The sequence below is a fragment of the Polypterus senegalus genome, chromosome 17 (genome assembly GCF_016835505.1).
Source record: "Polypterus senegalus isolate Bchr_013 chromosome 17, ASM1683550v1, whole genome shotgun sequence".
NCBI lineage: Eukaryota > Metazoa > Chordata > Cladistia > Polypteriformes > Polypteridae > Polypterus > Polypterus senegalus.
The window spans coordinates 89,378,432-89,438,107 of NC_053170.1; the positions used below are offsets into that span (position 1 = coordinate 89,378,432).

Consider the following 59,676-nt stretch of genomic DNA (forward strand, 5'->3'; position numbering starts at 1 on the left):
CCACGAGAGGGCAGTTGCCCTGGTCTGTGTGGGGGCCACGGGAGCAGAGCTTGGAATCTCACCCTGGTTAGGGGCCCGTGGTCACTGCCAGGGGGCGCCCGGATAAATATGGAGCCCTGGAAGGCACCACTTCCGCCACACCAGGAGGTGCTGCCGGGAGAAGATCGGGAAGCACCTGGAGCACATCCGAGGGGTGTATAAAAGAGGCCGCCTCACTCCATTTGAGAAGCCAGAGTTGGGTGGAGGTAGACAGAGGGAGGAGTGAAGGCGGCAGAGAAAGAAGGAAGTCTAAAGGACTGTGTTGGTGGTGATTAATGCACTGTGATTGTGTTGTGCAGAGGAAGAAATGTGTGTGTTGTGGACATCTGGCTGTCTAGGTGTCTGTCTGTGTCTGGGCCATCTTTTACACCTGTTATTCTAGAGCAGGCTTGTGGGAAGGCTGAAACCTATCCCAGCAAGCATTTGGTACAAGGCAGAAGCAATCCCTAAACAAAGGTGCATGTTTGTTGAAGGGCAGACAGACACACATATCAGGGGCCAATGTAACCTCATCAGTCCACCTAACCCTACATGTGTTTGGACAGTAGGAGGTTTCATTCTAAAAGGACTCGGTACAGTTGAAGACTTCACAGTTGGATGCATTGTGCTTTCATGGATTCCAGTTCATCACAAGGCACTTGCACATGCAGACATTTTAATAATGGTCCACTTTAGAGCTGGACACAGAGAGTGTCCGAATTTGACACAGAGAACTGGCCAGGAATCAATTCAGAGTCTTGATTGCATGTTTGCCTCAATTCAATTGCAAAGCCTTGTAAACCATATAACTGCAAGGATAATACTGCTGTAAAATGAAAAGAAAGAGGGAGACCGTAAAGGGTTGGGGTCTGCTAAAGGCATCCTGTTTAATAAATGTGAAGTTGGGCTTCTTTCTAAGGTTTGGTTTGCTCATTTAGGGATTTATCCACCTGGAGGTGTCGTCTCCTCTGAGGCAGATTCATAAATGGAACATTTGACTTGACTGCCATTGTTCTTTAAGTAGGTCTCGGGGAAAGAAGAGATGGGACCTCCAGGCAAAACCCAGAAGTGATGTCAGACGTCGTCTCTGGACTCTTCCTCTGGTCTGCGGATGCAAAGAAATTGTTAGTGGCTGCAACCCCTAGGTGCCCACTATACACACACGTGTGACACTACTGACACCAATCAATGCGTAATTTTATTTCTTACCTTCTACAGTGAAGGCAATCCATTTTATGAATATGGATATAACTCTTGATATATTTTTGAATTGGAGCACAAGGCAGGTTAGGTGTCTTATTCAGGGTTACAAAGTTAATCAAAGGTGAGACTTGAACTTGTGCATTATACTTTAATTTGTCATCCAGTTTGGATAATATATGGATTATTTTTAATGACCATAACACACACTGCGCAATGTTACTGACTTCACAGACTGAGAATAAAACTGGGCTGGCAAACTAAAAAAAAATGTTCACTTAACAGCAGAGATTGCCTTCTGATACAAGAAAAACATTAGAGGGAGAAACCAAAGTGATGATGGCAACACTTTGAATGTAAAGGGAAAAGTCTGGTGGTGCAAACCCAACAGCACTGGGCCCATAGCAAAAATCGCCTCTAGTGAGAGGCTAGTCTATCCAGTTCAAACTCATTCACTAATTCATACAGGGCCCATTGAGAATGGGAGAACAGCCGTTACAACAAGAGAAACCTGCAACAGGAAGTGTATTGAGAGGGATCAATCAACCTTAATATCTTTGGCAGTGTGGGATAAAACAGAAAGAAAAACCGGAAAGTACATGAAATTTCAGTAGAATTTAGGTTTGCCATCCTGCTATGTACATACCGTTTTTCTAACTATTGTATTTTGGTTCTGCTCTTTAAATTTCACAACCTTGTAATTGAATAAAAGGGTTTAGAAATACCAAGACACCAAGGGACTCTGCTCTCTCACAGACTGTGAACTGCCACCTCGTCACCCCTTCCTGTCCAGATATCATGTCTTGCCTCCTACTGATAGGTCTTTGTGACAGGGCACACTTTATGAGGTGCTCTATAAAGTAAAGAGGATCCCGTCCTAATTGTTTTATTTCTGTTTTTTTTTCAACTTATGTGCACACAACATCTCCTATACTATAAACCAGCATAGGTGATAGTGGAGGAAATTAAGAGGTTTACAGGCTCAGTGGCATCCGTACGCAACACTGACCCTCTCACCAAAGTTAATCCCTTCTGAAGCTCTCTGTCATTGCTTATATTTTTAGAATTGGCCTTTACATAACCAGGATGATACTAGCACATCACACAGGAGCGGAAGGCTTTTGGCAAGAAGCCATGACAGTTTGTTATCGATATCATTACGATTAGCGGGAGTGGTTTGTCCCTAATGGCCTGTTGAGAACAGGGATATAATGGAGTGCAGAGAGAATAATCTATAAACCGCTCTGGCAGATTCACAAAGGACTATGAGTCTTTCAGGTGGGTCTGTCTGGAAGCCATACAGCATCTATTTTCTGAACCTGACGGCACTGGGCAGGAGTCAACCCTGGTTGTGACGCCAGTCACACACATATACACTTATTCATACAGGAACCATTTTTTTTTTTTAATTGCAGGTTGCTTGTCTTCGGCATGTGTCACAAAACTAAAATATCAAGAGGAAAAAGAAGAAAAGTAGAAATTACATTGTTAACCGTGACAAGGATGGGATTCAAATCCAAGTCTGAGGTTGTGTTGCAGTATTGATATCCACTAAACTACTAGTGAATTTCCCTTGGAGATGAAGAAATATCTGTTGGTCTGTCTGACACAGTGGCATATGTAGTTGTTGTTGTTAGCATATTATTTGTCCTGTGAGGGCGTATATTTGTTTTTTTGGGTTTTTGCTGCTGCGTGTATCTAAATTTCCCCTTGAGATTTTGTCAATATCAATTTATTTATGTAGCACATTTAAAACAACATAAGTAGTACTAGGGTGTTGTACCGTGTTAGCCATTATGAATGTAGTGAAAAGTCAAGCAAAAGGACACCTTTTGTTGGCTAACTAAAAAGATTACAATATGCACGCTTTTGAGGCTACTCAGGCCCCTTCTTCAGGTATTACATCTTGCCTGCAGAAGGGGCCTGAGTTGTCTCGAAAGCTTGCATATTGCAATCTTTTTAGTGAGCCCTTGGGATTAATAAAGTTTATCTAATCTAATATCAAATAAATGTGCAAACATAAACATATGAAGATATAAAACTCTTATAAAAGATACCATTATATGTATATGTGCAAACATAAACATATGAAGACATAAAACTCTTATACATTTAATGGTATCTTTCTTTTATATGCACATTTAGCAAACAGAATCAGAATATCTTTATTGTCATTGTAACAAATACAACGAAATTAGGTGCAGACCCTGCGGTGTCAAAATATAAATAAATATAATTACAAAAGGATAAGAAGAAATAAGGTAGAACACTCAACATAAGAACTTAATTGCACATGAAAGACTATTGCACAAGATGGCATCTATTGCACTGCTGGTACATCTTAAACATTTAATAGTATCTTTCTTTTATATGCACATGTAGCAAATGATGTTTAACACAACTGAATTTGAGTATAGCATTTAATTCCAATTATTCTCCAAATATTTCCAAAATAGTAATGATTTTGAGAGCTCTCAGGCATCTGCTATCATCCACTCATGCAGCATTTATAAAGAGCGGACAGTAGTAGGCAGCTCCTCGGGTAGCCTCAGAGAATCGATGTTAATTTGTGCTCAAGTAGCAGATAACCACACACAGAACTTCTACACAGTTTAAAGCACAAGCAGGCAAGTTTTGTTTTGTAAAATCATTACATATGGCAGTGGAAATTTGTATAGCGTTAGATCCAAATACAGAGTTTTTAACTTTTTTTGCCTAAAGGCGGAGTGTGGAATTAAATAAGAGAAAACTGAAGCAAAGATGCAGAATTATGCAGGCCCAGGAACAGAACCTAAGATTGTGGAGGTGTGAGACAGCAGTGCTAATCACTATGCAGCCTTACAAGTTCATAATAAAGCATATAAATCACCAGCAAGACAAAACACTGTGCCACCCAGAGTAGAGCAATGCTAAAAATTGTGTAACACAGAGAGACATATCAATCACAACATGACAGAGCCACCCTGCTCCTGTGGGATCAAAGGCCTTGTCTCTCCTAGGCAGCTCCCTCTCTGCGTTTCTACAAGCTGCCTTAAAAGGCAATCTGAAAGCGAGGTTTTAAATCCAGAAAAAAGAAAGGAAAGAATCCACAGGAAGTTGGCACACTTCTCCTTCAGAGAGGCTGAAACATTCCTAATTATGAGGGAGAGGAATGCACTGGTTTTTAAAGAAAGAAAGAAAGAACCTTCCCTGTCCTTTGTAACTTTTGATCGTGTATCTTTTCTTAAATCTGTAGCTACCCACTATTTTAGCATGGAGTTTATTCTTAAAATCGGGACAAACAGCTTCTCCTTAAGGGTGTAGCTCAGCCTCCCAGTGAACTTCAGGCAGGTACCCTTGCAACAAATGTGAGAGATCGGTAAGTGTCACAATGTGTCTTTGTGAAATGCCTTTGGGAGCAATTCACTTGTAGCAGCCCTCAAAGTCCAGAATAATTCCACCCAGACCAATGAATACAAAAGTGACATGTTAATTGCAAAATAACACATAAAAAGGGCAGAATAAGGAGAGAGAGAGGTATATAAAAATTAGCAGTCAAACCAGCAAACTCTATAGCCTCTCACAGCCTAACTGTGTTCACTGCTGTCTGCCAAATGGAGTGGCTTGACCCCCTTACCTACCTACCATTCGGTACCCAAAGTAAACACCGGCTTTTCTTCCAAATCAGTCTGCCCCTAATTCCATCACCATCTCTCGACACTTGCTGTTGCAGTTGTGGCAAAACTTCCATTTTGTGAAGTCGACACTGCACACTTCGATTTGGAAGAAACTTCATGTGGGAGTAAACTCCATCGACCCTTATTGTTTTGACACAATCGGAATCTGGTAGGGGACCCTCAATTTATTGCTTTGCCACAATTGGGTGAATTGCATGCTTTGATGCAGTCGAAATTTCACAGAGGATGGCATCCTTATTGCTTTGAGGCGATTGGGACTTTATGGGGGTGACCCACCTACCTGCTCATTGCAAACGGGTGGGATAAGCGGTGTGCTGTGTGACACGGCACACCAGGGTGGCAGGAGTAAGACTGGGCATTTTGGAATGATCTATCATTTGCTTCAGAACCTTTTTGGTATTGGTACTGATCGGTCCAAAAAGCTGGCATGAATACCAAAGTCAAATTTTGAGTTCCTATCCAACATTATTACCCTCCCTTTTTATTTTTCTCTTTTGTTCTTTCTCTCTCACAGCCCTGAATCATTTGAGGCCATTTAGAACATCACGGAAAAGGAAAGCCTGGTAAGTTGTGATGCATAAATCATGAATTCACTTTTGTGCTGTCAGAATAGTGCAGAGAATGGTGTTATCAGGTCAAATGAGTCATTGTTCATTTTGTTCTTAACAAGCGGACACACACCTGTAAAAGTCAAAAGACCCAACTGCTTTAGAGCCACAACAGAGGGGTCTGATGGAACTTTTTACGGCTTGGTGTCCAATTGCTTTGCATGGTTGGGTGTCCGGGGTAAAGGCCAGTAAATGCAAAGCAATTTGGGGTGATTACATTCATCTTCTGAGTAAGCTTTCCTGTTTTCCATTGTGACAATCCTCCCATTTACAGGGCACAAGCAATTAATGATTGGTTTGAAGTCCTAGGCAGTGATGTGTTCCACATCCCATGACCATACCACCCACCAAGCCTTATCCCTAATAAACACTTGAATGTCACCTGAAGAAACATATCGCCAACATGAAAACACCACATGCTGGAATTTCTCACAGACGAATGGTATTGCATGCCCACCAGCAAGGATTCAGACACTTGCTGAATCTAGGCCAAGGTGAAATGACGTTGTTCTAGTGCCGCACAGTGGTTCGGTGCCCTGTTAAGATAACTAAAGTGGGTGTTTATTTTGTCAGGAACAAGCTTCTTTATGCAGTCCATCATTACGTTCATGTTCACTATGTGCATGTAGGCAACATACAAGTACAAATTGTGAAGTGAAAGGAAAAAAACAACAAAGAGCTCCAATGTGTGCCTTAATAAAAGCAGATTGGTAAGTAGGTCAGGTGCCGGAGAGCCACAGGAATTCATCTAATCCACTTTGCACACATGTAAACTGCTGATGCAGTTGTTGTGGGGCTTAGCCGCTAAATAGCTCACCTGCTGCACAGCGCAGCTTAACCAATCAGGCTGGCACAGAGCGGTGGGGGATTACTGATCAACTCAGTCACTTTTGGGTAAAGCGAGGGGCCTTGAAGTCGGCTCTCGGCAGACCGTCCCCTCTTCTGCCATGGCCAGGTTGCTCACCAGCTTTCTTTAAGCAGCTAAGTAAACAGAAATGTATGCATGATGTGGTATTTGTCATGTATGAGATGGGATTTATTTGACCCTGAAAAATTTAGGATTTGTTTCAACCTGACATATCATAACAGCCTTTAACCTGCTTAGTCCAGTTCTTAGCCTCGAAAGGCCTTGAGCCTGTGCTGCTGGAATTGAATAAAACCACAAATTTGAAATGTACTTGAGAGGATGGGTTTGAGCCAATTGTGCTAATAGAAATTTGTGGCCAATTGTAAGGTGGCATTTAGATTGGAGATGGCACATCCTCTCCATAACCAGCTGGGCCTTTCTCCCAAATCTATAGGTTAATGGTCAAATCTAAATTGGCTTTGTTTTAGTACTTATGTCCTACGATGGACCAGCATCCTGTCCAAGGTTGGTTCTGGCTTTGCAGACAGGTTAGGGGCACACGCTGATACAGCGCATTGCTGCACCCACCACACGACAAACCAACTCAGGGACCAGATTAGGACCCGCGTGCAGCCATGCAACGGGTTACACCTCCACATTAGTTTAGATGGAGTGGAACAGTGGGAGGTTTTTTTATGGTGGCTGGAGTGCCAATTGTGCCACCAACCCCCAAATTTTTCCCTGCAGGTTGTAGGGCCTACATGTAGGGATGACGTCATACCCAGGACGGAGCAATTGCAGGTTAAGGGCCTTGCTCAGGGGCCCAATAGAGCAGAGTCCCTTTTGACATTTACGGGATTCGAACCTTCTGATTGCCAGTGCAGACTTCTAGCCTCGGAGCCACCACTCCGCAGACAGTGCTGCTAATATTGCCGCTGCCTCCGTTAGTCTTTAAGTAATACAAAACATCAAGTCTCGAGTTTGTATTTATTGTGTATAGTAAAATGAAATTATTTTTATGCCTGCTCAGAACAGTTGTCAAAGATACAGAACCAACAGTCATATATATATATATATATATATATATATATATATATATATATGTAAACAAGGCGCTTTATAGCGCCCGACCCGGCATAGAATAGGCAGAGGCACGTGTTCACACTCACAAATATTTATTTTTTCTTCAGCTGTGTGACACGCCTTCCCGTGCCACACAGCCCAAACACAGTCCAAAGCACAAACACAAAGAAGCCAAACACAAACCCACACTTTCCTGCTCCACCACTCCTCCCAGGCAACCTCGTCCTCTTCCTCCCGATTCTGGCCTCGATTGCTGGGAGGCAGGCCCTTTTATGCCCCACCCGGAAGTGATCCAGGTGCCTGACCAGCTGGTCTTAATTGCACCTCCGGGTGGGGCTGATAAACCGTCCAGTGTGGTGGCTGGATCTCTGCAGCACCCCCTAGCGGCCACCCCATCTCCCAACCGGGCTGCTGTGGTGGACTCCATGTCCCATGGAGCCACGGGGGAGATTGAGGAGGAAACCAGTGCCAGGAGACTGCCCCAAGCGCCCGGGAGGTATTGCAAAGTCCATAATGGCTCCCCGGACGTATGCATCAGAGGCGCCCCGGCCGGGCATGGGACCCGGCTGTCCGTCACATGGCCCCTCCCTCAGATGAGGCTTGTGGGGCTCGGCCTGCCCCGCGAGGGCCGGTCTTCCAGGATGGGAGTCGGCATTCCTGGTTCCGGCTGCGCCTGTAAAACAGAATAAACAGGTCTGGGGGCGTTGCCCCGATGTCCCTCGGGACAAGCCCGCCAGACATGGCCACCGCGGCCACAGTCATAACACCGCCGACTCCCTCCAGTACGGCGCCTCAGCATGCGGAAGCAGGCAGGGAACATCTGCCCTTCGCCCTCCGAGGAGGGCTTGTGACGTTTCGCGCCTCTGCAGTGCAGCCCTCCTTCGGCTCCAAGCCGTCAGGCATACACTGCTCTATGTACGGGGTTTCCGGTTTCCTCTTCCGGTTCCCCCTTTTCCTTTGGGTCGCACTGGCGGTCTGAGTCCCCCTATGAGAAAAGGAGGGACCCCGCACCGCCTGCGTCCCTTTGGACTGCCGCAAGACTGGCGCTAGCGGTCGGGCGGGGTTGTTTGGCAGCCGGTTTCCACCTGCTGCCTCCCCGCACGCTCGTCCGCCTTGCTGTCAGTCATCACAGCAGCCTCTCGTGTGGTGGGCGGGTCCGCCTGACAGGCAGTACTAAGCAACACTGCTGCCGCGCGCCGCCCCTTTTCTCTGCGGTGCCGGCTTCACTTACCTGCACCGCTCTGTCCTGCCGGTGGGAGGCTGGCCACCCGCCGTCACGGCCATTCAGCCACGGCCCGCACAGGATACCGAGCTTCTTCTCCAGCCCCTCCTTCGCCTCCGACAGGACCTGAAAAACTTGTAAAAGGGACTGTAGGGCGAGGACAACGGACTTCACCTCCCCTACAGCCCAAGAAACATTAATAGTGGCGGCCGGCGGTGGATTTGGGCTCTCCGTGTCGCCCTCCGCCGAAGCGTGGTTAAGAAGACCCTGTGGATCCCCCACAGGCCCCTTCGGGTAGTTTGGAGGAGAGGGAAGGGCGTCCGTCACCCCCGCCTGCCGATCCTCCTCGGCGGGGGATTGACACACGCCCCCGTTTACCTGTTTTGGAGCCGCTCCTGCCCCACTTGCAGGGGCGCCGCGCTGGGAAGCTCGTCCGGGCTCTCCTCCGCCAGCCGCTGGCTCAAGCCGAGGAAGACACAGCTCCGCCTCGCCACCCCAAGCTGGCTCCGTCGCCATGCCATGGACACTCGTCCCCTGCCCGCACGGTGCCGCCCCTCGGCGTCCAGGAGGTAGGATGACCCGCAGGCGGAAAAACATACCCGCAACTCGTCACCTACCTCCGGTTGCAACCCGCGCGGCGGACTAGCGTGGCGGCGCCTGCCAGTTGGTCTCTGTGTCCGCCCGGCTTTCTTCTTCCCCATGACAAAAGGCGCCTGCAGCAGCTCCTCGGCTTCGGTTGGGTAGTCCCGCTGACTTGCGTGTGCCTGCTTGCGCCCCTGCAGCGTGTGCGCCGCGCTGTACGCGTGTGCTGGCTTGCGGCTCCTGCCGCGTGTGCGCGCTTCAGTGCGCTGTGCTGTGCAGTCCTGCCCGACTGCTTGCCTGTAGCTGCGTCGGAGCGTGCTCTCCACGCCGCTGAGCCGAGAACCGTGCCCCGCGCTGTTGCGCTTCGCTATGCCGGGTCAGCAAGAGTAAAACCGCAGGTTCCGACCCAAATGGACGGGCCGGGATCCTGCCGACTACGCCAGTGTAAACAAGGCGCTTTATAGCGCCCGACCCGGCATAGAATAGGCAGAGGCACGTGTTCACACTCACAAATATTTATTTTTCTTCAGCTGTGTGACACGTCTTCCCCGTGCCACACAGCCCAAACACAGTCCAAAGCACAAACACAAAGAAGCCAAACACAAACCCACACTTTCCTGCTCCACCACTCCTCCCAGGCAACCTCGTCCTCTTCCTCCCGATTCTGGCCTCGATTGCTGGGAGGCAGGCCCTTTATGCCCCACCCGAAGTGATCCAGGTGCCTGACCAGCTGGTCTTAATTGCACCTCCGGGTGGGGCTGATAAACCGCCCAGTGTGGTGGCTGGATCTCTGCAGCACCCCCTAGCGGCCACCCCATCTCCCAACCGGGCTGCTGTGGTGGACTCCATGTCCCATGGAGCCACGGGGGAGATTGAGGAGGAAACCAGTGCCAGGGAGACTGCCCCCAAGCGCCCGGGAGGTATTGCAAAGTCCATAATGGCTCCCCGGGACGTATGCATCAGAGGCGTCCCGGCCGGGCATGGGACCCGGCTGTCCGTCACAATATATATATATATATATATATATATATATATATATATATATATATATATATATATATATATATATACATATATATATATATATAGTGACAGGTAGGGGTCACTATTGACCCCTAAACCCTTAGACAACACGTTCAGACACCAGGTAAAAAGTCCCAATAATGTATTTATTTTCACAATAATGTGCACAAAGCACCTCCACTATTCTCAATAAACAATACAATAATTACTAATAACAATAACCAATCCTCCACTCCCAGCAGCTTCATCACACTCCCACCCAACTCAGCTCCCCACTGGGATCTCCCACAGTCCTTTTATACTTCTTGACCCGGAAGTGCTTCTGTCTCTCAGCCCACGTGATTTCATAGCACTTCTGGGTCAGGTGAAAACTCCTTTTCTTCAGCCCAGAAGTACTTTGTTTCTTCTGTCCCCATGACTAGGGAGTACTTCCGGGCTATATGGAAAATACAACTCCCTGTTCTTCCCTGCAGTGTCTCCTGTCGGTCCCCATAGTGTCCAGCAGAGCTGTGAAGTAAAACTCCAAGGTCCATGATGCCCTGCTGGAATTCGGGCACCTCCAGGTTGCAAGGAGGACTCCATCCAGCGGCGTGGGGCTATTGGCCGGGATAAACTGCCGGCCATATACCACAATATATATATATATATATATATACACACACACACAAAGTATGCCCAGAGTGTAGCATATACAGTAAATAAATCAATAATTTATATGTGATAAAAAGGTTAAGAAGGTTAAAGCAATGCTTTGCCTATAAAGCCTTCATCAGGTGTGAAACTGAAAAGGAAAGAGCAGGTCACTTGTAGAGGAAGGAGCAAAGCCAGGACAGATGAAAGGGGAGAGTAAGGGAGATAAGGCCACCATTAAAGAAGACGAAGAGAGAGGCTAAAACATTCGTCAGCCATTAAAACCTGAAGTAATACGTGATCTCAGTCAGGGAATCGGCTGAGCTTCTTCTGGTTTTCTTTGAAAAGTGTCTGTGAAGCCCTGCGAAAGAACATAAACAGAGAGATCAGCGTGACTAGGATCAAAAGGCGTGACGTGCTGCAAACAGCTTTGTGTGGGGTCTCTGATTTTTATTGGACAAGAGGGGCTCCCTGAAACGGTCCTCTAACCGTCTTCTTGATTCACTTATGTAGATGGATGGATGTTTCCTACAAGCAAGGCACTAAATAAGATTTTTAGACGAGGAAAAAGTCTTGTTAATAATGAACTGAATGAATTCATTAATGAATGGCATATTTACAAGTGACACAGCAGCTCCAGTCGCAGCTCAGAGTGCCTGATAAGAAATGGGTCTCTTCTTTGTGAAGTGAGGTTTGTGTGTGTATTTGTTGCAATATCTGTTAGGACTGGCTGTTTTGTAACCTTACAAGCTGCAGTTAGTAACTGGAATGATGGATGCTCTTCACTACATAGTGCTTAAAGAAGCAGGCAATTATGAGCTCTCAGCCTGTAAAATAATGTAATGGCCGAGAGCATCCCATTAATTTGATAGGACTTCATAACCGTGGCCGCATACTCTTTTTCTCCTCGTTGTATTCTGTTTGCTTTTCTCTTGATGATGTATAACATTTTGTCCACAAAGACCCGCTCTCAATGTGCTTTAACACATTTTGCCTTTTCATGTAGCACTGAGGGTGATATGGTGGCACAGTTTCCTGGCATCGTTTATGTGGAGTGTGCATATTGTCACCATGTGCTGGTGGGTTTTCCTCTGGGTACACAAGATTGTATCCCAAAGAATGCGTATCAGGTTATGAGTTACTTCCAGATATGTCCTGAGTGTGTGTGTGTGTGTGTGTGTGTGTGTATTAGCAGAAAGTACTGGTCTGGCACTGTGCCTAGTATTGGCTGGTAACTTGGATCGAATGCTTCTGAGATCAGCTCCAGGGTCCCCATGACCCTAAACTGGATTTAGTGAGATTGATAATGCTGTTCATATTACGGTAAGGTATAACATAGAGATAGCGATGCATGATGCAGCACTCGGACTTGCCTTCCATTTCTCACTAAACTAAAGATACATGCTGTCTGCACATTCTGTGATTATGTGGAGCTCCTCCAGGGACTTTGATTAACTTTCACACTGCGAAGATGTGCCTTGTGTGAAATGTCATCTGTAAATTTCCTTGGTTCCTGTGAAGGACTGGCACTCTAGCCAAAAAAAAAACAACTAGCACTGTTCCAGTGTTGTGCTGAGGTGTTCCAATCCAGGTGGTGGTTCATGTGGTGGGTGTGGCAATGCGCTGTGATTGGCGCGTGCTCCCAAACTCCTCCCCCTCCTCTTCCTATGATGCGACGGCACCTCAATTAGCTCGTTCCTGTTGGGGCACCCATTGGCCGTGTATGCTCTGTGTAAGATCGTTCAGAATGTCGTGAGATTAGCGCAAAACATCGTGCAGTCCGACCTGTTGTCAGATTCCAAAAGCTGCTCTGAAAAGACTTGTTCCATAATGAAGGATTGCAATCACCCTAGGCACTAACTGCTCTCATGTTTAAAGGTCACAGAACGTACTACTGTATATCATAAAACCCTGGACCTGTATTGTGAATGTCAGAGGTCATCTCAACATTTTACTGCTCTTCTTAAATACAGACGAGGTTATCACTGGATGTCCCAGAAATCTCAAACTGCCTGTTTTAAGGGTTTTTTTGTGATATTTTTGTCTTTTTCCGAGATTCTGACTTTTATTTTCCAGTTTTGACATTATTGTCATAATTTATTGGTACTTGCTGTCAATGCATCAACATTTTTGTTTGTGATTGCAATCAATTTTGAGTGATTTTTATGTGATGTCACGTTGCTTCTTTGCCATCACTTAATGAATGGACATTCTACACATGGCATCATCATCATCATTGTACCACTACTGAAGAGGGTGGTGCACCAGTTTTTGGAGTTGTTCTCAAAACGTTGCAGTTTTGTTTTTAGATGTTTCATAAATCATTTTAGAGAGCTAGGACTTGGTATGTTTTCTGACTGATTTCTGCTTAAATTTTTTGATTTTTGGTCCAGTTTGTCTTTTGGCTCAGACCCCTGCTAGTTCTTCCTCCCCATTTCCTCTTTAAACTTTGGTGGCCTGCCGTTTTGCATTTTGGCTGAGCGTGAACAAGATATGCTCAGACAATGAGCGTTATTTTCCCTGTATGGTCCTCTCAAACAAAGCAGTAACGTAAAAATTTTCACAGTTGCAGGTATATGGAGCCCACCATCTTTCATTGCGGGGCCCACTTTTGCTCACACCCCCATTCATGGCGTAATATTTCAAAATGCTACTGATTGAGTCTTAACACTTTCCAACATAATTAGAAATAGTGGTCAGAGACAAAAGTGTTGTTGCTGGTTTACAGTTAATGCCTCCGCGATAGACACCAGCTAACCATAATCCTGAACTGGATAAGCAGGTTAGAAAATAAATGGCTGGATGGATGAAATTGTCAAGGTCCTGAAACTCACCTCTAAACGGCAAATTTGAATAGTTTAGACCAGGGGTCGCCATCTCCAGTCCTGGAGGACCACCGTGGCTGCAGCTTTTCATTCTAACCGTTTTCTTTTTGAGTGCCCTGTTTGTGCTGCTAATTGGCTTCTTTTGAACCATTTTAATTGACTTGTTTTTTAAGATTTGTTCCCCTGAATGTCTTCATCGTTCCCTAGAATTGCTTCATTTCTTTCCTTAAATGGCACCCAAACAGAAATGAAATGTGAAGTGAAGGAGCCAACAGAAGACCAACTAAGTCAGGGTCTCAAGCGCCAACCAATTTCACTCCGACCAGCTGCTTAATGAGGTGCCAATTCTTGCCGTTAATTAAACCAGATCTTTAATTCCATGGCTTGTTGCTGCTCTCGTGATGTATTAGCAGACATTTCCGAAATTGTTGATTTTCTCTTTTCTAAGAGCTCTGGTCAAATGTTTTGTGGACCTGAGAAGATCAACATTCCTGAGAACTTCATCTTTCTTTATTTTCAGATATTGTATGATGGACACCAGTTGTTTTGGCTCATTTTGCATCTCATTATTGTTTGGCAGCTAATTAAGGAAAAAGAAACAATTAAGGGGTCTGAGTCTTCAAGAACAAGTCAATTAAAATAAATTCAAAAGAAGTTAATTAGCAACAAATAATAAGGTCACTAATTAAGAAAAGGGTTAGAATGAAAACTTGCAGCCATGGTGACCCACCAGGAACGGAGTTGGCGACCCCTGGTCAAGACTGCCTGCCCACCATTAGGCTGAATGGCCTAATAGCAGAGGTGCTGACCTGTAAGTCAATCTTGTGGTGGTAGCTCACTGCATGACCCTGACTGAACTGCTCTTATCATATTTAAATAACCGTGTCTGATGGTGACAACAATATTTAGATGAAGTTTTGCTGTGGCATCGTTATTGCCAGCTAGAAATCAGTCAGGGTCCTGCCAGTCTCTGTTTCCTGTCTTCGCCATGAGGGGCTCTCCATGAACTTTGGGATCTCCGAGTCAGAAAGCACCAGCTCACCCAGTTACGTTAAAGGGAATTCCCACTACACAAGTGTGTTTCTGTGACTTCTTGACTACAGCTGTGAGAGTTGTTGCATTTCAGCTAGGTCCCTACGCCTTGACTTTAAAAGCCATTTTGATATCCGTTTTGTTCATTTATGAATCCTTTATCTACGCTAACTTTGTTGATCATTTAGTCTCTTTATGGCTTGATATCTCTTTGCATATACCATACATTTTGTGTGTGTTCTTCCATGAGGTGGGATGACCAACCCATCACCACAAGGACCTGCCCTCAGTCCTTACAAAGGCCGAGGAAGTCCCTTGCGGTTCATTGAATGTGCTAGGTGGGTGGTGAGTTTATCCTGGTTTTTTTTTCCCTCTGGTATTGTGATTATTTTTGTGGTTTTCTTGTGTTTGTCTAGTTTTTTGACTTTGCCTCTTGGATTTCATATTGGCACTGCATTTACTGTTTGTGTTGCATTCTTTTTCTTTTGTGCTCCTTGGAGTTTCCTTGTGCTGCAGAGCATTTTATATACACAAGATGTTGTTGTTATTATTATAAAAAGATTCAACCTTTGACCCATTTTGTGACCAGCCTGGGTTTGCCTCTAGTGGACATTTTGAGATAATTGGAGACTCTTTGTGCTTAGGAATGTCGCATACATAACAAGAGTGTCATATTAGGCAGCAGGCTCTCTTTACCTGTCTCTCATTATATATAGCTCATGTCATATTTATGAAGCCCCTTTGTTACTCACATTTGCCCAACTTAGAACATAGTAGCTCCAGTTTGTGTCTGTGCTACTCAAGGTCCTGTAATACTTGTGTTGCTTCCTTTCGTACTGAAATGTCACAGCAAGTCAAGTGGATGTATTGTCGTAACATCCATACACCGTATTGCAGCATAGAAATAATGTTCTGCAGGGCCACGATGCAACATATATATAAATACAGGACAAATGCAAGACAAGTATAAAACTAAAAAGATAAATAGATAGATAAGTGGAAAAATAGTAATAATTTGAAATAGATGGTAAGAAATACTAATAATAAAACAACCGTAGTAACAAATGTACTGCATATACGTAAATAAGCTTCAAAGAGCAGATCAGAGGATGGCGGGTTTAGCACAGAGTTCAGAGTCTGGGCAGCCAAGGGGTAGAAGCTGTTGCAGATCCTGGCAGTACTGATTTAGATGCTGTGGTACCTTCTGTCAGATTGACGTGGGACAAAGAGACCGTGGGAGCGGTCCTTCACAAAGCTGTGGCCGTTTACTTTGTGGTGGCGTGCCTCATAAAAAGGCACTTACTGAAGAAAAGCTTTAGGATTTGATGCTCAAAGTAAACAAGTTTGGCCATCCATTTCCTACTTTATCATGAAAGAAAACTCTTACATTTTTTTGACATTTTAGCCTTTGCTCTGAACTCTGGGTAATTTCGGCATATGCAAATGTTACCTTAACAGGAATATGCCGCCGTGATACTATGGAGGCTTTCTCTGTATGCTGAATGTCATTTTCCGGTTTGCTTTTAGGAACAGTAAATGTGTTGAATAGTTCGTGGTGGTCAAAGGTCAGGGAACGGAGCTCTCGCTGTCTGCTCTTCCTGTCAACTCACAGGAGGAGGCTGAGCCTCCACTCCTCTCGCATTCCATTCTCTGCAAATCACTTCCAAAAGACTCTGCCTTAAAAGGGAAAATGGACTGTCTGCCCGGGCGGGCCGAGCACCTCGGGAGAGGATCTTAGCAGTTGCCTAATCTGAACAGCACTTCCTGCTCTGTAGAAGGCTCTTTCGGGCAATCGAATGAGGCACCTAATGACAGAAGTAAAAGCATGAGTCATGTTCTTCTGGAGACGGGTCTGTGTGTGTGTGTGTGTGTGTGTGTGTGTGTGTGTGTGTGTGTGTGTGTGTGTGCTGTCAACATCTGCACTGCTGAGTCAGCCTTTGCATCCTCCCTGTGAAATGAGCTGTCACTCTCTGAGGTTTTTAATTGTTTGTGTTCACTTTAGCTGTTTGGCTGAAGTGGATGTCTGCCCATTTGAATCTTTTTCTTTCTTCACTCTTGCTGGTGTGTCATTTTGTACTAACATTTATTTATTTAATAGGTGTTCTAATCAGCTGGGGTTACAAATTTCAATACAGGTTTCAACTCGAAAACCCCTTGCAGGACCGGCGCCTGTGTCTATGAGATTTAGCAGCATAGCACGACTCCAGCTTAAGGCTTTCCTCCACTCACTGTCCATAGAAATCCTAAGAGGTAGCCTCTAGGGTTAATACGGATGGGGGTAGGACTGATTATGCAATCTCACCTATAGGGAGGCAAGAAAGGTAGCAGGTGATTTTTTTTTGGGGTGCCCAGCAACAGGGCAAGAGCATCCACTTGGTTGGCAGCACAGGTCTAGAAAAGCTCTGGCACAAAGCCTTTGTCTTGGCCCCTGAGAAAACTGGGAGTGGTCCCAGATATACCAGTATGTCAGTGTATGTGGTGGTGAGTGCTGAAAGAATTCTGGATATCCAAAAAGGCCAATGGACAAAATGGGAACAGGTACTAGACTGAAAGATGGTTGTGTGCTGGCAAAATGGGCTGCGAGGCCCACTGCACTTATTTTCAAGGACAAAGGGGACACAGCCGTGTGCCCCAACTACCATCCAGTATGCATTCAGTCCCATACAATAAAGACTTTAAAATGGACTCTTGATCATCGTCTTAGCTACGCAACAACTGATTTGCCTTTGTACTGTAAAAGGCTCCAAAGCCGCAGAAATGATTTTCGCTGCTTGTATGCTGTTAGAGAAGAGAACGCCATTACATATAGCTGTCCTCGACCTGTAGAAGGTGTTTGACTGTGTGTCTCATTGTGGTGTAGCGGGTCCACAGCTCACGTCAAAAAGGCCACTTTTTAAATAAACAATCGGCACACTTGCGGCTTAGCGAGGGGCCGTGGTATGTGATGTGTGATGAGGGCGGTCCTCGCTTAAGTGCACAGGTGAGGAGTTGTCTGCATCCGTAATTGGCACTGGGAGCTGCTAATTGCCACATCTGGTCCGCGTTCCCATAATAAATAGAAGCATGAGGTGGCTAGGGGAGGAGAGAAAAAAAAAGGAAGAAAAGGAAATGTGAACGGAGGTTGCAGGAGATGAAGGCAGGAAGCAGCGAGAGGAAAGCCGGCACAAGAGAGTGAGAACGAACGAGTGCAGGCTTGCGGGCAGCTGAGCAGTGAGCCCTAGCGGGGTGTTTGGCCGACACCTAGGGCAGTTGGTAGTGGTCGCTCCTGCTGAGAGTGTAGTTAAGGAGCAGGAGTGACCGGAAGAAGGATGGCTTGCCGCAGGAGGCTTGGGAGGTGGATGCCCCAGCGTGAGCGTCCTGGTCGTTGTGGAACCCAAGTCTCAGTCTGGGGAGAGCAGAACCGAAGCCACGATAAAGGTTAAATGCTAACATTAAATAAAAGCTGTAGTTGTAACAAAGTAATATCTATGATATAAAGATGTCCGTCTTTCTATCTGGCATCTGTGCTCCTGCCCAAATGTAATAGGGTAGGATTGTCTGATGAACAAAGGTAAGTGGCTGGCATTAGACAATAAACTGTGTATCACGTGTACAGCGTCCACAACAGGGCTGGAATATGTGATGAAGAAAGGCAGCCAGACATACAAAGAAAGAGGGATGTAAGGCATATCCAGTGAACAGAGATTTGTAAATGTGCGACACAATTGAAACAGACAGATTTACTATTGTACCTTTGTGCCCATGTAATAAAGTGGTGTTTCGCTAGGTTAGTACCAACATAAAATATATAAGTTCCAGAGACTAAATCATAAGCCAAGAAAGTCCATGAACCAGAAAATCAAAACTGTACAAAAATCAGAAGAGCATATCTATTTGTCTGTCTGTCTATCTTATCCTGTCTACTATACTAAAATTATAGTCTATATATTTAAATTAATATAAATCCATCTAATCCTGCTAACTACACTAAAATTTAAATCGCTCTCTCTTTCTCTCATCCTGCCTACTATACTAAAATTAAAATCTATCTAATCCTGCCGACTATGCTAAAATTAATATCTGTCTCTCTCTCTCATCCTGCATACTATACTAAAATGTATGTATGTATGTATGTGCTGCTTACACCTTTTATTTGAATTAAAGTCACCTTGAATATAGGAAAGACTCCAAAGAAACATATGATAAATGATGACAGGAGACGACATTAAGATAAGATGGTTTTATTACGGTACCACAATCTGTAAGTCATGTCAAGCACAGGAAGGCCCACATCTCCACCTCATCCATTTTTTTACTAGACTGCAAATATAGGGGGGGGGGTGAAAATAAGATTTGGAAACTTGCAAAGGGTGGTCTGGTGACAAAGTGGTCAGCACTGCTGACTCACATTTCCCAGGACCTGGCCTGAATTTCCATGTTTAACTGTGTGGTGTTAATATTGTCCCTCATGTTTGGACGGGTGTTTGTGGGCACCCCAGCTTCCTTTAGGTTAGACTAAATGCACATTCTCCCCTTGTCTGAGAGGGGTTTTCAAGGTACTTTGATTACATCTCAAAGCCTGACATATTAGGTGAAATTAGCTAGGCATGAATATATAGAATTCTATGCAGGTCTGCCCTGTGGTGGATCAGTTCTTGCTTTGAGACAGTCTCCAGCACTCCACCAAACCTTGTAAATGGCAAAAGCAATTTAGGTGGCAGATACATTTAGATTCACACTTGTGTTATCACATGTATAACACAGATGGGCATCAGGGTATGTATGTTTTAGAAGCTGAGATTTCAGTTCATAATTCCACCCTCCTACTAGATTGACTCAACATTCAAATGTTCATTCTCTAATTCTGCGTGCAAGCTTACCTTGAAGACTGGCACCAGTTGGTGGTTGGCCAAGTGCTGCAAGGATGGCAAACTAAATGACTGAGACTTAAGCTAAGAAAGAGAGAAAGAAATCCCAGAAAGACGAGCAAGGCTGTGCCCCAGCTAAAGCTGGCTTTAATGGAATTTTGGAGCATTAGGGCTTGAAAACGAACAAAATCTCGTTGGCCAGGCATTCATAAACAATTGAGCATCCACCAAGCTAAGAAGCCTAACCGCTGGCACGTACTCCTAAGCACCCTTATCCACTCGTAAGGTGGCCCCACATTTCAGAACCCGATGGAGGCCAATTTGAAAAGCCCAGTTCTAGCATATTTGGTTGATTGTGCATTCTTCATGCCACTCTACCCTCTAGCTTTGTGTTTTCTGAAAGTTGTCCTTTATCAAAGCAAAAGTTAAAATTACTTCCCATGTTAAGTCTTTTTTGTTTCCAGAAAATGAAAAGTAAAAGCACTTGGCAGGAAGACATAATTCCAGTAGGCATAAGCAACCTCTGCTATGGTACTCCATAGTAACCTTTAGAGAGATACACATGACTTATATCAGCCCTGCCACGTCATTTTTGTCAAATACAATGGACATGTCAAAAAACTGGAGACACCAGTAGGAAAGCTGTTAGTAGAATCTTGGGCCACTTGACTGCACTCGGTCAGACTGGGATATATGAGTGACTGAAATTCAGCATTTGTAGTTTTATTCATTCACATTGAGGGTTGTCCCTGAGACCTCTCTCATAAGATGTGTCAAGCCCTGAGAGAGCCATGACATGTGAATCAGTTTGTCCCCGATCTCTCTGTGACACTGCCATCCTGGGGAAGACACATCTCACCTATTGGTTGCTGGACAGAAGTTCTGCTTTGTCAGAAGTGGTAAGCAGACTAAAGGAATGCATCCCAAATAGAAACTACCAGAACCCTTCACTTTTGGAGTCCACTGTTCATCGTTTGATGCAGAGAATGTGATGCCTCTTTTGAGCGTATCTCGACTCCGTTCGAGTTTATTGTCCTGTGTTCACAGGTACAGTGAAATTCATAATTCAGCATCCAGCACCACAGAATTCACTTTGAGTTGACATTGTCAGGTGTTCCTTGCACCGCATTTTGCGTCTTGTTTCAGTTTCTCCTCCTGGACTTGCATCTGCACTTAGCCCAGAGGGGACTTGGCGGTCTCATGGTCTGGAATCCCTGCAGATTTTATTTTTTTCTCCAGCCGTCTGGAGTTTTTTTTTTTCTATCCTCACTGGCCATCGGACCTTACTCTTATTCTATGTTAATGTTGACTTATTTAATTTTCTTAGTGTCTTTTATTGTTCAATTCTTCATTATGTAAAGCACTTTGAGCTATGTTTTTTGTATGAAAATGTGCTATATAAATAAATGTTGTTGTTGTTAACGTTGAGCGTTTCTTCTCCTGCTAATGAATGCATTTCAGATGTCGGATATCATCATCCTCTTTTCTGAAGATTTCATTTTTGAAGTCCTGTGCCAACATCTACACTGACAGAGCGATCCTCAAGTATCAGTCAAGCTGTGTGCCATTTCTGACGCTGCTTCCCAAAGTCGCCAACAAGCGGTCCTGTTTCAAACTCGCTGAGGTTTTGTCTACAGCCATATGCCCCTGAGCACTTCCAGCACTATGCATTCTATCTGTGTATAAGGATTTCATAGATTATAATGTTGTATCGTTGTACAGTTATTGTAAATCGCAACTGCGTCTAGCTAGATTCAGGGGATAAGTGGGGATACACCAGTCTTACAGAAAGCCACACTGCCGTATAACGCTCATTTAGCAGAGAGCTTCCACTGGAATGAGGACTTAGAGATGTGTGGCTACCTTCTGCCTGGCCCTGGGGTTAGCCAAATCTGTATGTGTTGCTAATCTATGCACCGGTCGTTTAAAAAAATTTTATATTTTAAAATTAATCTGTAGTTTTTAAAAAAGTGGCCTTACTTGAAAGTCCTACATCATGGCCCTGTGACTAAACACTACTTTAGCGTACAGCATTGAAATTTGCTCTACTGAACAGCTGAGTTCACCTTATTTTTTTAGGCTTCAGTGGTGCTTTTAAAAAAGGAGCTACTCTACCACTTAATAGGCAAGTCTCTAGTTAGACAAATGAAAACATAAGCTACTTTGCTTCTGCACCACCGGGTGCCTTTTTCATTTGAATTGTTCTTCTTTAACACCTCCACAGGTCCACATTTGTAAAGGGGGCAGAGAAGACATGCATTTACATTGTCTCTGGAATGGGAATGTGTCTGTTAAAAGCATGCACTAAACTGTTAACAGAGGAAAATCATTACACGCGGTTTTTTTACAGCATCTTTGGTGGTGAAGATGAGCCTGATGGACATGAAACGAATGCAAAAAAAAAAAAAATAGCTTATGTATTTTAGGAGGGGACCGAATTGAAATAAATTTGCCAATTCAGTGTTGGCTGGGAATGGCTCCAACAGACCCCCGTGACCCTGTAGTTAGGATATGGCAGGTTGGATAATGGTTGGTTGGACCCCTTCTGTGACTGCCATGTACTTCTGCTTCAACTGTAGGAAAAAATAAAAATAAAAGAATTAAGTTCTATACCCGTATAGCTCCTTGGGATGGTGTTGAAATACTTTATATGAAAGATCCGACTTTTGTTGGTATGTAACGATTGTGAGCAGACGCCGGTGTCCTACAACAAAATAACTGTTTGGGTTATGACAAATAATTACACCCAATCTCACAACTTTCCCCACTATAAAGAGGAAGGCCTAAGAGGAGGTTTATGGATGTGGCGAGTGAGGACATACAGGTGATGGGTGGGACAGAGCAAGATGAGGAGAACAGGAGGGTATGGAACAAGATGATCTGCTGTGGTGACCCTTAACAGGAGCGACCGAAAGTGGGAGAAGAGGGCTTTTTACCTCGTGAGTCAATTTGTAACCTGCCGCAGTAGGAATTGGGCCTTCTCTAAAGAATCATGTTTTTTGAGACCGTTAAAGGTAATGTGAACGTTGGGAAATATGGAAAAAGATTATCCACTGTGGCAGCCCCTAATGGGAGCAGGCGAAAGAAGAAGAAGAAGAAAGGTAATGTGAATACTGTTCTGTGCTTAAAAAAAATGCAATGGAGCCTTACAACCCTTTAGCCAGTATTTAGCAGCACAGCCCTGCAGGTACCAGCATGTTCTACAATGAAGATGTTCTGCTGCTTTACTGAATAGTACGAATAAACATGAAAGAGATAAATAGGTAAGTAGCAACCACTCCCTCTGTGATTGTACAGCTTAAATGTGCATTGAATTCACTTTCTGCCATGGAGGACTTTTGAGTTTTCCACTTCAAAGAGCCTAAAAGTGTTGTGTTGGTTTTTTTTTTTTTGGTGTGTTTGTTCCACAGGAAACGCAGTGCAAGTGCTGAATCCACGGTCAGGACTGAGCTCATTGCCCCATGTAAGTTACCCCAATTGGCACTAGCTCCTTCTTGCCATTTTGCAGGATTGAGAGGAGAGGACCAGGGATGTCTCTCTGAAGAAGGTGAGTGCAGCAACATCTTACTTGTTCATTGCTCTTGAGGCCAACGGCATTGGATTCATCCATGTTGTTGCTTTGACTAACTGCATGACTTCTCGTAATCCGGACACAGCAGACTAGTGATTCAATACTTTCGGCTTGGTTGCAGTCCTTTGTCTTTTTAGGCATTTTACTTTCTTGGTCATTTTTCTTTTGTTGCTTCTTACTTTTATAATCATCTATTTTGTTCGTATAGCTCTATAAACGTCCAGTGAGGGTCAGTACTCCCAGAGTGTCGAGCCATCCACAGTCTCGGCATCAGCCTTTAGCATTCCCCCTTGGTCACCACGGAGGTACTTGCTGTTTTTTGCTTTGATGCCCACTCGTCCATGCTCTAAAAACTCAAAGAAGAAATCCTCCGGCATGTCCCCATCTGAGCAGACCAGCTCACTGCTGTTGACATACCAGAACTTGCCCCCAGAACCTATAAGGAAAGAGTGAGCAATTCAGTGTTGGTGTCTAGGTATAGCTAAAGACAGAAAACTATCTGCACTGAGCCGAGCCATCCGTTTGTTTTTTTGTTTCTTTCCTTAGTGTGTAGCCCATCATCAAAGTCAGTAGGAGCTTCAGAGTGATTTTAAACATTAACTGCATTATAGGCCCCTGAGCAAAGCAGTGCACTGGGGCCCCTACCTACACAACCACTCACAGGAATAAAAATGTAAATGGTCGATAAAATTAAACATACACTTATTGTATTGGTACTTCCCACAAAATCAGTGTTTAAACATTAAAAAAGCATACTGTGCAGCAAAGATTACTGTACAGTATATGCTCACGGATAAGTCGGGACTTGACTTTACCGTATAATTTCTGGTATTTTATAATGTCGGTCATATAAATTGAATGCGGATAACTCACGCTATTGGTCCAAGAGATTATGCTATGCTAATGCCCAACTGAGAGAGTAACCACGGAGCCCATGGCCTTTTTTTTTTCTATGTATTGTGCCCACGTGACCCACACAGTTATACCCAAACTATTCCGAAGCGACATTTGCACTGATTTGTGTTTTTTGTATCTCACACCCTCATACACTTTTATCATAAGCGCATCCTTTATCTACGATGGAGCGTTTGATCAGAAGAAAATATGAAGCAGGTTTTAAATTAAACATCATTGAAGTAGCAAAAGAAATTGGTAACTGTGCTGCTGCAACAAAATTCAATGCATCTGAGAAACTGGTGTGAGATTGGAGGAGGCAAGAAGATGAAAAAAAAAAATAAATAAAATTTAAGTGTCGCATTTTTGAACAGGTGTATAAGTCGGGGTCTGATTTTATGATCAATTTTTCGGGTTCCAAGATCTAACTTATACGTGAGAATATACGGTAATAAATGTTAATCTGGATGATGTAATTTATCTCCCTAGGTAGTAATGAGGACAAAGTCAGTCAGTATTTCAATATCAGAATTGCAGATTTAGCTTTAATTGTAATGTGCTCACTTTTTTTATTATTACTCCTTCACATAAATGTCCAGTCCCCTTTCTGCATTTTCCACTGTGACTAATCGTATCACATGAAACCCACCCAACATTAACATAGGTTGTCTTCTTGTAGGACTGAGAAACTGGTGCGAGATTTGAGGAAGCAAGAAGATGTAAAAAAATTTTGAAACGGGTGTATAAGTCGGGGTCTGATTTTCTGATCGATTGTTTCAGGCTTCAAGACCCGACTTATGCATGAGTATATACAGTAATCTACAGGTCACAACATACATAGATTAGCTTAGGGTCCCTAAGCTTGTGGGGCCCCCGGGCAACTGTCCAGCATGCCCACACGTTAAAATATGCCCCTAGTCGTACCCCAGTGCAAAAAAAAAAGTTCACATCAGCAGTGAACAACGTCTATGAACGTGGAGTCTAGCATTAAAAATATTTTTACATGACTAAGAAATAAACATTCCAAATGTGTATAAGCAAACAAAATTACAGAATGGCTTTACCTTTAATTTGATAGGCACCATTGCTGAACATAAGCTGGAAGATGTCATAGACCGATCGGCTGCCATTCAGCATATTGGAGCTTTTGTGGTAACAAACAAAGCCGTTCTCCCCACGCAGTATTAAAATGGGTCGGTTAATAAGTTTTAGCAGAAATTCTTCATCCTCACCTAGAAGAGACCAAAAAGAGCACAGGCCATTATATAACGGTCTTCAAAGAAGGGTTTTTAGTGCATGACGGAGTCGTAACATAAAAATAACAACAAGCAGAGGGTGTAGAAGACAATCTAGAGAGAAATCTGCTGGAAACGCATGCTGTTAAGTGGAGATGAAATCTGTAGGCTCCTGCAAGGCTTACTTTGTGAACAAGATTATTTTAGAAAGAGCAATCTTGGTAAAATGAGCTCAAATAATTCAGAGATAATGCCTGGCCAGAAAGAGGGAATGAATGACAGTAAAGCTACAGTAATGGAACCAATAGTACGACGCAAAACAAGTAAGACCCTATCAGACGTCCATTGCATAAGTAGGGAGTCCACGGAGACCAGCCATGAGAGTGATGTCCCGTAATTGGAGTTCATATACACTGATCACGAGTGTGAAGTACAATAACAGCAGTTTGGAGGGTACCACCAGTCAGTGAGAATTCCTTTAATTGAAGTTCAGCTAGACGAATAATGTATGAAAAGTTCCTTACTTGGTGTTCAAAAAGACCAGACATGAATGAGATGTCCACTAAGTGAAGTTAAAAGTGACAATCTGTTAGTGAGAAGTTCTGTGAGATTAGATGTTAAGTAAGGGATTCATGAATTGGTGTCCAAAAAAGATCAGCCATAAGTAGGATGTGCATCGCTTGAAATTCAAGGAGACTGCATGAGAAATTGTATCTTAGAGTTTGAAAAGAGTCGAAATGGGCGATAGATCGAACAAGTGCATTTCTGGGAGGCTAGCTATGAGTGATATGTCCATTAAAGGGACTCAAGGAAGTTTTAAAGTTCATTAGTTAGTGTTTATAGAGACCGATCATAGGCGAGCAACTGTTAGAATTCCATTAATTCAAATTCAGCATGAGCAAATATATGAGGTAAGACACAAAAATAACTGGACTGGGCTTGGGGCTTTCCTGGAAAACCATCTGGAGGTCGGCCGGACGTGAATCATCGAACTATATCATACTCTCCTACACGCCCTCTCAAAACGCCGACCGGCCAGGTATATCCTGTGAATAGCCCAGTCACTATTTGCACAACAGTCGCTACACGAGTTTCTGCGATAATGTTGGGTGAAAAAATCGAACAGGAAGACGACACTCCCGTGCACAATGTGTTTTCTGTAAAGCAGTTCTTGACTGACAAAAACATTCCTGTCCTCGATCATCCTCCCTATTCGCCTGATTTAGCTCTCTGTGATTTTTACTTGTTCTCGAAAATCAAAAGTGACCTGAAGGGAACGCATTTTTCGTCAATGGATGAAGTGAAGACAGAAACAGCAAGCCTGTTGAAGAGCCTCAAGAAAGAAGACTTCCAGCACTGTTTCAATCAATGGAAGATGCGTATGGAACGGTGTAGAGTTTGGGAGGGGGAGTATAGAGAAGGTGACAATGTTTAGAATGCTTTCATTCATCAATAAATATATATATATATATATATATATATTTTTTTTTTACCAATACAGTTATTTTTGTATCTGACCTCGTATATGAGAGGTTCATCACCTGGAGACAGGCAAGGCAAAGCAGAAGCTTTTAGAAGGTTAACGGTGGAGTTGTCCAGTTTAACTACACGTACCTCCCTGATCACCTGACCACCACAGTGGGGAGAGTAGAGTGTCCATCAGCAGACAGCTTGTGACATGAAGGACAATATCTTGGCCATCACAAGTCAGGCCATTCAAAGTTATGGTCACAGGGTTATAATTACAGGCTCTCAAAATGTGAGGAACTTGATAATAGTAAAGATATTTTATTAAATATTGTCCCAGATGTCCAGAGCCTGTTTAGTAGTCACAGCAAGTAAAAAATTGAACAAGCAGGCATTTTCTGTATTTAGAAGGATTTGTAGAATTAAGCTTGTTGTATTGACCAATGGTAAAAATACATAAAGACTGCATGGAATCTGAAAAAGTTAAAGATGGGTGTATGGGCACTACTGCGACTCTCTCACACACACACACACACACACACACGTGTATATGCTTTTGTAGAACTCAGAACAGCCTTGAAGGCTAAATGGCTTGCTCACCTACTCCGTCGCTGACTGCAGCTAGTTGTCCATTCTTCTTGGTGCAAACATACTTCCCATTGCTGGCTTTGAGTGCCACTCTACGCTCACGCCACTCGATCTTAAACAGAGTATTGGCAGTTCTGTAGGAGAATATAAAGACAGGAACATTCATTGAAAAAGCTACAAAAACTACAAAGAACTGGACCTTCTGGTTCTTAACCTGGGGATGTCCCAAGGACCTGAAGAAGTTGGGGGGAAAAGCATTTCAAAAATGGGCTGGCTGTTGTTCTACAGATGCCCCTAAGCCCCTGCTAAAATCAGTAGCCAAGCATCCTTTTGAGGAGCCAACTGGCAACTGAAAATCATACGCCATTACTGGAGCACTTATCACCAAGTATTACCACAAAACCCAACATACAGTTAGGTCCATAAATATTTGGACAACTTTTTTCTAATTTTGGTCCTGTACATTACCACAATGAATTTTAAATGAAACTCCTCAGATGCAGCTGAAGTGCAGACTTTCAGCTTTAATTCAGTGGGTTGAACAAAAAGATTTCATAAAAATGTGAGACAACTAAAGCATTTTGTAACACAATCCCTTCATTTCAGGGGCTCACAAGTAATTGGACAATTGACTCAAAGGCTATTTCACGGGCAGGTGTGTTCAAGTCTGTCGTTCTGTCTTATCAATTAAGAAGATTAAAGGCCTGGAGTTGATCTGAGGTGTGGTGCTTGTATGTGGAAGATTTTGTCAAAGGAGCTCTCCATGCGGGTGAAAGAAGCCATCCTTAAGCTGAGAAAACAGAAAAAAACCATCGGAGAAGTTGCTACAGTATTACGAATGGCAAAATCTACAGTTTGGTACATCCTGAGAAAGAAAGCAAGCACTGGTGAACTCGGCAACGCAAAAAGACCTGGACGTCCACGGAAGACAACAGTGGTGGATGATCGCAGAATCATGTCCATGGTGAAGAGAAACTCCTTCACAACAGCCAACCAAGTGAACAGCACTCTCCAGGGGTCGGCGTATCGATATCCAAGTCTACCATAAAGAGAAGACTGCATGAAAGTAAATCCAGAGGGTGCACTGCAAGGTGCAAGCCACTCATAAGCCTCAAGAATAGAAAGGCTAGATTGGACTTTGCTAAAGAACATCTAAAAAAGCCAGCAGAGTTCTGGAAAAACATTCTTTGGACAGATGAAACCAAGATCAACCTCCACCAGAATGATGAAGGCAAGAACAAAGTATGGAGAAGGCGTGGAACAGCTCATTATCCAAAGAATAGCACTTCATCTGTAAAACACTGTGGAGTCAGGCAGTGTGATGGCTTGGGCGTGCATGGCTGCCAGTGGCACTGGGACACTCATGTTTATTGATGATGTGACACAGGACAGAATCAGCCGAATGAATTCTGAGGTGTTCAGAGACATACTGTCTGCTCAAATCCAGCTAAATGCACTCAAATTGATTGGGCGGCGGGCGTTTCATGATACAGATGGACAATGACCCAAAACATACAGCCAAAGCAATCCAGGGGTTTATTAAAGCAAAGAAGTGGAAAATTCTTGAATGGCCAAGTCAGTCACCTGATCTTAACCCAACTGAGCAGGCATTTCACTTGTTGAAGACTAAACTTCAGACAGAAAGGCCCACAAACTGAAAGCCGCTGCAGTAAAGGCCTGGCAGAGCATTAAAAAGGAGGAAACCCAGCATCTGGTGATGTCCAGGAGTTCAAGACCTCAGGCTGGCATTGCCAGCAAAGGGTTTTCAACCAAGTATTAGAAATGAACATTTAATTTCCAGTTATTTAATTTGTCCAATTACTTTTGAGCCCCTGAAATGAAGGGATTGTGTTACAAAATGCTTTAGTCGCCTCTCATTTTTATGTAATCTTTTTGTTCAACCCACTGAATTAAAGCTGAAAGTCTGCACTTCAACTTCATCTGAGTTGTTTCATTTAAAATTCATTGTGGTAATGTACCGAACCTAAATTAGAAAAAAGTTGTCTCTGTCCAAATATTTATGGACCTAACTGTATCAGATGCTTTTTTTTATGATGTCTTTCTTGTGTCCAGTACCGTAAAGGTCAAAAGACAGTTTTTATAGCAACCTTTCTACATACATTAGCACAAAAGCATAGAAGAAAGAGCAGCAACTTTATTTAATTTGCATGAATGTGCATTTATTGTGCTTTGTCTGCATGCAGTGCCAGAGAGGTCGGAAGAAAGACCACCACTGTCTACTGTATGCTGCCTTTTCCTACATGCAGCCCCATAAGTCAGACAAGAAAGGCCGCTCTGGAGGTTTTTCCAGGAGTGTGCTTTATTTGTTGGTCTGTCCATTACGACATAGCATTAAATGACATTTGCCACTTTTTACAGTGTCTTGTCTGCACACACACTCAGCAGCCCAGTCAGGTTCATTAGGAGTCACGTGACAATAGGAACTGAGCTAGACTGCAAAATGGTATTTGGAGGTCCATGCCCCTAAATTGGAGGGGGGGGGGTGATATAGTTTCAAAATTTGGCCCACACACTAAAGAGACGCACCCAGCACGTCACAACAGCCTTATCAGAGAACAGCGACCCCAAGAGTTGACTCTGTCACATCACTTGATCTCATTTAGTGGCTGTCAGCCTCTAACTAAGAGCGAGCGCACATGGACAGACTCTTTAACATGCATCATCATCAAGTTATTTCAGACCCAATGAGCCACGCTGTTTACTTTGTAGCAAAGAAAGACCTCTAGAAATATGAGTCCTACATAAACCTCTGTAACATTCTGGTTCACCCCACCTACAGGGCTGTCATGAGCTAAACACATCCAAGTGCGATCTAAGGAGATAGAAAAACATCTGGGAGACTGGAGGCAAGTAACCGGACTATATGTAAGCTGATAGGCATCAAGTAGCTTTTCAATTTCGGCCTGGTGGTCTTTGAATGCTTGTGTTCCTCCTTTCCCCGATCAACATGGCACTCATGGGACAACACACTCACACACACACTCTGAACATACATACAGCACTTGCATCTATCTAGATCTGTGAAGCCCAACCAGCAGCGGTCTCACATTTCAGTGGCAGTTGATTGAATCCCCCCATGCGACACCAGAGTCCAGTAGTTGCCTGTGTTGGTTCGAAACATGCACTGCTTCGTCTCAGGGTCAATCTCCATCTGAAAGGTCTCTTGGTCTGTCTCATCATCCTGATTGGCAGAAATGCTGACACCTGGCAAGAGAAAGGACACACCTGTAACTGTGGAGCACTGGCTCTGTGGACTGTCACTTGGCTGCATGTCTGATTAGGCGCAAGCCCTCCTTTGTTACCTTCTTGAATGGCAGAACCAGAGCCTGGAGCCACTCATCGCTCATTATTATCCATCAGGCTAATTATGCCATTTTCTCCGGCTCTGCATAAATCCAAATTGTGTCATCTAATCCTATCTTTCAGGGGGATCAGGTGGAATGGATTGCAGGCTGAAAAAGGAATTATTGTTGCAGCCAAATGAATTCTTTCCTGATACTCTTGTCATTTGGTCCTGCATGATTTATATGCTTTCATCATCAAGGTGGTACAGTGGTTAGTGAAGCTGCCTGGCATCTCCATGGACTTCAGTTCAATTCCAAGCTTTGGTTACTGTCTGTGTGGTGTTTGCAAATCCTCCCTGTGTCCATAGCAGTCTTCTCTAGGTGATATGGTTTCACATGGTGCACTTTAGGGTAACGTGTAAATGTAAATTGTGCGCTCATGAGTATGTGTTGGATTGTGTACAAATGTGCCTTTCAGTAAACTGGTTGTTTGTCCATTACAGAAGCCACTGCTATGTGACAAAAGCTGACTGACAGGCTCCTGCTACTTGTGACCCTGGATTAAAATGGTTCAGAAAATGGATTAATGGGTGACAAATCCAAATTGACCCTGCATGAATAAACATTGGTAGGTAACTGTACCCTATAGAGGACCGGGGAACTGTCCAAAGTTGGTCCATGACTTGCAGCCAGCGGTCTCAGGACCAGCTGGGGCTCCACATGACCTTAACGTTCACTGAATGGAAGTTAAGTGCATGAATGTGCCTTTTGCTGGAATGGCATTGTGTCCAGGATTGCTTCTTGTTTTGTGCCCAAAGCTGCTGGGACACGTTTGCATTCTCTGCAATATTTTAGTGGAAAAAAATATTCCTTGGAAAATGAATGGATGGACATACCATATATACTCACGTATAAGTCGGGTCTTGGAACCCGAAAAATTGATCATAAAATCAGACCCCAACTTACGCGCCCGTTCAAAGATGCGATGCTTACATTTATTTATTTATTTTTACATCTTCTTGCCTCCTCAAATCTCACATCAGTTTCTCAGGCGCACTGAAGTTTGTTGCAGCAGCGCAGTTATCAATTTCTTTAAGGCCATGTGCTCCGTGGTTACTCTCTCAGGTGGGCGTTAGCATATCGTAATCTCTTGGACCAATACGGTGAGTTTTCCGCATTCGACTTATACGACTGACATTATAAAATACCAGAAATTATTCGGCAAAATCAAGTCCGGACTTATCTGCTAGTATATACGGTAAGCAGGGTTTTATCACATTTATGAGAAAAGTCAGCGGATATCTCGTCAGCACACAGGAAGGGTTAATGCAGAAACTGGGGGTTAACAGGATTTAGGAACTTTTGATGGTCAACGGCAAGGGCCCTATTAGCTCAAGAGTGGCTCAGCACTGGTGTCCCCCTTTTAACATTCATATGTAGGAGGACAGCTCGCGTGTTCTTTTGCAGTGTAGCTTAATGGCTAACTCTTTGGATTCTCAATCACAAGGTCGACTGTCCAGTCATCTCACTGTGAATGAGTCCCATAACCAGCCTGTGCTTCAAATGGAAATGTACTTGCAGCACAGGTTTGATCTTGTAAAATATCTTAAGAGAGTGATCACTACAAAGAGATGCTATATACAGTGCAATCTGCTTTGCAAAGCTGTTAGCTTCTGAAAGTGCAAATATAGATCACTGTAGGCACAGAGTAGCACTTCTAGAGACTAAAGATATCCATCAGTAAAATGGCAGGGCTGTACAAAACAACAAAGCAAACTGCCCAGACTGTCTCTCTGCCTGACAGCCCACATTAGACTCCAGCAGAAATAGCTGTCTAAAAATTCCCTCAGCCAGTTTGCTAATCTTGTTACACCGAAATCCCCTGCTCACCTCTGCCACAGGTGGCCAGCACTCTCCAATTCCCTTCCAGTGCTGTGTTGGGGCCTGTTAAATAACAAGCGGGGAGGTTCTGTTGCTCACTTGCCTACTTTCGAGGAACAGCAAACAGGTTTCCAGAACCCCTCTGGAGCTTAAACTCGAACCCAGGGGGACGCTTCTGTTTGTCACCACGAGTGCAGTAGGCAACAGCCTGACACGTCTTTGCATGAAATGCTCACGTCAGGTCAAGTGTTTTCTACCAGATGGTGCCAGGATTTATTTACTCAACATTCACCCTCCTGCACGCATAGATTTGAATGTGCGCCCTCTAAAGGCCAGGCCCCACCTTGCGCCCAGTTCATGTCAGGGTCTGGTGGTAGTCCAGTGTGTGCTTAGTCAATTCATGTTTGTTTTGTATAGCGCCTCCACAGACGACACCATTAATGGGGGGCCCTGCAGAGTAAACATTAGTAATAGCTGGGCCTGTTCCACGGAAATGCCTGATGGCAACCCAGTGGGTCTTTTAATCAGTCAGTCTTTATTTATTAGGGCACAATTCACAGAAAATGTGATTTCATGCTGTTTAAAAAAACATACAAGAATGGAATTTAAAATAATAAGCTATATAAGTGTCTAACAGCAACCAATCAATCAGTATTTAATATAGCACCCTTTACAGAGCGGACAATTATAAGGTGCTTTAGAAAGCCAACGATTGCAAATTAATGTGACAAGATCAAATTTATTAACATGACGAATGCCAACCCAGATGGTCTTTTCTTTAATTATTCACTCTGTCTTTTTATTTATACGTAGTGCTTGCCGGAGTGCACACCGTACGTCGTACTTTACAATGCAGACAACAGTAATAAGAAGTAATAAGATAAAACATAAGAAAGTGTCTGAAGGCAACTCGGCTGATCCTTAATCAAGCCCTTTTATTTATTTATTTTTTTGTTATAGCTCCTTTTCCCATATAGCTCCTTGTCGTGTGTCACTTTACACAGCAAGTGAGAGTGCACTTCACTATAAAATACTTTCTGTTCACATCCTGCTTATGAACGTGTTCTGTCTGGCCCTTCGACGAACAGCACATTTTTCCTCAGTCCACAAATAACACAAATTCCTTTCCGTTTCCATCTTCAGGGCATCCCGTGACTTTCTGGCTGTCACCATTCTTAAACGTGCTGTTAGGTGCTAAGATCGGGAGTGTGAGACTCAAGCTAGTTTGCCTTTTCCTTTAATGGCTTCTCAAAGGTGGCTCAGCACACACATGGATCCCTAAATCCCTGTGGAGCAGGGTGTGCTTCAGATCTCTGCTGCTTTTACTTCTCCAATTTACCATTGGAGCTGGCTAAAGGCTGCAGAAATATGAGCGATGTTGCTGCTCCTGTCAGGAATCCTCTCTCGTGATTATTATTTCAGTATAAATGTACAGGATGTATTGTAGTATCTTGTGTGCTCACGTTGATAAGGTCTGCCCGCCTGCATGCAGGACATGCTGTCTAAATCGGGGTACCCAATGATCTTGGAGGGCCATAGTGGCTGCAGGTTTTCCTTCCCGCCGTTTTCGTACTCAGTGACTCATTTCTGTAGTTAATTGACTTCTTTTCCCTTCATTTTAATTGTCTTGTTTTTTTTTTTAAGTCTCTGTCAAATGAATTGATTGATTTTTTTTTTTTCCTTAAATGGCGTCAAACAAAAATGAGATGTGAAGTGAGCCAGCAGATGACACTACAACCAGTTTCTGAATTAAAAAACAATTCTTGTTAAAACCACACCCGGCATTTCCAAAACACCATCAAAATGTTTTGTGTACATTACTGACGCCGTCCCCTTTCTTTATTGTATGATGGACACAGGTTAGCTCAGTGGTCTCCAACTCCGGTCCTGGAGGGCTGCAGTGGCTGTAGATTTTCATTCTGACCCTTTTCTTAATTAGTGACCTTATTATTTGCTGCTAATTAACTTCTTTTGATTTCATTTTAATTGACTTGATCTTGAAGACTCAGCCCCCTTAATTGTTTCATCTTTCATTAATTAGCAGCCAAACAATAATGAGATACAAAATGAGCTAAAACGACTGGTGTCCATCATACAATATCTGAAAATAAAGAAAGGTGAAGGTCTTAGGAATGTTGATCTGCTCATGGCCCCAAAAAAATTGAACAGAGCTCTTAGAAAAGAGTACATCAACCATTTTGAAAATGTCTGCTATGGCACAATGAGAGCAGCAACAAGAATTAAAGAACAGGTTTAATTAACAACGAGAATCAGCGCCTATTAAGCAACTGGTTGGAGTTTGAGGCCCTGACTCAGTTCGTCTTCTGTTGGCTCCCTCACTTCACATTTCATTTCTGTTTGGGTGCCATTTAAGGAAAGAAATGAAGCAATTCAGGGGAACGACTAGGGGAACACATCTTAAAAAACAAGTCAATTAAAATGAATTCAAAAGAAATTAATTGGCAGCAAAAACTAGTCACCAATTAAGAAAAGGGTTAGAATGAAAACCTGCAGCCACTGCGGCCCTCCGGGACTGGAGTTTGAGACCACTGGGTTAGCTGGTCATGTGTTGGCTCATTTTGTATCTTGTTACTGCTAGGCATCGAATTAAGGAAAAAAGAAACAATGAAGGTTTCTCAGTCTCAAATAGCAAGTCAAAAAAAATGAAGGCATAAAGAACTTCATTAGCAACAAAAACTGGCCACTAATTAAGGAAACCAGTAGAGTGACTGCGGCCCTCCAGGATCTCCACCCCGGTCCAGATTGTGCTCATGCCTGTTAGGATTAAGTGACACATTAATTCAGTCGGATAACGATGTGGTAACAAACACAAAGACCACTCGGTCAGCCTCTAGTGAGTTTCATTACTTGTGTCATTTGTGATAAAAAACAAAGCAGACTTCATAATCCCCTGCAATGTAGAAATGCAGACTTCAGAGTCCCCAAGTGTGGGGTGTCGGGGTGCCCAACGCGCTGTACCTCATGCTCCTTTAAGGGGATACCCAAACTAAATGTCTCAAGTGACTGCATTACAAGGCCTGCTTTTTTTAATCTGAGTACATTTCTTTTATTTTTGTCGAACCTAGTGAATTCCAGCTGATTTATTTACAGAGAAATTGGTTAAAATACTATAGAAAGCCCAATGAAGATCTTGGAAAGGACAGCTCTGCAGTTTTTTCCCGGTACCTGCGTGCTATTTGCAGCCACTATGGCATTGCCCTCATTATCACGGTAGCTGCTTGTTCAAGATCCACAGCATACCTGTATTCCCACTAGGGCTCCATGGTATACCAGCACTTGAGTAATACTGAAAAACCAACATTTTAAAATGGTGCGGTACCGACATTTTGGGATTTTTCATACTGGAAGCAAACGTCAGCTTTCCTCTCAATCCCCCACCCTTGACACTCGCTATGTGCTTCAGCGTGATCAGGATTTCATGAAGGACCCCAAATTGCTTAGACACGATCAGGACTTAACAGGACCCAACCTATTGCTTCAATGCAGTCAGGACTTCACGGGAGACACCCCCATTGTTTAATGCTTCGACAGGATTGGGATGTCACAAGGGAGGCAGGACATAGTTTGGTGTGACGGTGTGCCGCACCAGGGAGGCTGGAGTAAGAGGGTGGACATTGGAGTTCTCCGTTGTTTGCTTCTGAGCCATTTGAAAAGCTGGTATTGATACCTGAAGTTAAAATTTCAGTACTGACTTGACACTAATATCCACAACGAGTGACATAACAGTGGCAAACATTATTCTCTTCCTATAAAACACCTTGCAGTGACATTTGCTATGGAAAGGTGCTACAGTATATAAAATTGCGAGGCTCATTCCCCACAGGCCTCCACTCTTGTTATCCCAGTCAAGTGCCTTAACCTGCCAGTGCTCTGCTCAGAGTGAATCAGCATGCAGTCAGTTGCACTCTACTTGTAAAGCACCTTGTAGTAAGGCTTTGTGTGGAAAAGCGGTATACAAAATTACAAGGACAAATCCTCACCAATAACTCATTCTATAAATCTGTGACAGTCGCTTAACCTGCCCGTGCCCACGGTTAAGAAATACATAAACAAAAGTTCTCTGCTTTTAAAAGACCTTGAGACGGCGTTTATCATTGGAACTTGCTATATAAAATCCCAACGGTCAGTCCCTTGCAGCGAACCCCACATCAGTCATTTAGTCTTCATAGTGTTCCCACAGTAGAAACATGTAAGCAGTCAAGCTCTACCTGTAAAGCACATGATAACAGGCTTGACTTTAAAAAGATGCTATATAAAGTTATAAGGATATAAGTCCTGATGCTGACTACTTAAGTGAGTCGTTTAATCTGCCATTGCTTCCTCTGTCGAAATGCAGACGCAGCTGCGCTGTACGTGTGAAGCACTTACAGTAATTATGAGGTTCTATATAAGCTGGCCTGCATTTTGCCAAAGTCATTGGCATTGCCACCTCACGAATACATTGTCCTGTGTTTGGATCCCATGCTTGATCGCTGTCAGTGTGGACTTTGCGTGTTCTCTTTGTGTCTCTGTGTGTGGGGGCTTTTCTCCAAATTCTGGGATTGCCTCCCTCATCCTAAAAACATGCAGGCTTTTCTGATTAACGTTTCTACATTACTCCTTGTCTGTGTGAGTGTGTAGGCAGTTGAGTCCTGGCATAGACTGGCACCCCATTCCTGCTTTATATTCAGAGGGCCAACTCCGGCACCCCCACCTGAGAAATGAGCTAAGCAGGTAACATTATATTATGGTTTTGAAAGGTGTGATACAAAATCGCCAAGATCCTTTCTTATGCATTGCTGACTACTAACTGTGTCAGTCTGGCATCCAATCTTCACATTACAAAAATACCCAAACGAGAGTAATATCCGTGACGGTCTCCTTGGCGCGGTCTTCACTTTGTAAAGGTGTTATATACTCAAAAATTGTTTTGTGATTTGCTTATCAGTTTTTCTTGCTGGTTGGTTGGGCAGAATGTTTACATCACTTCCTGTAATGGGCTCCTCCCAAACCTCACAACCTGCTCATCCACCATGACTACAGTAAAACAAGCAGCCTTCATGGTCGTTCATTCCTTACAGCTTAGTTCATAGTTTTTTCAGGGTTCCTTTGAGCACCTTTATCATAAACTGAGTATGGCATGCAGGCTTTTACAACACACACACACACACACATTGATTCATTAATAGCCAGGGTTTAAATCACGTGTCCAGTGACTACATGTGGATTTTGTGTGTTCGCCCCGTGTCTGCGTGGGTTACTCTCCAGATGCGTTAGTTCTTCTCTCACAACCCTAAAGATGTGCATGTGGAGTAGACAGGCACCTTTAAACGTGTGACTGTGGGTGTTATGTGTTAGTGGGCTCTGTTTTGGACTGCCCCCTCCAATATTGGCTCCTGTCTTGTTCCAGTACTCCTGTTACCCTGAACAAGATTAGAAATATTACTTTTAAAGCGCCTTTCTCCACAAAGTGCCTCACTAAGGATTTTTCCTTGAACTTGCCAGTGATTCCATTGTAAGAATACAGAAACAGGTTTACTTTTCCCTCCCGTAAGCCCCTCTGTATGATGTTCACTTTAAAAGGCACTATATATGCAGCTGCTTATCTGCCTGGTTAAGTGTTGTTCTGCCAGTCATCCAGACATTTTATTAAAACTCCCCACTTGCCACCACGCATACTCTTACAAGGTTTCCACTTTTGAAGGCAGTATCATTGAAGTTTGTGCTGCTGAAATAAACACCAAACCAAACCCGCAACCTTCACATAACGAGCACCAACCCCAAACACAGCCAATTAACGGCAATGTAACCGACGTCGAGAGAAAGAAAATGATCCCCAGTAATTAAGGCATTTCACTCTGTTGTAGCGGAGGCCTCTTCCAAAGACACGGCCATTGTTAATTCATCATCTACTTGCTTATTAATAAATAATTTAGAGTAAGGTGATTCACCCAGACCCCCACCCCCGCCCCCTTCCAAAGGGGCTCACATTTTGTGGCGCAGATCTCTTCTCCGTCTACATTTCACTTTTCAGGAGGATCAGCCAGACGTTAGTCTTTCATATAAAGCTGTTGAGGGAGTGATGGCAGCTGCCCTAGCAGTCTAAAGCTGAAGCTCCTCAGCCATCTCCATAGCCCCTCCAGCACTGGCAGACCCAATAGAGGCTGTAATCTGCGTCCTGTGGCTTAATAAGGAGGACTAAGGAGGGACTGCAAGTACCTGAAGAAAGCCCTGTTTGTTAGCCAGCAGACATTTTCAAAAGTTGGAGACAAGACTCCACACCTAAGGTTTCGGCTTTATACCTTTATTGTCAAATAAAAAAAAAAATGCAAAACTAAAGAGAGTACCCCTTTTGTGCTCTTTACTGTTCTCCTATTATGCGTTCCTCATACCTATCATCTGCCACAAACCGGGCACTATGCCACCGAGCACTCCTTCACCGGCATCAGACACCTATACCTGTTAGTTGAGTGTCTGGCCGTGGCAGAAACAGGCAAAACCTGTGCAGATTTTGGAGAGACACTCCGAGTTTACGCAGCCATACGCTGCTAAGATGTCGGGCATTAGAGGTGTTATATGAAGAAAGATTTACTGTAGACCCACGACATCGGCCACGCTGAGCCCTGCTCTCCTTATAGAGCCAGACTAGGGAATCGGGCACAACAAAGAACACATCGCTGCTGATCAGCCTCTGTTATTGGCATCGCAGAGCACAATACCATTTCCCAGAGTATAGTACCAGCCAAAGGAGGTGTTTGCCACCTTGTGTCCCAGCGCATCACATCGGCTCCATCCCTTTTCTATAAATTGCACCCTTAGAAGAGTTTCCAGCCATCTTTAAAACATTTACCTCACACCCTCCGCGTCAAACTATGACTGGAGACACACTGAAAAGCTGCATCTTCTCGAGCGGTGAAGGGCCTCCATGATGTATTTGTCTTGCCTCTAAGCTCAGAGGATCCCAGTTTTTCGATCCCAGCCCGGCTCCAGGTATTCCCTTTTTTTTACAAGCTCTGCAGGGTTAACTTTTAATAATTCTAAGCTGACTTGTGCTGAATCTTTAATCGTGTCCTTCAATTGATTAGAATCCTGTCCAGTGTTGGCTTCCTGTCACAACAGGCTCTAGCTCCTCATGACTGCTTAACTGGAAAAACCGCTTTACAAAATGGATGGGCAACTGCCTTTTTATAGCATCGCTATAGCTGTTTATTACTGTATCTATTCCTCCATTTTCAAACCTGCTTTTCCAGTTTATACCTATCTCGGTAACATTAGCTGAGAGCCAGCGCTGGACAGGACACTGACCCATCCCAAGTCATGCCCATGCCTACTCTCACTCATGATGGGCCAACATATTTCAAATGACTTTCCTATGATGATGTGAAGAACCTCAAGACCATGACTGATTGCCACCAACAGAATTCATTTAGCTGTGTTACGGCTTATATTGTGCAATGATGTTGTTTTTTTATTTTATTTTTTGTATTCATGGGAGAATGGCCCAAAAATCTGGCCTTTCAGAACCATACGTTCACCCCCCTCTGAAGAAATGTTTAGAGTGGCAATTCAATATTACTTCCTTCATCTCAAAGCACTTTATACCTTCAGTAAGATAATCCAAACATTTTTGAACTTGCTTATTTCATATTGAGTTCATTGAGGACCCTGGATAGGGCACGAATCAACTGCAGGGCACATTCACGATTCCTCATAGAGACCACCAGGGTACAGCTGGAAGCTTTTTAAGGGCAGATTTCGCAAAAATATTTGAAAGTTTTTCTTCACACAAAGAATCACAGACACACGGAATAAATTACCAAAAAGCGTAGTGGCAAGTAGAACTTAACAGTAAAATAATTAATCATACTAATACAGTGGTTTTCTCACAACTCAAAGTGCTTTACATAGACAGAGGAAAACCACTTCAGCCATCACCAGTATATAGCACCCACCTGAATGCGCCTGGCAGCCATTATGCTGACCGCACATTAGCTATAAGGTGGTGAGGGGATGAGAAAGACGATTAGAGACAGGGGATGATTAGAGGACCAGAAGGCAGTGGCAGGCAGTTTCACCAGGACATCGGAAAAAAACCCTTTCAGATGATGTCCAGGCATCTTTAATGACCACAGAGAGTTAGGACTTTGGTTTTACGTCTCATCTGAACGACGGCGCCATTTTTACAGCACAGTGTCCCTGTCACTGCACTAGGACATTGTGATCTGCACACAGACCGCAGTGTCAGCGCCCCCTGCTGGCCTCACCATTGCCTCTTACAGCAAGTACCAGCTGGGTCCAAACATGCTTTGCTTATGGTGGATAACTCGTTCTGGAGTGCAGGTGGTATAGCTGCTGGCTAGGGCCCTTCCCTTAATGATATTTTGGGCAATCTGTGTGAATTGGGTAGGTGAACCTGTTGGGGTAAATAACCTGTTCTTGTCAGAGTAGTTCTGATGTTCTAATATGGGGGCCAGCTTTAAAAGTGACACATCAACCCTAATCTGAGCCCTCAGGAGAAAACTCTGTATAACCAGTAGCCAGGGCTGGAATTCACGCTCAGGGAACTGTGCAGTTTTGAGGTAGCTGTGCTAACCACACTGCCACCGTGCTGCCCTCAATGTAATCCTTACTGGTGTGACCCAAGTTTATCTACCCCCTGAATTGTGGGTGACCTCACTCTGGATCCAAGACAAAGAAGATGAAACTAAAATCAAACATGATTGAAATTCCTGATGCTTCAGCAGCACCCAGGAGATGAGACAGCTGCTGTGAGGATGACTGGATTCTGGCACAGTCTTCATTAAATTCCTGCTCTCTTTAGTTAACACACTAAAATAGCAGATTTCTATATTAAAAAAACCTCCCTGGATACTAACTGGTGGTGCTGGGCGGTGCTCATCCCTACATGTTAAATATCTGGACACTTCAGTTCTGTCTTTTCAAAGTCTCGATTTAGTCAGAGGGAGGCTGACCTGTGTGTGGGAGGATTTACGTGTTGCTGCTGCACTCCTCATTTATTTAAGTCCGATTTCACTTTTTTTTTTTTTTTTTTTTTTTTTTTTATAAAGTTGGAGGAAATTCTATTTTTTCTGCCTGTTTGTTTAAATTAAAGCAGTTCTCCTGACCGGATAATATTCCAGCCTTAAGATATACACCTTATCCCGTGCTGGGATGTGCAAAACTTCATATAAACCTGGCTGGACAATTGCTATGTTAAGTTTGGAATGACCCAGACAAAGACCAGAGTGGAGGGTCTCCAAGACTCTGTTACCTTAGCCCAAATAAGTCCCCCTGTCTAGTGGACTATTCGTAATCTCTGCTACGTTGGACCCAAAAAGACGCAGACGTGAGCAGCCAGCCTGCAAACCTCCGAGATTGTTCAACCAGACACACAAACAGCAGGAAGTGTACACAGTCTAGGTTTGGGCCGCCCCAGTCACTAAAACAGCTTTAGCTTGCCTTGGGCTCAGAGTGCACAAGTGCCTGGACCGGTACTGAAGGGAGATGACACCATTCTTGCATGAGAAGAATTGTCATTTTTTTGTTTTTTGACGACGGTGGGAAAAACTGTCTGAAGCTCCAGTTCTGAATGAGACTGCTGTAAGTTGATATGTGGTCTGTTTTGCCGTCATCCTCTTCAGACTTCCAGCAAATCCAGCATCATGGTGCCTACAGCTCTATTTGACTTGGAAGACAACAAACAGCACACTGCTCATCATCTTAACATGCTACTAACTGCTTAAGTCAGGGGTCCCCAACTCTGGTCCTGGAGGGCCGCAGTGGCTGCAGGTTTTCATTCTAGCCCTTTTCTTAATAAATGACCTGTTTTTGCTGCTAAACAACTTCTCTTGAATTAATGTTAACTGACTTGCACCAGAAGACTCAGACCCCTTGATTGTTTCTTTTTCCTTAATTAGCAGTCCACCAGTAATGAGATACAAAATGAACCAAAACATGACCAGCAAACCTGTGTCCGTCACACAAAATCTGAAAATAAAGAAAGGTGAAGGTCTCAGGAATGTTGATCTGCTCAGGTCCACAAAACATTTTCACAGTGTGCTCTTAGAAAGAGAAAATCAACAATTTCGGAAATGTCTGCTAATGCACAATGAGAGCAGCAACAAGCCATGGAATGAAAGAACAAGGGGGTTTCATTAACAACAAGAATTGGCGCCTAATTAAGGAACTGGTTGGAGTTTGAGGCCCTGACTTAGTTGGTCTTCTGTTGGCTCCCTCACTTCACATTTCATTTCTGTTTGGGTGCCATTTAAGGAAAGAAATGAAGCAATTCAGAGGAACGATGAGGGAAACACATCTTAAAAAACAAGTCAATTAAAATTAATTCAAAAGAAATTAATTAGCAGCAAAAACTAGTCACCAATTAAGAAAAGGGTTAGAGTGAAAACCTGCAGCCACTGCGGCCCTCCAGGACTGGAGTTTGAGACCATTGGGTTAGCTGGTCATGTAAGGAAACGATAAGGAAAGAAATGAAGCAATTCAGAGGAACGCAGTGGTAGTGCTGCTGCTTTGCAGTAAGGAGACTGTGGAAGATTGTGGGTTCGCTTCTCATTTCCTCCCCGTGTGGATAGCGCTTTGAGTACTAAGAAAAGTGCTGTATAAATGTAATGAATTATTATTATTATTATTACATTTGATGGGGAACAAATTTTAAAAAAACAAGTCAATTAAAATGAATTCAAAGGAAGTTAATTAGCAGAAAAAACAGGCCACTAATTAAGAAAAGGGTTAGAATGAAAACCTACAACCAACCCAAGCCCTCCAGGACCGGATTTGGGGACCCCTGGCCTAAGTGAACATCACCTACCTTGACTGCATCACCAATGAGGAGGTACTTAGTCGGTGAGGCCTGCCCAAAGTGGACGACACAGTCACTGGCTTTCGAGTCAACCTGACAGCCCACAACCTCGGCCTACCCAACCACCGAAACCCTAAGACAGCAGTGAACTGGAAACCAAGAAATGGAAAAGAGAAGCAGCAGGGCTTTGGCCTTCAAGACCTTTGTGAAGACTTGAAAGCAGTTGACATTGATTTGGAAAGGAGCCACAACTACTGCAGCCGATCGCAAATTGTTTCAGAACGCTTGCTGCCAAGTGCGCTGAGTGCCACGGGAGGCTCTAAGACAAAGACTGATAAATGGACCCGCTCATGGCCTAATTCCTTCTAGAAGATTCCACTCCCCTAAGAATATACGGGTGTTATGACAACATGAACGTGATCTACTTGGTTTATTTGCATTTCACAGCTTTTATATTGAACTGTGATAAAATCTGAGGACAAACATTATGCCAGGAAATACAACCACATGTTAACAGAGCCACTAGAATCCTTCACAGTTTGATCCTGTGGATGTGCGCCACACACTTGTTTGACTGCCTCTTGAGAAAGAGATGGAGGAAGTCTCATTTGTAAAGTGCGTGTTGATGTGTATCAAATGAACTTAAAATGGCTCTGACGAATGTTGCAATTTCTGTCGATGTGACCCCCCACTGAACTGGCTGTCCAAATATTTCTTAGTGTGCAGCAAACTGCCCAAAGACCCGGCTTTGCAGTCTTCAAGGCTCTATTAATGTACATTCAACTAGACACAAATCTGAGGAGGCAAGTCCATGATAATCAGCCCAACCAGACGCGGAGCGTAGATCTGTTTGAACGGAAACAAATCTTAACAGCGGATGTTAGACAGAGCTTGGTGGACTTGGTGAAGTCTTCTGCCTGTATGGTTGCAACATGGACACAGATCTGACTAGACATTTGGTAAGTCTCTATTAATTATTGTGCACTCGGCTGAATGTGACCTGTGCGGGCCTCTAACAATGTGGATTCAATGGAAATGCTTAGTGTGGGAGACCCAATTCTTTTCTACTGTCAGCCCAACCTGGCATAGCTGTCGTTCGCACTATGTGGTCACTTTACTGTACAATGTCCTAAATAAATTGCTCACAGCTTCTACTTAAGTTACCCAGTAGTCAAGGCCTAATCCAGCTGCTATATGTGACAGTAGCTGTTCAAAGATCAAAGGTCCCACACCAGGCAGGAGATCCACTTCTGTTATGATGCAAATGTGAGCTGGTAGTCCAATCTTCCATTTGACCGTCCTTCACTAATTCCTTTCTTCCTTTTGTTTCGCTCTGGCTTATGCTCGCTAGTCACACAGATGCGCTGCTCTTTGTGCTCAATGCCTTTATTTTGTTCGCTCCTTAAGGAGCGGCTCTGCGCATCGTCGCTCTGTTGCTCTTTAAAAGTCAGAATGGCTTCCCCCAGGGCTGACTAAGTGGACAGCGTTTTATTTAAGGAGTAGAACTTCACTTATTCACTCAACCTGCTACTTTTGGCTTTGTCCACTTTGAAAACCTTTGGGGAATTACAGAGGTTAGACATATTAAGGCTGTACAACTTGTGGCAATGGACTGTAAACTGCAAGGTCGCTGGGGCGAGCCCTCACCGTTAGCTTATTGTGTGGCTCCTTATGGCTTCTCTAACTTGTTGCGGTGCCATTTGATGACAATTCAGAAATACGTGGAGAAAAGGGTCAGAAATAGTAATGATATTAAATCAATATACTCCGTGCCAATACAAATTCTGACCAGGCCACTGCGTATTTGGGATCTGCATGTTCTCCTTCTGTCCACTTGAATTAGTTTAGTATAAATAGTGACTATAATTTGACTTGGGGTGTGTGTGTGTGTGTGTGTGTGTATACGCTCTCCAGTAAACTGGCATTCTGTCAAAAGATGATGCCTGCCTTGCACCCAGTGATACAGGGACAGACCCACTCAAATTAATAATACATTTGAATTCAAATACAATTTGAAATTAATAATACATTTTATTTACAGTATATAGCACCTTTCCCATGCTCAATTAATAGATAGATAGATACTTTAATAGGTTTGAAATATTAACTCAAATTAATATACTGTTTTATGGTTCACTCGATACATTAATTTTCTGAACCCACATCGCATTTGGTTACAGTATATTCAACAGCGCTGGATACAAGGCAGGAGCTAAATTTGGATGGGGTGCCATTGATTTATCACCATACAGTACAAATCAAACGTTTTTTTTTTTTTTTAAATGTTAACTGCTGCCACCAGGGGGCAATCTGAGATGATATGTCATTAATGGAGTTTTAACTCCAGGAATTAGGACACAGTAGTCCAATATTTGGGTCACCTACTGCCCCTGCATAGGTTTTTGTTACGTAAATGTCATATAAAATGTAGGAAAAGAATTTCATTGCCAAGGAGACAGAGGGTAACGTGATGACAGCATCTCAGAAACATCAGAAGCAGCAGACAAAAATATCAAATATCTACAATACACGAATGCAAAGTATTTTCAAATGACGCCAGACTCGAATAGAGGAGATTTATAGTGTAAGGTGTAGATCTGGTCAGCGTGGATATTAGTAGGGGCTACTGGTGTATAATTTGACAAGCGTGGTATATTATTAAGGGCATCCATCTGTTTTCCATGGATGCCTGACCAAAGTGGGTCACTGTGAGCTGTGCATAGAGGGAACTAAGCTCTGGAAAGCCTACCAGTCTATCAGCGAGGACGGCTAGATGAGTGAGCAGACTGAGAACAACCGGGGGCTGCAGTAGCTGCAGACCGTTTTTTGTCGACAGCCTTTTAAAATCAGGTGGGCTGGACATATTGTGCTCAATTTGATATTATCAAATCAAATATTTTCAGACATTTATGTCGTAAAAATTATATATATTTACATACTGTGTATTGTTTTCACAGTTAGGGCACAGGAATCTGAAGCGACTCCATGGCACGGACTCAAAGTTCTGTTCAACTTTTTAGCCTATGGACTGCACTCTGTGTACGTCTTAGTAGTAATTGTGCAAACACTATATCAAATACCAAATCTGCAATGGTCCATACAACAGTCTCAATCTTGCAGTATGCTGCTCTGTTCACAGATGAAATATTATTTCATAAATCATTTAAACCTGTGAATTTTTCCTGCACGCATTTGTCACAGTGCACTTTTCTCAATGCATGTTTGTTCTGCAAGCTTTAGTTGTGCCAACCCAAGAAGCGTTTCAAAACCAACAATGACTCAAAACCCCAGGACTGAAGGCCAATGTCATATTAGGTGACTTTGCCAGTGATTTTCAGTCGTAGTCTTCATTTGCAGGTAGTTGGCGGCACACTCCTGTGAAGATGATCGTCTAACACGATATACCTAGCGACTGAGCTACATTAAAAGTCGAACAGGTCTGATCTTTTCTGTGGTCAGTGGTGCAGGCTCTTTGTGTGTGTGAGTTGAGAACTAATGAGCGTTCAGCAAGAAGTACAGTGCACAGAATGAAGCGAGGAGGAATACAGAGCACACAAGTTCTAAACCTCACAATTAGAAAAGAAACTCGTCTGTCTGATGTCTCGTGCTTTATGTCCTGGAACAGAATGGAAACAGACAAATAAAGGGCAGAGATTGCTGCTGAATCCTTTGTAAACCGCCGGCTCTGTCAAGCAGCACGCTATTGGCTGTCAGAAAAGAGGGAACGAATTACACAGTGCTGGAAGATCGGCGCTCAGTCATCAAATGTGATATGGGCTACGATTTTCAGTCATGTACGGCAACGAGATCTGTGACTGTGACCGGAAAATCAGACATGTCTGATGACCAGAAGTGGCGTAATGTGACATCGGCATAACACTGACCACTGATTTTGTACAAAATGCCTTCAAACAGAGGGGGAAAAAGTCATAGAGCATGCAGCTTCAAATATGGGAAGGTCCAGGTACAGAAACGTCACATCATTTCTTGAAAGTAGTCAGGTAAAAACTGAGAAGCACGTCGGAGTAGGTGACAGTCCGTCATGGTGATATTCCTTGAGCTTTTATGCTTGGTGTTATTGTAAAGTAACAGTGTATGATGATGGGGATCCCTTCTTGGGTTTAACATAGACTAGCCGTCCCCTGTGGCTCCGCCCGCGTTGTAGTGAAACAGGACAATGAGGAGGGCCCTGCCTGGCTCCCTACTCCTGACATCACGCTTCCCCCTCCCCTCGGCCTGCAGCCTCTGTCTCGGATTAGTACGAATAAATCGCTCCTGCAAGCAAACTATGATTCTTAGCACGATGACAGAAGCCACAAAATCAATTGGAATATTCAAGCAAATTATAGAAAAAAACCCGATCTTAGTCCATTAAGTGGTTCTCTCATTCACTAGCTAAGCGGAGGTAAGAAACGTCCCAAGGCTGGCGCGTGAGTGAGGAGGGCCGCATTTAAAAAAATTATAGAAAAAAACCCAATCTAAATCCATTAAGTAGTTCTCTTGTGAAAAGCAGACGGACAGACGTTGGTTTTTATATATATATATATATATATATATATATATATATATATATATATATATATATATATATATATAGTGCATCCGGAAAGTATTCACAGCGCATCACTTTTTACACATTTTGTTATGTTACAGCCTTATTCCAAAATGGATTAAATTCATTTTTTTCCTCAGAATTCTATACACAACACCCCATAATGACAACGTGAAAAAGTTTACTTGAGGTTTTTGCAAATTTATTAAAAATAAAAAAACTCTGAAATCCCATGTACATAAGTATTCACAGCCTTTGCTCAATACTTTGTCGATGCACCTTTGGCAGCAATTACAGCCTCAAGACTTTTTGAATATGATGCCACAGGCTTGGCACACCTATCCTTGGCCAGTTTCGCCCATTCCTCTTTGCAGCACCTTTCAAGCTCCATCAGGTTGGATGGGAAGCGTCGGTGCACAGCCATTTTAAGATCTCTCCAGAGATGTTCATTGATTCAAGTCTGGGCTTTGGCTGGCCCACTCAAGGACATTCACAGAGATGTCCTGAAGCCACTCCTTTGATATCTTGGCTGTGTGCTTAGGGTCGTTGTCCTGCTGAAAGATGAACCATCGCTCCAGTCTGAGGTCAAGAGCGCTCTGGAGCAGGTTTTCATTCAGGATGTCTCTGTACATTGCTGCAGTCATCTTTCCCTTTATCCTGACTAGTCTCCCAGTTCCGGCCGCTAAAAAACATCCCCACAGCATGATGCTGCCACCACCATGCTTTACTGTAGAGATGGTATTGGCCTGGTGATGAGCGGTGCCTGATTTCCTCCAAACGTGATGCTTGGCATTCACACCAAAGAGTTCAACCTTTGTCTCATCAGACCAGAGAATTTTGTTTCTCATGGTCTGAGAGTCCTTCAGGTGCCTTTTGACAAACTCCAGGCGGGCTGCCATGTGCCTTTTACTAAGGAGTGTCTTCCGTCTGGCCACTCTACCATACAGGCCTGATTGGTGAATTGCTGCAGAGATGGTTGTCCTTCTGGAAGGTTCTCCTCTCTCCACAGAGGACCTCTGGAGCTCTGACAGAGACACCATCAGGTTCTTGGTCACCTCCCTGACTAAGGCCCTTCTCCCCCAATCGCTCAGTTTAGATGGACGGCCAGCTCTAGGAAGAGTCCTGGTGGTTTTGAACTTCTTCCACTTACGGATGATGGAGGCCACTGTGCTCATTGGGACCTTCAAAGCAGCAGAAATTTTTCTGTAACCTTTCCCAGATTTGTGCCTCGAGACAATCCTGTCTCGGAGGTCTACAGACAATTTCTTTGACTTCATGCTTAGTTTGTGCTCTGACATGAACTGCCAACTGTGGGACCTTCTATAGACAGGTGTGTGCCTTTCCAAATCCTGTCCAATCAGCTGAATTTACCACAGGTGGACTCCAATGAAGCTGCAGTAACATCTCAAGGATGATCAGGGGAAACAGGATGCACCTGAGCTCAATTTGGAGCTTCATGGCAAATGCTGGGAATACTTAAGTACATGTGCTTTCTCAGCTTTTTTATTTTTAATAAATTTGCAAAAACCTCAAGTAAACTTCTGAGGAAAAAAATAAATTTAATCCATTTTGGAATAAGGCTGTAACATAACAAAATGTGGAAAAGTGATGCGCTGTGAATACTTTCCAGATGCACTGTGTATATATATATATATATATATATATATAAAATGTATACAGTGTATATGTGTATATGTGTATATATATATATATATATATATATATTTATTTAGAAAGAGAGATATGTGTATTGGGGTTCTACAGTATGATGTAATATAACGACAAGGTAAGGCTTGGATAGTTTTTTTTGGGATATATGGCCAGTTCTGTATCAAGTGCAGACCTTACAGTTGGGAAAGGCGCTATATAAATAAAATGTATTATTATTATTATTTTATGTAAACATTCACTTAATTTATAATTGTTACTTACTATTTTCCATGTCCTAACCATTATGATCTGGATTATCCATCCATCCATTATCCAACCCGCTATATCCTAACTACAGGGTCACAGGGGGTCTGCTGGAGCCAATCCCAGCCAACACAGGGCACAAGGCACAAACCCCAGGCAGGGCGCTAGCCCACCGCAGGATCTGGATTATTGTCTTCCATAATGTGAGCTTTAGATCTGAAGATATCAGATGGGACTATATTGTGATATGTTTTTAGTGTTGTTGGATTGGCGTGTGTGGATTGTTGCTGTGTAACCCTATTTTCACTTCATCATTTTGCTCCAAAATGTAGGGAACCTTTCCACGGATTCTTTCATCACCTGGTACCATACTAGGTTAACAGTGAGACAGAAAGTAATGTCAATAGTAGGTGTTGTCCAGTTTGCCTTAAGGATGTCTCTGAAATGCATCCTTGGTCCTTCTATGCTGCATGCATCTTAAATGTCCTTGGCAAAGAATTGTTTTTACACTCCAAATTTGCTGCTTCAATGTGGGAAGTTCTGAAATGAAATTCAAATCAATGTCTGCTTTTTGGGATATTTCATCACTTTTTTGGCCGCTAGACCTCAAGGTCTACCTAGACAATTGTTTTTTTTTTTTTATGAAATATGGGATGAAAAAACAATTGGCCCTGGTTTAATCACTTACTGAAGATGCACTGGGGTATACAAGTAGCTAATTGTTCAGGCACTGGTTCTCTCTCGATTGTACTACTGCACTTCTCCCCTGGCAGTGCTTCCTTGAACTGCTTCTCCAGAATGCAGCAGCTCGGCTGGTGTTCTCTGTGTCTTGTCTCACTTCAACTGTTCACCTGCATTAGTCTCTTAACTGATGTCCTGTTGCTTCAAGGATCCACTTCAAAACCGCAGTGTTGACTTAACGGTTCTGCTCCACGGTATCTCCAGTCTTTGGTCTCTCCATATGTCCCTTCAAGAAGTCTCTCTGCCTGTCTGCTGACAGGTTCCTCTCCTTGCCAGAAGTGTCAAGACTGGATGATGCCTCTTCAATTGTTGCTCCAAACCTGTGCCGTGAGTTCCCTTTGGCTATTCGAACTGCACTTAATTTCCTCCTATTTAGACACCTTTTGAAACGTATCTTTTCATTAAATATGTTGGAAAAGCATTGTGACTCAACTACAGGATGGCTGCTGCTGCACTGAGAAAGAGTTTAGGATACTGAGAGCTATTTTAGCCTAGTTCAAGTTATTATATAGTAGTAGTACGAATCCCTTTTGCTTGGGTTTTTATTTCATTCCTTGTTGCTTTTGATGCTTGCACCTTCTAATCATTCTTGTCTTATAACTTGCTTTGTAAGTCACCTTGCTTAAAGACATTTGCTAAATAAATGCATGAGATGAATGGTCTGTATGCTTTTATGAACTTTTAGCTTTATGAGAGGAATTGTTTAATTGGTAAGAAGCACTGAATGTAAGTTGAGAACTCGAGCCGCCAAAAAGGAAACGCAAGGAGCAGCCTACAATGCAGAAATCTGCTAGCGTCAGTACTTGAAATTGCTAGTCTTGTTCTCTTTTCAGGTTTTGTCATCCTAGAATACTAACCACAGAAAAAAAGATGTGGCATGAAGCGGTACGGAAAAAGACGCAGCCATCGTCTGGGATTCGATGACTTGTGATAGGCATAACAGGCATGAGGCAAAGCTGCATCCTCAAACAAGTAGGTGTGGACAGATAGATAGGAAAGGCACTATATAATAGACAGATATTAAAGGCAGTATATAATACATAGATATGAAAGGCACTATATAATAGACTATATAGTATATAATAGAGCTGAATTAGTTCACCAGTGTGCTCGAACCCCCAGCTCTGTATAAACTGAGAAGACACGAGGGGAGATGAAATATTCTCTGTCGAGATCCTTCCTAAAGTCTGTGGATCGACACCAGCAGGTAGGGGGAGGGTGGTCAGAAACACCAGCAAGATGGGGGTCTGGATTAGTCTCAGTGCTGTCAAGAGAGGAGACACTCATCAGCCCGCTTAGCCAGCCCTCCGCTAAGGTGCATACATGGCAACAACAAGAACGCTGACAACAATTTGGAGAATGCTGCTGAATCATCCAAAAGAAAATAAGAAAGGTGGGAGTTAACAATATCTTAAAATGGAGGACAGAAATTAACAACAGGCTGAACTAATAGAGAATGGTGTGTGCATAGACAAACACTCTAAACGCACAAGACTTCCCCATGAAAGAAAATTCCGGGTGTAACCAAAACCTTCCACCCGATCTGCTTTTTTCTTTTTCACCACAGTTGATACTCTCCTAGAATAGCCCCCCAAAAAGCAGCCAGCAGTTGGCACCACACAGCACAGCGGAGTATTGAAGGACAAATCGCGTCTACTGATCAAGCTTCCCCAACCAGAAACTCCAGCGTTGCCAATGGCAGACCACAGGTATTCATTGTTCAACAATGCAAACTGTTCTCTATTGTGCTTTGCGCTAGCATTTAGTATGAAAGGCGCTATATCAGATAAAATGGATAGACCGTTTCCAGTGTAAGGAACTTTGCAATATTGTTTAAAAGCTTGTGCATATTCCAATGACTAAACGCCGCCTAATGGAGTTTGATCGCAGGCCAGCAGTGTGGCACAGGTGTTGGCTCTGTCACCTCACAACAGGCCAGTTTAGAACAGAAGAACTCAGAATGTTGACTTGTTAAGCTAATAGCTCAGCTGCCCTGGAATCTCATCTAAATAAAAGTGAATTCAATTAACTTGCTATTATTTGTGGTTGAGTTTTGCAGAATTCCCAGTAAACGTGTTGCATATTGACCAACGTGCCAAGAAAGAATTTCACTCAAGTCTGTCAATGTAAGAACGAAGAGTGCTATTCACCTCTAAAGCAGCTCCATTCCACCATCTAAACACATTCTACTCTGTGGTTCACTACGTGGACGATTCTGTGTGTGCATTTGTGCCAAGATGGACTGTCTATGGTTGCTTCTGCTGTTGCATCCATTGTTGCTGGGATGGTTCCCCCCCCCCCATGACTGTGTACTGGTGAAACTGGTCCATAAAAACTAACAACTGCATGAGGTTTTGCTGTATACAATGATTTAAGACAGTGTGCGACAGAGTAACAGTTTAATATAGTGCTTTAAGATGGAAACTCTGATGAGAGAAATGGAAAGGACATGGGAGTCTTTACCAAATTAAGCCATTCCTGATATTTTGTTTTAGAAAGACAACCTTTTCACACAGACAGAATGCTCATTGTTAGAGGCAGGGCTATGGAGTTGGAGATAATTTTGGATACCTGGAGTCAGCAAAAATGTACCAATTCCGACTCCTAAAATTTAAATTGTAATGAAAAAAAAATACAGAAAGTTTAAATGTCCCATTTCACAAACAATAAAATTAAAAATTAAGTACTTCTCTGATGTAAGAATAAAGCCCAGTGCATAGTTGTGTTACTACTAGTGTGAAGTTCAGCTGAACTATTATACAACCTGACATTCACATATTGTAATCTGGATTACATTACAAAAAGTGTTTTCATTTTATCTCATATATAATGTGTTTAACAAGTTCATTTGAGTGTAAACAAGTGTAATGACGTAGGTCGAGGTGTGTGCTGTGGCCTGATGTGTGTTCAGGGGTTCTCGTCTTTTGTTTAAACTGGCCAATACAGTAGAGAGTCAGCTTCCTAGCCAGTAGTTCTGTGGTTAAATGACGTGTATGTTGTCTTCCTTCAATCAACATGGAAAATACATTAGCATATTAAATACAGAGGAGTCGGAGTCAGAAGTACCGGAAACTAAGGAGCCGGAGTCAGAGTCGAAGGATTTATCTACCGACTCAACAGCCCTGGTTGGAGGCCACACTAGACAGTTATAAAAAAAGATAGCGACGTGTAGACATTATGTGTGACGAGAATGAAGTAAATACAAACCGTCCAAGCCAACACTGTACACAGGTACCTTTATTCACCACCCTATAAGACAGACATACATACAGAGCCTTTGAAACCACTTCTACATCCAACTGGTGGGGCTGTCCTCCATCATACAAGGGACATTCAAAACGTTTCTGCACTTTTTTAAAAAAAAAAAACTCTTTTTATTAAGAATTTCAAAAACAAATGACATCACTTTTCTACATAGTCACCTTCGTTTGCAATTTTTCCAGTCACAACCAATGACTACTCCTCCCGCCTTCACCGTTTCCAAGAAAATGTAAAAGTGCGGAAACTTTTTGAACATCCCTCGTGTAACTTGTAACAGATTCGTCAGCACTCTGCCTCGATTATCCCCAATCAAAACTGACAGGCAGACACCCTGCATTCAGATTGGCGTAAACAACCCAGCCATGAAGTGCAGGATGCAGTAGATAAAAATCGGACCACCGAAGGACACGTAACCTTTCCATGCATTAAGGATAAGGCTAAAACCTTGACTGACAGGAAACTCGTCCAACCAAAATCTAACCAGGAATAAAAGTCCATATGCTACACCCCTCTCCATTTAATCCACTTAACAGGATGCGTCCAACTTGAACATTCACTGAGCACTGGTTTAATTCAATCACTGCTCAGTGGCTTAGGGGCTCCAGTGCGGGACATCAGGTCACAAGTTCATATCCAGTCACTTAGTGTGTGACATAGACAAGCACCCTCAGACTTGTTACTGTTCATAGGCAGTGCTTCAGGCTGGTGTAAGGCACTGTAAAACATGCGAGCACCAACAGTACGGCTAGTGATGCTACCTCACAGACCCCGCATATCCTGGGTTTGAATCTCGCCCCGGATGTTGTCTGTGTGAATTTTGCACATTATATACAGTATATTCCTAAAAACCCCCGGACATGTTACATTAGCTAGTGATTTCAGCTCGGCTCTGTGCAAGGTCGAGTGCGTATGAGAGTGGATTCTGTCGAGGCCCACGACCCGGGATTGGATTAAGCAGATCTGAAAACGTTCTGTTATGCTGGGCAATGCACAAATATTTGGGGGCTGCAATTGTTTACTCCTTTGCTAAACCTCATTATCTGGATAGTCAGCTTCTGCAGTTCTCCACAGCATGACTGTCTTATATCAGATATGTTGACTTGTGTTTTCTGTTAAATAACATGAAGTGCTTATCAGGGTGCCAGAGGGTGGTTGAAAGTGCAAGTTAAGAATTTCCCTGTACTCTGTACACATGACCATACTACTACTGCTATTATAACTGACTTGCACCCTCAAACTACAAATGGTGGAGATTACAGATTGTCAGAAATATAGGCCAGGACACTGCGTCAGGTATTATTGATCTTATTTCATGTCGCCCACCCTCAGCACAGTTTTGGCACAAATGCCCTACACAGGTTCTACCTACCTTGTCTGATGGACACAAATCTACAATTGGAAGCCTGGAAGACAACCTGTGGGTGGCTCTCTTCCAAGTCAAAGAGCTCCTCTTTTCCTGGCTTGGAGCTGCGTCCAGAGCGCAGGGTGCCCGTTGGGCCCATGGGGGTCAAGTACTTGCCCTCGCAATCCTTGAAGGCCAGTTTGCCAGACCTGAACTCCAAAGTGTAGCTTGTGCTGCGCTCGGGTTCTCGGACAAGCTTTCCATCGTTTCGAAGGAATCGGCTGTCGCAGGTTTTGAGGCAGTACTTGCCCTCCAGGTAGATCAAAGTGAGGAGGGAGTCCACACCCCAGGGAATGTTGCTGTCTGCCGAAATTTCATCCTCCTGGGCAGACAGGTGAGCATAGCGCTTACGACTGACACTCAGCAAGTTGGCCTGAGGGTGGAGGGCCAGGTGTACGGCCCAGAGCTCAGGCTCTCCAATAGACTGGGCGAAGCATGAAAGACGATCCTCGGAGCCACCAAAGTATCGGCTGTGGGGCGCAGACTGGAGGGCCCAGCGGCCGTCGGACTGGGCAGCAATCTGGAATCGACTGTCCTCGTTGGCCTCCTCTGCTTCACAGCTGACCTTGCCGTCCTTGTCTGCCGCCAAATAGCGTCCCAGATGGCTGCGTAGGTAGACTACAGTGCTCTCCTTCTCGTCCTGCTCTAAAGTCCATATCTGCTTCCTCTTCAGGCTTGGCGCCGACGCATTGACCTTGAAACCAAATGCCTCAGCTGTCAGGTAACGGTTCTCATGGTTGATCAACCCAAACTGGATTTTCAAGGATCGATGAATTCCGTTGGTTGGCATTGTTGGCCAGTCTTTGTAGATTCCAGTCAAAAGAAATGGGAGGGATACGGCAGATATTTCAAATAAGTCACCTTTGTGTCTCAGTCCTCTCTGCTATAGCCTTTGCTTTCTGTCTGTTCTTCTTGGGTCGTTTCTCAATATATTCACACTTTTCTTTCCTCCTTTTTTTTTTAAATCTTTTGAAATAAAATCAGTAGGATTCAATAGCTCACTCCGACACCACAGATGTTACATTGATCTATAGAGATTCCTCTTGCACACTTTTACTCCACATCAAAATTATCAGAAGAGGAGTGGCTGGTAGGTTTGCCCCCCAAAATTTGCCTCTCTGCCGTAATGTCGGGCTTTACCTTGGCATACTGTTAATTTCCCGAAGCCTGCCAGCTGCACTCAGGTCCTTGCAGCTCTTCTACTGGGTACATCTTGGATTACGCAGCTTCACCCAGATTTCAATAAGCCGACTCAAGTCCCCCGGAACGAGCGGCATCAGCAGGCTGAAAACTTTTCTCTTTATCTTGAGCACAATGGCCGCTTTGACTGAGGTAATTTCCCCCTTCTTTGCAGACAGTGATACCGTGTGGTGGGTTGGAGTGACTATTTTTCACCTTGTGCCCCTACGAGAGTTCCTCCAAAATTGACCCTACCTGCATTCTCAATTGTCTGCTCCCTGCAGTGCTGACTGGGACCCACCTGTGCAGCCGCAGGTGAGTTACAAAGCTCTGCAACCTGATCCCTCCCCAGCGGCTGCTGCACTCCTCTCAGGGTGTTTGCTTTCCACCTTGCGTCAGTATAAAGTTACTTCAGGTCTCTGATTCCAGCCTCTCTGGGTCAGCGGCACTGGTGAACCCACATACTAGGAGAAAGAGCCCTCTCTGATTCCACAGGCTTCTAATCTGCTTTACAATTATCCTGCCTATTTATTAGCAGCCTTTAATCCTCTTAAAGCCTCTTTAAGGTCTCTAACAAACTTCCTTCCATCTGTCTGCACCAAGGCCCATGAGCCAATTAAAGCTCAGACCTCAACACGTATGTACATTTAGATGAAAGATGGCAGAGATAAAGTTGCAGAAGCTGGGAACACCATGTATATCTTTCATATACCCTTTATGCTGAACAAATCACTCACCATTGGCTGCCAGATATTAGCAAATCTATACGGGTGAAAAGTTAAGACCCCGATGTCTTACTGAATCCAGCTGTAAAAGTCGGGGTCTGAATAAGACACTAACTCAGTGAAGTGTTGTGGTTGATGGGTCACGCTGTAGAAGTCTCATACTACAACAAATTAAGCTCTGCTGTTGGCTGGTCTAGGTTGGATAGAAACTCTTTGAGGGGTCAGGAGTTTGGACCCCCAAGTATTTCATTGATGTGTGTCAAGACTAGATTAGGTTATATGAACCTCAGTTGGGACTGAATTAGGCTGAGCCGGGGTTAAGCTGCAGGTGCGGCAGGTCACCGAATCTGTCATTGTGGAAGGAGATGTTCATGTAACAGAACGAGTAAAGATCTGCTGGGGTCACACTTCATGACCCTGTGGTTCAACCGACTGCAGTTTCTGTTTGGCTGGACCAGGCTCTTGTCTGAATGGATGCCATATCTAGAATTTGAGGTTGTCAGCCAGCCCTTCACGGACTACTCGCTGTGGTCTTGATGGATTCTAAACCTTTGGGTATTGAGTTCTAACTGAACTAGGCTCTGCTGGGCTCAAACTGTTGGATTCTGATCTGACTGAAAATTTTTATCTTATTAGAGTCGGGCATTTTGTAACTGACATCTCAATGGATCATGCAATATAGGGATGAAGTTGTGACATTTAGGCTTCAGGAGTCTTTCACAGCGAAGTTTCAGGCTCTGCAGGGATTTCAACTTGAGCTGAACAATTCGATAAACTGGGATCAAGCAAATGGACTCTGGTCTGGCTGGATACTAGAGCTTGTGATGTGACCTGAGTGGATTACAGGCTGTTCTGTGGTCAAGCAGTAAGGACCTCAAATCTGGGTAAATTAGGGGCTGCTGTCAAATGTGCTAACATTCAAAAATTTGGTCTCTGTGTTACAATGAATCAGGCACTGCTGGGGTCCAGCAAAAAATAAATAAATAAATATATACACCTTTTAAACTAAGAGGCTCGGCCCAGCATGCACTTATGTTTTGTGGCCTCCTGTAGTGTAACTGTGCCTGCAGGTGTGGAGTTAAAGTTAAGAGGTCCCTGATGAATGTACAAGGTATTGTGATGCCTCAGTGAGCTTTACAGCATGATGCCCAAGTGCTGCTCCAGCTATTATTAGAAATGCTAAATCATAACTTGATCAAGGCTCAGCCCTGAGTGCTCCAAAGAACAGTCCCCACTGTCCTCTCCTGGCACATCAAATAGAGTCATGGCCATGTGGATTGCCTGGAGAGGTCTGTCCTCTCCTCCTGTTCTTGAAGGGTCAGGGTGAGCATTCAGTATTAGAAGAAATGGGGTGTCAAAGCTGACCGCTAACACCGTATTGCCAGCATTTTTTGCCATCTCTCCCTCTTCTCTCACCACTTTACAAATGCTTGTCAATCAGGTCCTTCTATTTGCAGCTCTGTAGCTTGCACATTGGCCTTTGTTTATTGCACACAGTGGCCACTGGAGCTAATCCTGGTAAGCCAAGGGCATTGTAGGGAGGCAGGTGACCCTTTTGTTCGAGAGGGACTGTAAAATACCCACAGCCTGTCTGTTGTTGAGTCGTAAGAGCACTGACGCAGCATTTAACTGTTTATTTTTTGGGTTCACCTATCCCAGAATGCTGCTGTTTTCCCCAAACACAGGCACTGTACACCCCTATCTCGGTTTTAGGCGTCCTTTTACTTGCTTCCAGTTTCTACCCAACTGCAATCAGACTCGTGAACAATCAGTAACCTTGTGTCACCTCCACCGCTACCTGCACATATACTTCTGCCACTGTCTCTATTTACTCCTAGGATTCTGGTTTTATTTATTTACTTATTTATATTCATTTATTTATTGTGTGCAGGTTTTTTTTTGTCTATGTTCACTGTCTGCAAGGGCACATGCAAGCAAGCATTTCATTGTACATGGTACTTGTGCACATGACAATAAAGAATTTCAATTGTTAAAGAAGGCAACAACATACGTTTACCTCACTTGTAGACTTAAAAAAAAAAAATTAAGAAAGAAATAAGCAAAGGTGGATGATGTTGGAATGAGAAATGGGCTTGTCATCTGTTTTGGCCATTATTTGAAACAAGTATTATATGCCCTGCACTTTAAACAGAGAAGCTCTGAGAGCAATGAATACATAACATAATGTGGAAATATTCAAAAATGGACAATGGCGGGGGGGCTTCTTCGGGGTTTTATAGATTGGGCTTATGAAAACAGTGTGACATCTCCTGTTGAAGGACTTGTCACTATCAACCTTCAGAAGCCATTAAGAAGGCTAACAGAATGTTGGGTTATATAGCGCCCTGATGTTTAGAGTCTACACAGGTTATGCTGAAGTCTTGTAACACACTGGTGAGGCCTCGTCTGGAGTACTGTGTGCAGTTTTGGTCTCCAGACTTCCAGAAAAAAAAGACATAGCAGTGCTAGAAAAAGTCCAGAGAAGATCAGCTAGGCTGAGTTAGGAGGAAAGATTTAAGTAGTTAAAGCAAACCGAGATTAAGAGGAGACA

General features: G+C 43.6%; 1 protein-coding gene and 1 long non-coding RNA gene across 2 annotated transcripts; one reads left to right on the forward strand and one right to left on the reverse strand.

Annotated features, from left to right (window-relative positions):
- Nucleotides 1-20,941: 20,941 nt before the first annotated feature.
- Nucleotides 20,942-56,110, reverse strand: fscn2b (fascin actin-bundling protein 2b, retinal). Its single transcript, XM_039740133.1, has 5 exons — nucleotides 55,189-56,110; nucleotides 30,418-30,574; nucleotides 27,362-27,483; nucleotides 25,124-25,291; nucleotides 20,942-23,601 (listed from the first exon to the last, which is right to left on the reverse strand). The coding sequence occupies exons 1-5, from the start codon at nucleotides 56,009-56,011 to the stop codon at nucleotides 23,396-23,398; spliced, it is 1,476 nt and encodes a 491-aa protein (XP_039596067.1). The 5' UTR covers nucleotides 56,012-56,110; the 3' UTR covers nucleotides 20,942-23,395.
- LOC120517693 lies at nucleotides 43,302-52,256 on the forward strand. Its single transcript, XR_005631086.1, has 3 exons — nucleotides 43,302-44,310; nucleotides 51,392-51,530; nucleotides 52,126-52,256. It is a non-coding gene; the product is annotated as an uncharacterized LOC120517693 (long non-coding RNA).
- Nucleotides 56,111-59,676: the final 3,566 nt, after the last annotated feature.

Excerpts from the sequence above, each read along its gene's own strand:
- fscn2b (XM_039740133.1), bottom strand. The coding sequence starts at position 56,011 with ATGCCAACCAACGGAATTCATCGATCCTTGAAAATCCAGTTTGGGTTG. Across the intron at positions 30,575-55,188 it reads ATTTGTGTCCATCAGACAAG|GTGTCAGCATTTCTGCCAAT; the intron begins GTAGGTAGAACC and ends TTCTCTTGCCAG. Across the intron at positions 25,292-27,361 it reads TGCAGTCAGCGACGGAGTAG|GTGAGGATGAAGAATTTCTG; the intron begins GTGAGCAAGCCA and ends GGTCTCTTCTAG.